The 66,125-nt window shown below is 34.9% G+C and overlaps 1 protein-coding gene across 1 annotated transcript; it reads right to left on the bottom strand.

Annotated features, from left to right (window-relative positions):
* Window positions 1-16,845: 16,845 nt before the first annotated feature.
* Window positions 16,846-25,936, bottom strand: LOC126768799 (glutathione S-transferase 1-like). Its single transcript, XM_050487143.1, has 6 exons — window positions 25,791-25,936; window positions 25,428-25,568; window positions 20,273-20,331; window positions 19,736-19,874; window positions 19,186-19,379; window positions 16,846-17,000 (listed from the first exon to the last, which is right to left on the bottom strand). Exons 2-6 carry the CDS (start codon window positions 25,566-25,568, stop codon window positions 16,883-16,885), a joined length of 651 nt encoding a protein of 216 aa, XP_050343100.1. The 5' UTR covers window positions 25,791-25,936; the 3' UTR covers window positions 16,846-16,882.
* Window positions 25,937-66,125: the final 40,189 nt, after the last annotated feature.

The following is a 66,125-nucleotide window of genomic DNA, read 5'->3' as shown; positions in this document are numbered from 1 at the left end:
GATGACCACTTACCATCAGATGGCCCAGATTTAAACGAACTACATACACTTAAACTATACGAGTTCTATAAACGCCATAACTATGGGAACTGCCCATTATTTTATTTTATTTATATAAAATACACTTATTTATTAAAGTAATATGCATAGAAATGTTTAAGTATTTAAAAATATACAAGTCGTCAGCTCTGTTACCATTTTTATGTAAGGCTCACGCCGAGGCCGGTCTAATAGATTATAGTGTCACCGGCCGACCGTTGTCAACGGGCAGCTGGGGGCCTGTCACCGTGCCATGCGGAAACAATTTGATACTATACCCTTACCATAAGGCAATTTGCAAGATTTTAACAAGATCCTACCGCTATGAAACTGATAGGAAAAACATTAGTTTTGTGAATTTTATTTATACTTTCGTTTTCAACCTGACAGACTTATAGTGTCTTTACAATTTGCTAAACTTTAATCCCAAAATTAGTAGAATATTCAAATTGACGTTAATATTTTTTATTGACACACTAATAAGCCGAGATGGCCCAGTGGTAAGAACATGTGAATCTTAACCGATGATCGTAGGTTCAAACCCGGGCAAGCACCACTGAATTTTCATGTGCTTAATTTGTGATTATAATTCATCTCGTGTTTTACGGTGAAGGGAAACATCGTGAGGAAACCTGCATGTGTCTAATTTCACTGAAATTCTGCCACATGTGTATTCCACCAATCCGCATTGGAGCAGCGTGGTGGAATAAGCTCCAAACCTTCTCCTCAAAAAAAAGGAGAGGAGGCCTTTAGCCCAGCAGTGGGACATTCACAGGCTGTTACGGTTACGGTTACGGTTACACTAATATCTGTCTTCAAAATTTACGTTACATGTAGCCGTCCGATCCGTAAGTGTCCATGGTAGCTTATAAATTACGCTTCGTTGACATTCATAAAATAAAATACGATAGAAATTATTTAAGATTAACGTTTTATTTATTTCGATGGGAAGTTTTTATAGTATTCGTAATAAAATTAACTTTATACGACAAATAATTTTTCTTTAAGTTCTCAAAGAGGGAATCCTTCGGAAAATTTCAAAAGTTTGTCGCTTGCAAAAAGCTAATTGAATGTTATCTGAATTGTTGCTTATCTGTATTCTTGTAAAAATGGGAAAAAGTTTTCGAGCATCCCGCTACTTTCATTATTACAAAACTTTCCTTTGACAAGCCTCGCGAAACAGGACAATTACTGGATAATATTTATATTTCTTAGTTTTACATTTTCTTGCAACAATTGTTTCCTTGATTACAAGAACGACAAATCACGGACTATTGCTGAACAATAGGAAGTGAAGAGCTACAACTGCAATGAAATATTACAACGATCTGTCATGTCACGATTTTAACTGAATTTTTTTTCTAATTATTTTATGATAATGATGTCCTTCTTACCGATTTCAGCCACGGTGACCAATCTGAAGGAAGACTAGCCAACTATGCAGGATATATTATATTATAGTGCAAAAGTGTGCGCGCAAACACAGGTGCGTTCTCTATTGCATCACTCTCATAATCTGATGGGACTGTAAATCCAACAGGACCGGAAAGAGTTCAGGCGTACAGGACTGTACCAACATACTTCCAACTTTTAGATTCCGGGCTGCCACTGAGAATTTTACGCAATAAATCCAATAACTTACGTATAATACGTTCTATAGATAGATGATTAGTTTTATTACAAACAACACATTATGTTACAGAAATACACTTAAAGAAAAAACATATACATACATACTAAGACAAGAAAATATATATTTTTTTCAGAAAAAATGTTTTTTTTTTATAGAATACCTGATAGTAATTGGTCACCAACACCAATAGACATTGGCACTGTAAGAAATGTTAACCATCGCTTCATCACCAATATGCCACCAACCTTGGGAACTAAGATATTATGTCCCTTGTACTTGTAATTACAGTGGCTCACTCCCCCTTCAAACTGGAACACAACAATACTGACTCATACCAAGTACTGCTGTTTTGCGTATCTGATGAGTGGGTGGTACCTACCCAGACGGTATATAGAGCTTTGTGCAAGTAGCTCTATATATAATGTCTGTATAATATAAAGGACGAAGTTATGTATAATAAAATTATTAATTTTGTAATCGCTCTAATTATGAAACATTATCAACATAACATTACAATAATGTAAAAAAAGGAATGACCTTATTTATTTTAATGGGGATGGCATTGGTGGCGGGGGTATGTCGGCATACGAGTTCTACCCCCAGGCACGCCAATAAGCTAAAGTCAAAAATCTTTATACAATATAGAAGGGTAACACATACTAAATGATTGTCGAAAAAATCTACCATCAGTTCAGAAATAGACACGTTAGACCTAAGAAGAACCGGCGAAAAAAGCTTTTCAGGATTATTCTTTTTTTTCAACAATTGTAACTTTTCGTTGTTGTGATCGTTTCATTCCCAAGGAAGATGTTTTACATCAACAGAGGTTTTTAAAACGCTTTTTTAAACTTGACTACAATGTACAAAAAATACATAAGTAACTCAATTTACAGAAAGTGGCAACATTTTCACCAAATAAAGTTTTTAAACGTAAATGAAATAAACGTGAAATAAAATTGTATTATAGGCAATTTTGCTAAAGTATTTCTACGAAAGCACAGTAAAAGTGACAACGAATTCCCCTCCAAACGGCATTTGGTTAAATTACAGTCGTTTATCAAATTGTCACCTGCTTTATTTGCAAATAAAGTTCTCTGGCAAAATACGGGCTTTTAGAAACTCAATTAATCTAAATAAAAATAATTGAAGGTGCTTGTTTTGAAAAGATTGAATCGTCTAAGTAATTATCGTTTGTTCGAAGATGTTTTTGACACACTTTTTATCTTCAATTTGATTGATTCTATTTATTCATTATTTTTAGAACGCTTATATATTTGTCTTATGTATTTAAATTATATAATATAATATAAATTAATTATAAAGTGTTCTATAATTCTCATTTATTTTTAAATTGAAAAATATAGGAAAGCGTTTTACGGAGTACTTTATATGCGTTTATTGGCAACAAATATTGTTGAAATGTAATCGGATATATCGTGTGCAAATAAATAAATGGACAGACTGACCGAATATCATCCGGACCAGCTGGGAATCTAGAATCCGATAAAGACCAATAATAGCAAGGAATACAACTGCTACACTTTCCGAGTGAATGAAAAGGTCGTCTTATTGACAAAACCAAGCATTAATATTATTATTGCACGTAGTATGAATAAGAAAGTTCGATACAAATGTTTAGATTATGATGTAGCCCGACAATTAAAACATTGAGGGATATTAAAAAAACGCAAATCAACATAGACAAGGTAAAATAAAGGCACGGACATTACGTCTGTGGAGATACAACACAGATTTAATAATAAATATTTGTATACAGTTATAGTGCTTAAGTAAAGTTGAATGAAAAGTAAACTATGAAAATTGATTAAATCGCTCTTGATTGAATTGCTTAAAGCATGTAATAAATAACGTTTTAACTTTATCCGCGGAACACAAGCCATCTATTTCAAATCAAGTAGATAGCTCCGAAATGTATTACGCCATTTCCCAGCGAAGCCATTCTATTGAGTTCCATACATTTTTAACTAGATAAATGGAAGGTGCAATATAAAGTCATTTTGTCTTACGACTACAGCATTGTTTAGAAATAGTTCTGTGTACATTTTACTCTTGTGAGGAATGTGGTGTTGCATATATAAACAGAGCATGAGCCTGAATGCTTAGTGGTTAGAACACTCGAATCTTAATGGAACATTTGACGGGCCGGTTGGCGTGGTTGGTAGATACTTGCCTTTCACGCCGAAGGTTGTGGATTCGATTCCCACCCAAGACAGACATTTGTGTGCATGAACACGTGTGTTTGTCCTGAATCTGGGTGTAATTATCTATATAAGTATGTATTTACAAAAGTAAAGTAGTATATGTAGTATATCAGCTGTCTGGTTTCCATAGTATAAGCTCTCCTTAGTTTGGGATCAGATGGCCGTGTGTGAATAATGTCGCAGGATATTGTAATTATTATTTTTGCGAGTTGAAAACATCGTGAACATTATTGATTTTGATGTAATTTATATCGTGCTTGGCGGTGAAGGAAAACATCGTGAGGAAACCTTCATGTGTCGGATAAAATTCTGCCAAATACATAATCATTTACTCCTATTAGAGCAGTGTGTGTTACAGTATAGATAAATATTATGATAGCTTTATTAATAGCATGTAGTAAGCTAAATCCAAAAATAAATATTGCCAATTAAGTCATTTTAAACTGATAGGGTTATTACTTAGGAAGGGTGGGCTACGCGATCTACGAGCGCGGACTGATAGAGCGCACGCACTGAATGTTGTTCATATTACTGTAACAGTCAATAAACATTTAATGAAGGATATTATATTATTAAAAAGCCGAAATGGCCCAGTGTTAAGAACGCGTTAATCTTAACCGATGATCGTGGGTTCAAACCCGGACAAACCACTGAATTTCCACGTGAATTTGTGATTATAATTCATCTCGTGCTTTACGGTGAAGGAAAACATCGTGAGGAAACCTGCATGTGTCTAATTTCACTAAAATTCTGGCACAAGTGTATTCTACCAACTGCTACTGGAGCAGCTTGGTGGAATAAGCTCTAAACCTTCTCTTCTAAAAGGGAGAGGAGGCCTTTAGCCCAGCAGTGGGATATTCACAGGCTGTGACGGATTATATTATTAAGGAAAGGTCTTCAAAGTATATCATATGTCACGACGACGCTGTTACTATTATAATAGTGTGGTATGATGTTAAATTTTTTACACTCATATTAAATCAATAAGTGCTTGCATTCAGTATCAATTTTTTTATACAAAATTAGACATTAGAAGCCCAAACCTCTAGAAAAATATTAAGAAATAACTAATGGTGGAACGCACTTTTAAGCCATTAAATAATCAAAATAAAATTGAACTATTATGTAATATACCTTTCATATATTTTCACGATTGAGTTTCTTTTAAAATGGCATATAAGTAGAGTAATATTGTATATATTCGTATGTATATATTTCGAGTATTTATTTATAAAGCGCACGACGTAATAACTACAATTCGGAAAGCCAAGTGCTCAAGTGAAAATGGACAGGTCATATAATAAGAGGTATTGAAAAATGAATCAAAACTTTGGTATTCTGATAAACGCTAAAAGGAAACGCGGAAGACCGTTTCGAACGTGGGAAGATGAAATAAAAGCAACAGCAGGGAATACATGAACTAGGACCGCACTAAATAAAATAGAATGGAAAGGAATGGAGGAGGCTTTTGCCAAATGTGGCTAACAGCCTAAGTTGTCGATGTCAATTAACCAGAGTGATAATTTTAGCAATATGTAAAATGTAGCAAAAATGTTATGAATAAAGGCATTATTATTTTATTTATGTATATATTTAGCACAACAAGTTCACTCGACCTTGGTCAGTGATCGTATACGCACGCAAACACTACACTACATTGATTTTATGTGAATAAATTTATTAAAAACTCGATTACAGCACTGGATTTATAATTCATCAAGCAGGCACGAAATTAATTATTAAAAAAAAATAGGACATGCAAAGTTTTTGTATCCATTTTCAAGAGCTTGAATTCACAATCGTCGGTTAAGATTCACGCGTTCCAACCACTGGACTACCTCGTCTCTTATTCGAAACTGAAGTTAAAAGCTAAAATAACCATTACTCGGCATAATCCAAAACAAATTATAGTTATGTACAACAGCGATAAATTGGTGTCACTCATGCGTTTTTCCCAAGGGCGGTCGGTACTTCTTAAGCCCAAATATGAATATATTTACTAGTGAACCATTCCCACGGGCGTGTGATTCTCCAACCAACTTCCCTCATAAATCCACGCCTTACATGATCCTTGTTTGCATAATACAAGACTTAGTCGGCTTTGTTTGGTAGTTTGATAGGTAGGTAACATGTGCCCCTGAGTATCTACACGACCATATGGCGTACGTTATATATATTATATATAATATTTAAATTTTAAGTAAATTAAATAAATTCTAATGTTCTTAAAAAACTTTTAACATGTTTTATTAAAAAAATTAATTTCAACTGTGTGCAAAATTTCCTTACGATCGGTTGTGTGGAATTGGTTTAAAATTTATTTGCAAAGTTATGACCAACACATATTAACAGTTTATGAAACTGGGTTGGTAGTTAATTAAAAGCTTTTGAAATTTTAAGAGCTCTCTTAAAATTCTATGAAATCTATGTAAAATATTGTATAGAAATAAATTAAAATATTTCGTTGAGAGATAAACCACTTACGGCGTCTTACTATGGAGATTATTTGCAACTAATTATAAAGTTATTTACAAAAAAAAAAAACAATCCGGATTACTACCAGCGCCTGTCTACTTTTAATGTGCTTCATTTTACCGAAGATAGAAGGAAGTTTTATTTAATTCAATTTTATTTATTTCAAAATTATTACTCACATTATAGTATGTAATATATATTATACATATAATATTTTTTTGTCACAAAAGATCGTAAAAGTAATTCAACAAACTTATAATAATTGAGTATTTTACTTTAAGGCTTTCGGCAAGCCCGTCTAGGTAATTCACTCATCAAATATTCTATTGCTAAACAGCAATATTTAGTTTTGTTATGTTCCAGATTGAACGATGGGTGAAGCAGTGTAACAACACGCACATCTTAGTTTGCAAGATTGGTTAATATTTCTAACAGCGCCAATGTATTTTCCGATGGTTCGGCTAACTACTTTTTTTTACAAACGTATATTTCTGGAAATCAATAAATTCTGATTGTATTGAGCCATGAAAATCTATTTATATTTTAACAATTTACTATCATAGACAAATTTTTCAAACACTTTTTGATTTCTTCAATTTACTTAATACGGAGAAAATGAGTAGATAATAATAATAATAATTTTACGGACAGGAAAAAAGGGAAACGTTTCTTGACGATTATAATTCAACAGTTCGTATAATATATTAAACATTTTTTTCTTCACCACAGTTACGAATTATAAACACAAATTAATCACATGAAAATTCAGAGGTACTTGAACCTGCAACCTCCGCTAAGATTCGCTTGTTCTAACCAATTTATTTTGGTTTTCACGCAGTGGAAACCTTCAGAAAGGTACATCTGCGATCTTGACAAGACATGGATCAGAAAGGTTGCGGGATCGTGTCGACAAAACATGCGACTCCTCCCGTATTGTGTTCTGCTCGTGGCTCGGAGCTCTGCTCAGGGGGAGGTCCTGCCCTGGTCCTGCAATCCTCAATAGTGCGTACGGCAGCATAAGGCCATCCCGGCTTCCGCTCTTCTCAGGGCCATCTAAACTGTAATGTATCAAAATTACAATAAGATACTTATTTGATTTGAATAATAATAAAGCATGTATAGTAAATCACTTCATCATATTAAAGAAACATCGATAAATGATTTATTGGGTTTTGTTAGTAAATAATTAAACGACCGTTGTGAATAAAGAAGGAGGAGGTTGTTTGCTCGAAACGTATTTTTTTTAAGTTGAAAAATTTTCACCTGCTTACATAGTTGCAAAAACATAGTTTTGTAATACATCATTTTAATAATAAAAGCTTTTATTTAGAAAAGCAATTGAGTTATTTGTCTCTTTACACTACGTAAGGGTGTAATTTTTAATAAATATAATTAAAATCGTGTTACACCAACAGAAAAATCACCTTTATAACCGTTTTACATGTTAAAACTAATTTATTATTTCTTTCACAAAATATTTTCTTTTGGTTTGATATTTTAAAATATTTTTTTCTTGTCACGCATACACTGTACTTATTTATATATTGAGTTAGTGAAAAAAAAATAAAGCGTTATATATTTTTGTTATCAATTAATTCATATCAACTATACGAGATCTGGCATATAAAAATAATTTTCAATACGTTTTACTGTACTTGATCGTATACCGTATATAAATTGGAAGAACAGGGAAAACTTGGTAATTCCTCCACTGACATTTGAGAGGATTGTAACATGACGAGGGTTGGTATGACAGATGTTATTGTGACGTCACGAACCTTGAGTCCACGTCGAAACATTACCATAAACATTTCAAATTTGTCTACTAGATACTTGATAAACGATAAACACACGTGTATTAGTATGATATACGATTCAGTAATGTAACGTTGCGTTTAAGTGCTTTGATGAATTGATATTAATCACAGCACCTGCGTTCTAAATATCATCGTTCCAACAGTATTTGGTTAAAGTCCAATTTATTAGATTAACAGATATTTATTATATTTTTGTACATAAAATTAAATTAACGTTGAAAACTAGATTTTTTTTATAAATGTTTTATATATTTTTTAATTATTTATTTGTTATATTGTCCATCGTGAAAATGCAGTGGTTCAATTTATTGTATATATTTTTTAATATATTATTCTTCCTATCATCGGCGATTGTAGGTCTGACATTTCGAATGAACAGAAGTACAATAAATAATAGTTAACATAGAAACATGATAATGCCTTACTTTTTCACCATTTATTAAATTTATTTTAATTAATAACATATTTTGTATAAGCAGCTAATTTAATGACCATAATAAATGAGTAAGTAAATGAAATATTATATGTTATATTATGATTTTAAAACAGTTTCAAAACTGTATTTATATTTCTCACATCTTTTATTTTGCTATCTTAATTTATGTTTAAAGTTACATTAATTTTAAGCAAATTTTAGACTGATATTATAGTTAGAAATGCGTTCCTATATATAATTGGTATTACATACTTAGGTTAAGTGGATGCAAGGCATGTGCTGGATGTAGGTAGGTTATGTACAATAGTCGAATAAAAATAAATAAAACTATTACGCCAATATGTAATTGCCTAAGATAAATTCAAATTAGTGTGTTTTCCACAAAATTAATAACAATTTCCTCTTTCACAAACGTTCGCAGTTCATTACACCGATATTTAAACTCGATAACTTGTTTAGTCATCAAAACTGCTTTGCCTTTAATGGGTGATTTAAAAAATTGCAAATCCCGAGTTCAGGATTCTAATTCCGAGTCGGGTCACCAAAAGGGTTACTGACTAAAAAATTCGAGCAGACCGGAATTTTGAAGGCACGTAAATCCGTCGATCCTGTGCCTAAGCTATTTCCGGTCGTTCCGGTCTCCCTTCGGGACGATTTTGACACGAACGGAAATAGTTCAGTCACCCACCTTATTATGAGAGTGAGGGAATAGAATGTGCACTTGGATTCGAGCATGCTTGTGTATTTATCCGGCGCAATTGGTAAATCTTTGAAGTTTGCCGTGGAAATTCGATCAGGGGTCAAAGTAATACAGACATGGTGTTTTTTCTGTGACAGTAGGCGCATCCGTCCATTTAAGCAAATAATTATATTGATATTTAAAAAAACCATAATTGTTTACGTTTGTTACATTTCGCGTAAGGGTGAACTTCTCCCTTTTATGTCAACATATTATTAAATATTTAAAATAATATTGATTGAAGATACTCGAGAGGTCTGTATTTATGAAATTCTAGCACCACGAGATGATTTAGGTATTAGGTTTTTATGCCAATACTCTTATAAATAAATGAAATGTAATGAAACACATTTATTTACTTCACGTCACACTTTGAGTTAATAAATACCAATAAATAAGAAATGCGGCCGTCACGGGACGCTCGACAGCTGTGAAATATCGTTATTGGTGTTTATACACCTTATATATTCTGACAATAATGTCAGAATTTATAATTAAAGAAAACAAAATAATAAATATCGAGTTCCATTTTTAAAATAAACACATTTTAAGGCGAGTCGAGTCGGTCTTGCTCACCAGGTGCCAAGGTTAAACATTAAAAAAATTGCATAATATAAAAGTCGTAAATATCTCACAACTGGGCTAAGACTTCCACTCCATTGGGGTAGGTAGGTAAAGCTTATTCCATTACACTGCTTTAACGCTGATTGGCACATTTGGCAGAATTCAGTGAAATTATATATATGCAAGTTCCTCAAGATGATTTCCTTTAGCGAGGAGTACGAAATGAATAATAATTACAAATTAAGCATATGAAAATTCCATGATGCTTACTTGGTTTAAAACCCGCAATCATTGGTTAAGATTCACGCGTTCTGACCACTGGGACATAAAACATTTTTTGAATATAAAAATACACTATTTTACGTGGCTTGAACATTGTCTAGTAATTTTATTGTAAGTAAATGAAAGCATTATTTTATTGTAATTATTACTAATATCCGATAAAAAAAAAGCCGAGATGGCCCTGTGGTAAGAACGCGTGAATCTTAACTGATGATCGTGGGTTCAAACCCGGGCAAGCACCACTGAATTTTCATGTGCTTAATTTGTGATTATAATTCATCTCGTGCTTTACGGTGAAGGAAAACATCGTGAGGAAACCTGCATGTGTCTAATTTCACTGAAATTCTGCCACATGTGAATTCTACCAACCCGCATTGGAGCAGCGTGGTGGAATAAGCTCCAAATCTTCTCCTCAAAAAGAGGAGAGGAGGCCTTTAGCCCAGCAGTGGGACATTCACAGGCTGTTACGGATTACTAATATCTAAACAATGTATTCAAAAAGTAGTCACGATAAACGCGCCGGAGTTATATTATGGTTAATTTATGCTTTAAAATAGTTTCGTATGAAATGGGATCAAAAGTAGTATTTTTCGTGTCCGACTATCATTAATTATTCAGTATCGGCTAGCGCACGCCTTTGTTATATGAACGTACGGCAACGGTCGATCGTCATAAAAGTTTGAATTTCTTTTTGTACAGGAATAAAATTAAAATAACCGGACGTGCAGAACCATTTAAATTATATATTGACTGGCTGCGAACGCAAGCTCCGTTAAATAAATCTCGGCTAAACTTTAATAAGCCAACAAAATTTTGTACAGATGAAAATTATCAACGTAAATTATTATCAAATGTCTAAAAGAACGATTTATATACGCGATACCACAGCGGAGTTATTGAAATATATGTCCCCAAAGACAATACTTCGAGTAGCTTACATATTGTTAACGGACATTAACCTTTATTGTGTCGTTAAAAAAGAATAAAATCGTATAAATGTTTGTGGCAAATGAAAAAACCGGTACAATATATAACGGTAAAATTCAAATAAAACGCAGAACAAAATAGAAATGAGTCGTTCGCTGTAGCATAAATCCAGCAAATGGCATTTGCATGAAAGGAAGGCCATTCTCCTATCGGTATTGTTATCTAAAAGACATTATAATATCGTGCGACTTTACTTAGTATTAGTAAATATGCTGTAGGAAAAATATTATTTTATAGAGCAACAATCATAAAAGAAACTTATCACTTTTGATAAACATGTGTCTCGTACGCGCCTTCGATACCGAATAATCTTTAATCTCTTGCTTGATTGCACATTCGATAGCTTTTTCTTCAATTGCTTGAAAAGACAATTGATTTTCAAGTTCACTATCGCTTTGAATCGACAGAAATTGAAACTTTAATTCTTATTTTAGGCACAAAATAATTGCTTAGATAGTTTAATGGATGGCTTCCAGAGATAGCTGCAGCTATCAAGGATTTTTGCTATTTCTGTAAAAAAATACCCAGGGCTGACTTTTCAAAGTTGGTAGTGGCATCTATGCTATGGATAAAAGAGGAAGCAGAACGGCTGAGTGAGGCTGACGTCACGGCTAGCGTGACTTGCAGTAGGAGAGAAGGACGCAGGCAGCGTTATTAGGTAGACACCAAGACCAGCAATGAATTTGGAGAGTGGACCACGATCCCTGGAAAAAGTCTATATTAAAAAAGAAAAAAAAACAGCCAGCAGAGTTGTGTATGAATGCGAAAACATGTCCGTAGCCATGCCACTTGCGGAGCAAAGAAAAACTGTGAGGGTTTTAGTCAGTGATTCCCACATAACCCTCCATCGCTTCGTAGATCTATGAGGATTTCTCTAAGAAAAAGAAAACAATCCCACGGAGAGCATATAAAGCAATTTCCTGTGCCTGAATCAATTATTAGACTATCATAATTAACAAAATATTTTCTGAGTAAGTAAAACATCGTTTTCAACTGTTAAGAGAATTAACTTACATTATAATGTTGATGTTTGCGCTTTCATTTTGTTATCCAAGGATCTTTATGATAATTTACTTTGAGTACGAAATACATGAAAACGTGATACTTATTGTATTGAATATGTAATAAGCTTGTAAATATTTTGATGCAAACCTTCATTTTACCCTTTAAAAATTGGAGCTGGTTAGTAGTTTCACATTTTGATAACAAGTATATTTTGACTCTTACTCTCCATTACACGCTTTAATTACAATTTAAATAATACTCGTATATGTCTGTTTTTGACATTGACATTTTTCTGGTTTACTTTTATAATAATCTGCTCCTTAAATTCTCACTATTAAGTTTTATCGTCATAAACACCTCTTTGCACTTAATGACCTTTATGAATATGTCGGCTGTGGATCCGCCTTGGCCTGGTGCACGTTTTTGGATTTAGTGGCGAAAGTACCAGTTCGACCGATGTGAAGGGTGGGTCATTTTTAGGAAAAGCGAGGCAATATATATATTGTAACTTAAGGGAGAAAGGTCTTTTCTTAGAAATTAGTCTTCCAAATCGTTGGGAGCCGATTTAAGTACGTGCTTGCTTTACGTATTTTTTTTTTTAATATAAAAGGTCGGTGAACAATCAGCCATCTGTTAGTAAGTGGTAAGCACTACCCATATACATTGGCGCTGTAAGGAATCCAATTTAACCATCCAACTATTTTATTCCCAAGGTTGATGGTAAATAAGGACCAACCACCAACCTTGGGAATTAAGATGTTATGTTGCTTGTCCCTGTAGCTACACTGGTTCACTCACCCTTCAAACACAGCAATACTAAGTTATTACTATTAGGCGGTAGAACATGTGAAGAGGTTGTGTTTCCTACCCTGATGTACTTCCAACGGCGATCTATTACATATTTTAAAATGACGGTTTATAAATGCTAGAGAGAGCCTACTTGAAAAAAGTATAGTTTTATTTGTTATTATAAAAACAGTTTTTGCAAGTTAATAAGACGTAAAAAATATAAGTAATAAAAAAGCTAGCTCGTGAGGGATTTGAACCCCCGACCTCCACTTCGATAAATTTATCTGGGCGCTCTAACCACTAAGCTAACGAGCCGACGTTTGTATAACGCAAATAAACCGACTGTATTCGTCTACGGCCACATTTTCCACCCCCCAACAGGTAATCAATATCTATGTCAGGTTAAATTGCAATGACCTTGTTGTTGCTTTTCAAGAAAATGAACGTCCCGTTACAATTTTTCGATACATCACGATGAGAAGTGACAAACTTAACGTTCCTTACAATTTTTCAGTACATATATGTACAATTTCTATTTATCCAATATTATTTTTATTTAATAACAAATAAGCAATCTTTACTAATAAAATACTTTACAACACTATTATTGAACTAGTTTTCACCCGCATGTTTTTGGTATTATTTAAAAAAAGTAGCCTTTGTCTTCTTGTTTCTTGTTCTTGTTGTTCTTGGGGTTTAAGCCCACTTCATAGCAAACTTCATTAAATTTTATTCTTTGTTTTAGACGTAAAAGTGTAATAGGCAGACACACAGATAAAGTTACTAGTTTAAAAAAATATTGAAAAGGCTTTTGAAGTCTTCTCAATATTAAGTTTTGAAGATGTGTGCTTAAATTAACCTACGAACAGTCAAAAGAAGGTTTCTTTCGGCCAATATATGTTTGTGATTATAGCACGTGTATATAAATATATACACGTGCTATAATAACCAACTCTATAATTAATAAGCAAGCACCGAGTTGATAGATATAATTTCACTTACAATTTTGCAACTTGCGCGTAAGTAACACACTCATATATATATATATATATATATATAGAGGTGATGTATTGTTTTTCGATAAATCTAGAATACATAGCTTTGCATATATTGATAACCTACGTTTGCTAACGTCACGAAGATCTGCCGCCATGAAGATATATTTTGTAGAAATAATTCATTTTAGTGGAGACAGTGAATCAGACATGTGACATACAACCCGTAACGTTTTAATCAGCGATTATTTCGCTGGACGGTACGGAATTGGTATTCATTGAAAATTGCACATTAAATGCAGTCTACTGGCGTGAGTTCCTGATTCTTTATGCATACAAGAGGTCGAGATTTGTCGTTTGGATTAGACAGCTCGAAGTACTGACCTCAATCTAATAGCGCACTCTAATAGAAGATGTTCTGAAGCGATGAGTAAGATCAGCGTAGCTTGCTCTCTGTAAACATCAGGAACGAAAGAATGTCATTAACGAGGAGCAGGAACATATTCCTCTCTCCAATTTTTGCTATGTTATTATTAATTTTTTAACACGTACGTTTAAGACTAACATTTTTGATGTCATTTGTCAAGGAAACTTATCTTAGCTTATTGATTATAATAGATTTAAGGATATAAATTACTTAAAATAATCGATTTGATACTGATGGAACAGCATATTTTTTGCTTCACTTCCTATGTAAATGTAATTCATTTATTTTCGAATAATTTTGTGTTCTTTTAAATAAATTATATTTCTTATAATATTCTGGGGTGAAATGGTCAGATAATATGATTGTAATCAATTTACCACTTATTGCAAAGTAAAATAAATTGGTCGCCGCTTCAACCCATCCACTTACCAAGTTCTGGTGACTAAGCCCAGTATATGACATATCATATTTTCTTTGACCTTTTCGATTTCCTTTCGTTTGACCTGTCAGTGAACTATTTATAAGCACACTGTGTGGATGCTATAAAATATGCACTTTAAGTAAAGCGATCGAAGCCAGCTAAGCATTGACTTATACAGTTATTATATTCGATAATATTGACGATTAAGCGCAGTGACCTGAGCATATGATGTATCAATTTGTAACTTACACAAATAACGTGCGCGTTATGGTATACTGAATAGATATTTGTGGATTAATGATGGATATAGTCAGTGCAAATATACATACATATGTGTGTATATATACTACTTAACCAATATACATAAATTGTAACGCGTTACGGAAAAGGTGTTAGTATATAATGTTTACTATGTAAGTCGATGCATTTCGCAGTTTTAACTGCTTTAAATACATAATGCAACTCCATAATGTTTTTGTAGTAAATATCTAAGAGCATTTTATTAAATCTGCGTATTTATACAAATAATAAATAAATATTTCCACCAAATTAGAAAAATAAAATACAAACTTTAAATAGAACGATAAGGTACAGTCAGGTAAAAACGGTACTGATGATTTACGTGGTACTTTTTTAATATTATGAAATAATAACAAGCTATCAAAATTAATACAAAGCGATAATTAATCCTTGGTCCTCTCGTATAAATATAGGTTTGACGTATGAGTGACATGCAACACGAGATGTTGTTTTTCGTGAAAAGAAAAACACCAAAAGCTTTTTATTGTTATAAAACTAAACGGAACGGAACTCATACAAATCAATCTGAATAATCGTATATAAATCTGCGTGAATCTTAACCGCTGATCGTGGGTTCAAACTCAGGCAAGCACCACTGAATTTTCATGTGCTTAATTTGTGATTATAATTCATCTCGTGGTTGACGGTAAAGAAAAACATCGTGAGGAAACCTGCATGTGTCTAATTTCACTGAAATTCTGCCACATATATATTCCACCAACCTGCAATGGAGCAGCGTGGTGGAATAAGCTCAAAACCTTCTCTTTAAAAAAAGAGAGGAGGCCTTAGACCAGCAGTGGCACATTCACAGGCTGTTACTAAATTAATTTAATAATCTATAGCTATATAATTATAATAATTATATAAATATAGAAATTTGAGTTTAAAAATTTCACTCACCCTTCAAACCGGAACACAACAATATCAAGTATTGCTGTTTTGCGGTAGAATATCTGATGAGTGGGTGGTACCTACCCAAACGAGCTTGCACAAAGCCCTACCACCAGTATTTACCAACGCATATTGTGTAAGCTTATATTATGAGATAAGCCTATGAATGTTGTTTAGAGATAGAAAAACAGTTGATGACAAAAATAAATAGTGTTTAACTAAACTAAAAATCCTATAAATAATCCCTGTATTACTGTAATCACTACAACACAACATTAGAATTGTATCAACATGACCATAATTTTGATATAATGTAACAGCTGTTATATCACTATATCTTAGTATTTTTAAGATTATTTTCGCATGATATTGTTATTAATCAATAGTGCCTACTTCGTCCGGATTATGTATCGCATAAATCACAGAGGATGCCAACTCCTGTGACAGGTTTATCGCATTGAAATCGTGATCGAAAGCTTTGGATGTATGATGTATTTCGTATAGAATATTTTATACGTGATGTCTCATCGTTCATACGTCCAATAACAGTTTCTGTTCTCCACAAATAGCGGGGGAAAGCATGAAATAAATCCAATTTTTACTGGCATATATCATGGTCAGTACGCAGCTCACGATTTATTCAGGAAATCATCCTTTGTATTTTTATTTGTACGGCCATCGAACCCACTTGAAACCAATCTTATGATGCAGTACGCGATAAGGTATTCGTTTTATTTGTTGCATACAAATTTATCTTGAACCCATCTTACCTATTGCAGGAGTTAATGTAGGAAAATATATTATGAAAATGTTATTGATATTATATAAATATGTTTTATTTTAATTATCAAATATTTTGTTCAAAGGTCCAAAGCTTTTTGGATAACTTGGCCTAGTCCAATTGATCCCTTTTCAGCGCATTTCTTATAGAACGTTTGACTTTCCATGTATTTAAACCAGGCTGCAACTTTGGGATATCTGAAACAAAATGTTTTTATGAAATATTTAATTGTTATTTTATAAATGAGACAAGATGGCCTTTTGGCTAGAACGCGTAATCCTAATGAGGGACAGACGGGATGTAATATTTACATAGACAACCGCGCACTACCCAAAGTAGACAACTTCAAATATCTTGGATCTGTGCTTACTACTGATGCAAATATCGATAAGGACGTAGACCACCGCATTAAAACCGCCTGGATAAAATGGAAATCGCTTTCGGGTGTTCTCTGTGACCATAGAATGCCCATTCTTGTAAAAGGAAAAGTGTACAAAACGGTAGTACGCCCATCCATGATCTATGGGGCAGAGTGTTGGACCATCAAAAAGACACACGAACAACAACTGCATACAAGTGAGATGAAAATGCTTAAATGGGCGGGAGGAATCACCCGGCCGGACAAAGTAAGGAATGAGTATGTCAGGGGATCGTTCAAGGTAACACCAATTGTAGAAAAATTGAACGAATGTCGACTGCGCTGGTACGGCCATATCCTGAGACGTAACGATGATCATCCTATCAAGAAAGCCTTAAATATCCCGGACCAACCGCGCGGAAGAGGGCGACCGCCCGCAACCTGGTGGTCAAACATACAAAAAGAGGCCCAGAAAGAGAATCTGAGTACACAGACAACCCAGAACAGAGCTCTCTGGCGCAGATGTACAAGGAGACCCGACCCCAGCTGAACTGGGAAGAGGGTTTGAACAAAGAAAAAGAAGAAGGTAGTTGGCCAATCAAATGATGGTCCAGCTGATGGTAAGTGGTCACCATCGCCCATAAACATTGTAAGAAATATTAACCATTCCTTACATTGGTTTGTAAACCTTGGAAACTAAGATAATATATCCCTTGTGCCTTTAATTACACTGGCTCACTCCTTTAAGCCGGAATTCACCAACTCTAAGTATTGTTGTTGTTCTGTTGTATGTTGGTATCTACCAAGACTTGCACAAACACCTTCTACCGATTAAATATATAATAAGTAATTATTTCATGACCAATTATCAACTCCCTAATCCAACTTATTTGGAATTAGCACTAAACATCAATAGGATATGGCAGATATTTACAGTTAGGTCGCCTGGCTGACGTCATCTCATTGGGATTGCTTTAGTTGGAGCACTTTCCTGTCACTTATAATACGCGTAGTGAGGGGCTAACGTGTTCAATTTATGAATGCGCGTACCAAGCGATAACGACAGCTATTAGATAAGAAGGTTGAAATTGATAAATATTTACGAGGTCGTTGTCCGATGTTTACACCGCTATATACAACAACTATATATAACAATTGTCATATAAGCGGCAATTTACAACAAAGTGGATAGTATTAAACCCCTTAATCATTAAAATATATAAGTGCCTACTTTCATGGTGATTGGTGAACTGGTGTCGAAGTATAGTAATGCCAAACAGATATACCAATATCATTTTTATAATTACGACGGGCCGGTTAGCGTGGTTGGTAGATTCTTGCTTTTCACGCCGAAGGTTGTGGGTTCAATTCCCATCCAGGACAGGACCCAGCACATTTGTGCATGAACATGTCTGTTGTCCTGAGTCTGGGTGTAATTATCTATATAAGTATGTATTTACAAAAGAGAAGTAGTATATGTAGTAGTAGTATATCAGTTGTCTGGTTTCCATAGCAAAAGCTTTGTACAAGCTTAATTTGGGATCAGGTGGCAGTTTGTGAAAAATGTCCCAGGATATTATTATTATTTTCATAATATAAAAGATGACTGTGAAGTTACTTAATTGGTGAGTTGTTAAGGGCTTCCAATCCGTCTAGATAGGTTAGAAATGGCCTATTTCATTAATTTCTTTCAAACTCCTAAGCTTATTTAAAGGATAGAAACTAATATGCGACAAGGTACATTGTACACATGTACAAGTATGTATACTTTATCGAGTATATTTCTTTTATCTATCTGTTTATCTATATATCTATGATAGGATCCACTTATTATACTTATAATTAACCTACTCATACAATAATATTATAATATATAAAAGATTGAAAAAAACAATAAATTAATAGAGATTAAGGATGTTTAACTTTTTTTTATTAGTTTTAGTAGTAGAGTTATATTGTGGTTATTCAATCAAATTCACATAAAAAAACTTATTGAAATAATTAAAATTAAAGTTTTAACTCACTTGTTAGCGTCGATCGGAACAATATGGCGCATTGCCGAAACCGACGCGAGAATGGAAATGTCAGCGATTGTCATATTATCACCGGCTACAAACTTGGTGTTGGACAGAAAAGCCTCCAGGAAGCTGTACGCCTCATCTAAGTCTTTTAGCTGTTTTTCTGTTGGCTTTCTGATGCCTTCAAATATTGCAGAATACTGGAATAAAAAATGTTATTGTACGACGAATTATTAATTATGAATCCTGAACAGCAGAGTTCTTAGAAAAGACTCGACACTAAACGCAGAACACCTTACGAGTGATCATCACCGCGCATAGACATTGGCTCTGAAATAAATATTACCTTTGGGACCTATGTCCCTTGTACCTGTTACTCTGACTCACCCACACTTCAAACTAGATCACAACAATACATTGCAGTTTGGCAGTAGAATTTGTGAGGAATAGATGTGGGTGTGAATCAGAATAAATCAGAAAAACCTCGTATCTCAGAAGTATGATAATAAGCAGCATATTTTTCACTCTACATCAGTATCATTTTTAAATTACTTACGGTTATAGAACGGACGCGGAAGAAGAGAAGTGTGTCAAAAAACAATTTTTGGTCGACCAAAGCCCTTTTCTTTAGATCTTTAGGGTATAAAGAATCGTCTTTGCCGTATTTCTCGGTTAAATAAGTGAGAATAGCGTGGCTGAAAAAAAAGTGATATGTAAAGTATTATACACAAGTTTTTCAATATACAACTGACTACATTCACACTAACTGTTTCGCAACAAGCGGTTCGTTAACTTAGATGCAATACTTGCCTATTTTTAACCCCTTTATATTTAGTTTTTCAAATCAAAACAAATCAAATATTTTTTTATTCAAGTATACTCATAAGGGCATTTTTAAATCATCATTCATCATTGAGTTATATTACAGTAATAGAAGTAAATTTAATGCTACCATCGGATTACGAGATTGTGGGAATAGATTTGTGTGCTACACCACTACACTTGGCTAGCCTTCATTAAGATTGGCCGTGGCCATCTTTATTCAAGAGGATAATACTTTTAGCATAGTAATTAAATATAAAAATATGTTTACCTGTCGTGTATAATTAAGTCATCGTCCTCCAGTACAGGGATGGTGTGCATTGGGTTTTTCTAAAACAGACGTAAAATAAAATTATAACTTGCTTGTGGTTCATTTATTCTGTCCAAGTATCAAATTCCTATTTCAATTCAGTTTTTAAAGCGAAACATTTTATAAAAATAAAATTTGTGAGGTTTCAAGAAAATTTTCCTTCAAGAAATTACTAGTAAATAATTTTATGACTTGGTTCATCAGTTGGATAATATGTTTTTACAAAAGATAAGACAAGTTGATAATGTTTTTGTTCTTAAGATACGTAAGATGACAGAAACAGATGCATACACATGCGCACACATAATATGTAATCACACACACAAAATAATTCAGGTGACCTTCATATAGAGGGTTATTTGTAAAACACTAAACACTAATAATCTTCCAGGACTATAAATTTAAAAATAAAGTCTGTGACTTTAAATAAAAACATTTTTTTAAATAGACGAGTACAAAAACACAACGTAATTATATATTCATTATCAATAAGCACATCAAAATGTAATTATGTTTTTTTTACAATTGCATAGTACACGTAATATAATCATAAGTATGTCTGTTATTAAGTCGAATGCCCTTCAACTTTGCTATTAAGAAGACGATTATTTATAATAATATTCTCACGGCCAAGTCATGCCTTACATTAATATTGTGCAAGCCATAACAACAAGTACAAATACATGAATTGTTAGTTTATTTTACTATATATATTTAATGAATGACGTTCAAATCGATGTCGGCCTTGGCGGCCCTTCTCAGGATAAACTACGCAACTGCGGGGGTTATATTATAGTGCACAAGTGTGTGTGCAAGTGTAGGTGTATTCTCTATATCTCACTCTCATAATTCGATGAGACGGTAGATCCGACATGACCGGAAAGAGTTCAGGCGTAGGACCCACGGCCTTACGTGCATTACGAGACACGAGAGTATAAACACACTGTTACTGAGCCCTTTTTAATGGCCCAATCTGCTACGGCTTTGAAATCAGGATTTTTAAAGGAAACACGCAAAAAAAAACGTATAAATGTGAGTCAGTTTTCAACTTTTCGCAAATCTCTTAACTTTGTGCTGACATTTGTGTTTTGTCTTTGTAAAATACATCTAATTTTGTTTAATAAAACTAAACAATCCTAAAAATGGATTGCCTGGAATTCAACTTCTAGATAATGTACGAGAAAGTAGTGTAGTTAAAAATTAATAGAGTGATACGTTTACAGAAACAACAACCTCTGCGAGAGGAGGGAATATTATGATTTATAAAGAAATGTTAAAAAAACTATTAACAAATAAGGCGTTATAATAATAATATCCTGGGACATTATCCACACACAGCCATCTGATCTCAAACTAAGCAGCGCTCATTCTATGGAAACCAGACAACTGATATACTACTTTTCTTTTGTAAATACATACTTATATAGATAATTACACCCAGATTCAGGATAAACAGACATGTTTATACAAACAAATGTCTGTCCTGGGTGGGAATCGAACACACTACCTGCGGCGCGAAAGGCAAGTATCTAACAACCACGCCAACCGACTCGTTATACTGTACAAGACTGAAAAGAGTTTAAAATATTTGTTGATTTTCCTACCAAATCGAATCAAATGTATTTATTTAAGTACAATTTACAATAAAGCATTTTTGAATTGTTAATATGTTAACTCTTTCACCGTTTCGCAGAGCAGTCTCCAGCGAAAAGGAACGGGATAAAACTCGCGTAGTTGCTCTTTTAAAGCAAATCTGATTTACAATGTGCTAAGTATACACAATTATTGTTTTGATCAGTCCTGCGTTGGCTTGAAGCAAATCGTATATGATTATTATATGTTTTATATTTTGATTGAAGTATAAGAGTAACTACCGAGTTTCTTGCCCATATTTCTCGGTAGAATATACATTCCGAAACATTGGTAAATTTACATTAAATTTAACGTTGTAAAATTACGATACAAAAATTCGACGCTTCTTATATAAGCTATATTTTGATTTTATAATAAGTGTTTTTGATGTGTAAACATCTAAGCGCTCGTTACACGGGGGCTCTCGTAAAACTGAGACTTCAAGTGTCAGACGAGTAAGCGTAAGATTTCGAGCGTCAGATGACGTCAGCGTAAGATTTCGATAGTCAGATGACGTCAGTGTATTATTTATTATTTACACATCAATTCTTGTGAATAACTTGGCACTCATACATTTTTTTGTTTCTGATATTATACTACTTTAACGAACGGGAAGCATGTAACTTTATAGAAATAAAATCCTATGGGAAGGAATGCAAGTGGGTCAGAATGTTAAGTTATTCACATTATCTCTGAAACTTTTAGTCAATGATATTAAATTATATGAATAAATATACATCGTATAAAAATTATTTTGATCGTATTGCGTTCAAGGATCGTCAGTTTGAGTTTGAACTTACTAAAGTTGTTGGCACTTGTCTGAAGGTTTCTATCATCGTATTTTCAAAGGTTGCGCCGAGCTGTATCGATGTTACAGATAATTTGATAAGGCTTCGCAGCGTTTGCTGACAGTAGCTAGTTGATTATTATTTATTTATTTAATAAGGATGGACAATAATACACTTACACTAATTACACTAGCTTATTAGAAGATTTGTAGTATTTTTATGTAATATATTTGCATCACATACAAGATTTGACGGCGGTTTATTTTTGTTGTATTAATAACTATAATTTAAAGCTTATTAGTCAATTATATTAAATAATATGAAATTATAATATATATACGTTATTTAATTTAGATTTTTTTATATAATTAAGTTATATTAATTACTATATAATAAAAAATAACGTCCTCCAGACCGATTTCGGCCACTGCAGCCAATCTCAAGAGAGATTAGTCAACTGCGCAGGACATATTATAGTGCACAGGTGTATTCTTTCTTCTATTACTCTCATAATCCGAGAGGACATCAATCCGACACGACCGGCGCAGAGCCAACGGCTTTACGTGCTTTCCGAGGCACGGGAGTGTACACACTTCCAACTTCCAGACTCCAGGATGCTACTGAGAATTTTCTGACAGAAAAACCCAATAACTTTTTATGGGCCCGACCTGGGCCACCGGGTCTGCGGCCTTACATCAAGCCACTAGACCAACGAGGTAGTGCAGTGTACTATATAATAAATGAATTTTAATAATAAATGTATAACATACATACATATTTTTTACATTGTGTCTTTGTGATATATCCGTGGTACCATAGAAGCTCTACTGTTTATAGAAATCGTGTTAATTTGCCTACAATCAGTCGATACGTCTGTTTGCAGTGTAAACAGTACGAGGCAGTTTATGGCTGATTTACATCTTGTTTTCATTTAGTACATATAGGTACGAAGGTTAGTTCCACGCCGGTAATGTATAGGATTGTTGATAGACTAATATTATTCATATTGGTATGTTTATTTATACCGTTAATTACATTGCCCAACAACTCTATTTTGCCAATATATAATAGAGGTACGTGTTAAATTCAGATCTTGCAGTATTTCACATGTTTGCTTTGGGTATTATTGGGTAGTACTATTGGCTTTTTTATATAAATAGTTTCCACCCGTGGCTTCGACGGTGTAAGGAGTTTAGATAATAGGTATATATTTTTATGTTCCCCTGATGTCTTTGCGAAATCCATCATGATCATGTTCACTAGTTTAAATGTGAGTGCGTAACAAATAAATAATCTCACGTTCCCGTTTATAATATTAACGAATAAAATAAAATGTTACTAAATTAAAGGTTCCGGGTTCAAACCCAGACAAGGACCATAGAGTATTCATTTGCTTGATACAAGCACAAGCTTGTAATCCATTTCATTCAAAGCTCCAAACTTTGCCTTATACTCTTCGAGCGGAAGGGGTCATTGCTTAGGCAAATATTATACATATTATACTATATCGAAAAAATATTATTTAACGTGTGGAAAAATCCTAATCACTTGATTGGTTATAATTAATTAAATACTTTATATATAATATAATAGTAATCAAAATATTTTATATCTTAGACCTAAACTAATTAAATTGAAATTAAATAAAAAAACTAAAGCAATAAAATATTTTTTATTCCATAAAAAATACGCTGTCCAAAAGATTGTCGTGTGATATTGTATCAAATATCACTGGCGCTATTACACATTCTGAACTAGGTAAGCGTTGAATCTTGCTTTAAAAAAAAAACGAAAATATGTCTCATAATATTTTATTTGGACAAAATAAGTTTAAAAACTTTAAAAATTCGATTGAAAAAATAACATGCGCTTGTATTAGATTCAAGTTATATGAAATCATTCCCTTTTTTTAATATTCTTTATTAAATAACTTGTACATAATGTCCTAAAACTTAATGAGACAATGCAAATTGCTATTGTTTGACATAATATACGTACATTAGAATTTCATAATAATAAACTAATCTTAAAAAGGATACAGCTAATTGTTTAAGCAATGCAAATAACCTAACAATCCAAGCACGAATATCACTTAACCGGATTTAATTTTTTATCAATTACATATAATGGATGTACGTTTACGACTGGGATATATATGCTATCATTACGTATAGTATATACGCATATATACATATTAAAAAATACACATATTTATTTAAACATATTTATATGTTTATATTATTCCATACACGACGATTTCAACATAAACAGGATATATTATTTTATGGAAATAAAATAACGGTCGTTTATTTTATTTTTTTATAAGATACGTTTCATTTTATTATTTATTTCATTATATTATACAAATCAGTGTGTATTATTAAACTCAGATTAAGTTATATTAAGTTAATACAAGCGTTATAAAGATTTAGGCATTCGATTTAAATTAATATTCTAAATGCGAAAGTTTGTTGTTTTGTTACGCTTTTACGTAACTAGTGAACCGATCGTCATTTTATTTTGATAACCCTTTTCAGAGGTACAGATAAGGATAAGGAGTAGACCCCCCCCCCAAACAGCGGGTAAAGCCGCAAACGGAAACTAGTAGATATATTATGATTATAAATTATATTAAATTAGGTAAAGACCCAAGTAATTTGTAGGTTAAAAAGTTTCGTAGGTTGACAGTTACTTACCTTCACATATTCCGGTTTTAAGTGGTCTTTAGATAGAAGGTTTACATCAATCATCTCAACGGGGACGTTGTGCACGTCGCAGATCATCAACACAGCGCACACGGGCGGACTCAAGTCCATTTTGTACAATTTCAACGGCATCTAAATTTGAAAAAAAAAAAAACGTTATATAAACCAAAATTGTTACAATTAAATATAATAATAATGGTTATTATACATAGTTATAGTATATTTATAAGTACATTATATATGTTGTGTATAATGTGACGCTGAACAAGTAAATATATTCTCAATCAAACATTCTAAAATAAATTGACATTTTTAATTCATATTCGAAATAGTTAATAAACAAAAATTACTTACTGTGATGTGAATTAAATATTAATTAATAAATAAATATAATCAGCTACTTTTTAGCTGTTGATAGCGATGAGTAAATAGTATTATCACAACCGGCATGTAACACACTCGGATGATAACTGACACACGACCGACATAGCTGCAATTATTTTATATAAATAGCCAAAGATACGTTCCGTGTCTTTTTCTCCTTAGATTCTCTACCTATTTATTTATTTAATTAATTTGTTTTATTGCTCAAGAATAAAAATAAAACTGTATTCGATGTAGAATGTACACTTACCTATTGACCATTAATAATAATCTACTACCATTTTGGTAAGAAACACCTCAGACCCGAGAAGAACTGGCCAAAGAAACTCAGCGGGATTTTTCCTTTTTTTAACAATTGTATTTACAATGCAATTATTCTTATTTCTATTTGAGACGGCCCGGAGGCGATCGTTTCATTCCCAAGGTTTTTTATCATCTAAGAAGTCATTATCTTTATGTCCTCACGCAGACGTTCCTTAACGATTTTCTTGAAATTTGCAATTTAATAATTTTGAATGTTTTTTGGGACCTGGAGTATGTCACAATTTATCTAAAAATATTTTATAAATGTATACACGAACATACATAAAATTATCAAGTAAGTTATTAAGAAGCGAAAGTTAAGATTTATATTCCTTTATATTTGGTACTTGAAGAAATTTTGGGGCTTAGATAATATATTACGCAAACCACTCTCTTCTGCAACACAAAGATGGCATTGATGTCAGCTGCATTAACACAGAGCAGAATGCCATAGGATATTATCAAAATATTTTTTATTTAAATAAACCTTTACAAGTACTCATGAATCGTCAAGCGCTACATCGGTCGGAATGTGGATTATGCTTTGGAAGTGACTAAAATAAACAAGGCGAGCTGTATCGAATGCTGCTTAGCTTTGTCACGAATGGAGGCCTTATTATAGTTTAAAAGTTATAGTTATACCAAGAAATTTTGTAGCGTCAGTCATCCCCATTTAGTAGGATATTAGTTTTATACATTTCGAGTATAACAGTTGTTTTACTATTTAACAGTAAATTATTTATTTTATCAAGCCAGTCTACTATTTTTGAGAGAGCATTGTTCACATATTGATTTACACTAGCAAGCAACTTTAGGTGACTTTAGCTACTGATGACGTCATTAATCTTGTGTAAGAAATAAGAATAGAAAAAGAAGTGATCGAAACTTGTAAGTTCGTTTATGTTTTATTGTTTTAGAATCTTTATGGTTTAATTTCAATTAATAGGCGACCACTAGTCATCTATAGTTATAGGTATTGTTAATTATCTTGTTGTTAACACGAACGGGTTACAAAATAGTTTTTTTTTTATCGATAATCGTATCTCCACGTGTGTTGTTCGTGCCTTTGGTGTATTTTCTATTAGTTGGATTAACGTTATTTTTAACTTTTTAAATTCAAGAATCATTTAGATAGAGCACGGTGATTTTGTACTTTTTATAATTACATGAACCTTTTTGGACGCAATAAAAATTTTAGCTGATAAAAAAGTAATAAAAACTACTAACTATAATTAATTGTATACACTGTTGTTTTAAGATAAGAATATCAACTTCGATAACTATTGTATGAATAGTTAAAACGATATATACTTATGTAACGAAAAAAAAATTTGTAAATTTCATCGCATATTAAGAACTAAAATTTAATATTTTTGTCGCCTACTATATTCAGTACAATATTTTAATTATTTATTTGAATTATAAAATAAGGCGGTATGCTTTGTTTGTTCAGTATATTAACGCAAGAACTACAAATTCGATTGACACGAAATTTTTATATTATGGTTGAGTTTGGTTAGAGGACACATTTGTGATGTCGCAGGCACAACGGCCTCGACGCGGACTTGGAGAGACGGCTGTGGGCCACTTATCGCCAGCTGAAAAAGGAGCTGCAGCAGGTGATAAGTCAAGTTAAGGAGAGAGCAAGGGAGGAGCTTCTGGTGGGCCTGAACCGGCCCAGGGTGGCAGCAGCGCTTATAAGCTTCGGGCCGAGTTGGATAAAATGCTGCCTGAAGCTCCATCTTCCATCCAGGATCAGGCCCAGATATCTCATCTTTTTTTTTTTTATAGAATAGGAAGGTGGACGAGCATATGGGCCACCTGATGGTAAGTGGTCACCAAACGCTCTTAGACATTGGCATTGTAAGAAATGTCAACCATCGCTTATAGCTAATGGGCCACCAACCTTGGGAACTAAGATTTTATGTCCCTTGTGCCTGTAATTACACTGGCTCACTCACCCTTCAAACCGGAACACAACAATATCAAGTATTGCTGTTTTGCGGTAGAATATCTGATGAGTGGGTGAATATCTGGGCTTGCACCTTAATCACCGTCCCTTGGACGGTGATAGACGCCCCTCGAGGGGGACCCCGACGTGGACCGTGGAATAGGAGGGCCTCTGTTTTTGTGACAGAGACCCTCAAGCCCAGCATCCCAATCCGGTCCATTGTGAGTGACACTCCGATCTCAGCCAGACGGGCCGCATCCTGAAAGGTCCACCCCGTCGCCGTGATGAGAGTGTCATCCGCGTAGCACAACACCCTCATCCTGGGAAGGATAGTGGCCCTCAGGAGCCAATTGAATCCGACGTTCCACGGGATTGGGCCGAGTACCGACCCCTGTGGAACGCCGCAGCCTACCCAACGCCGGACAAGTGGCCCATCACCCCCCTCGCAGAGGACCACTCGGTCCCGGAGGTATGCCCCCAACAGTCTTTTGAGATAGAAAGGCACCCCGTGGTATCGGAGTGACCTTATAGTCTCGAAAGAAAGACTGTTGAAAGCGTTCGCTACGTCCAGCAATACCGCCAGGACTACATCCCCTCGGGCCACCACCTCCGTGGTCCAGGTCTTTAGGGCGTCCAGGGTGTCAATCGTTGATTGACCCTCCCTGAACCCGTACTGAGCCTCTGAAAGACCCGGGCCCACCTCGTTGAGGTGCTGAATAAGACGGGCAGCGAGGATCTTCTCGAAGAGCTTGCCCGTCTCATTCAGCAGCACAATTGGCCTATATGCCGAAGGAGAATCGAGTGGACGCCCCTCCTTCGGCAACAGAACCAACTTTCCCGTCTTCCACAGCTTTGGAAACTGCCCACTGGAAAGACATTCATCAAACAGTTCCCGATGCCTGCCACCTAGATGTTCCAGGGCGTCACGCAGAACACGCCCTGGAACCCCGTCCGGACCCGGCGCTGTGGTTCTGGCCCTCAATCGTTTGAGGGCCATCTCCATCTCTCGCTCCGTAAGGTGTGGTGGAGCCACACTGTCATCTGTTACAGAGCGAGGGGGCATACTTGGTGGGACGTCTTCGCCTGGTTGGGGAAATAGTTCACCAACCAGTCGCAGGAGGAGATCCGGCGGCAACATTTCCGTCGCAGGGGCGCCGTGTGTGCGGAACTTTCCTCGCACACCACGGTACGGGCGGTCCCACGGGTCCCGCCAACCCAACGCCTCCTACCCAATGTAAGAGGGCCGGAAACACCATGTCGGCGTTTATACGTTGGCGTGGTACGCTCTATGGCGTTGTACGGTGCACCCATTTGGGTGGATGCTCTCACCGCTCGTAACAGAGCTCTTCTGCGAAGGCCGCAAAGAGTCATAGAGGTGAGAGCGATACGTTCAGGCTGACGCAGGTACTTACCGGAAACGGTTGTTTCGGTAAGTACCTGAACCGGATAGCGAGGCGGGCGGTGACACCCTCCTGCCATTAGTGTGGTGCGCCTTCGGACACAGCGTGCCACACTCTGATGGAGTGTGCCGCTTCGGGACCTCAGCGACTGTCCCTAGCGGCCTTAGTCGGTGAAGACCTCTCGCTGCCGAGTGTGATAAACGCCATGCTTGGTAGCGAGAGGTGCTGGTTGGAGACGGTCTCCTTCTGCGAAAATGTCATGTCGCAGAAGGAGGCAGCGGAGCGGGAGCGTGAGGAGAAGGCCTCCGCTGACTCGCTTCGCCGAATAAGACCGGGGAGAAGGCGTCGGCGTATGCGCATCTTCTCCTCCCGCCGTAAGTGTTGCCGGGTCTTTGTACCCTGAGAACCCCCTAGGATTTAGAGGCCTGCAGAGGCATCGGGGCGTCACATTAGTATGCGCAAGCGATCCCGTGACGCCCCTCGAAAAGGTGGTGTGGGTACCGGCGGGTTTTTTAGTAGGTATTTCGGCGCAAGCTCGGCGCTGGCGAGTCCCACATACCGCCCCACTTCAAGTTGGGAAAACGCGTAAACGCGTTTTTCCAGCGAAACAAAAAAAAACATTTGTGATACATTGTTTATTTATATTATGTAATTGTCGACGTAGTTGACAGGAATCTCCAAACCCGGGCAAGCACTACTGACTTCTCCTGTGCTTATTGTATGTATAATTCACCCCGTGCTCGGCGGATTAAAATCTGCCACTTACGTATCCACCAATTTGCTTTGGATCAGCTTGGTGGAATGACCTTCAAGTACTGGCACATTTACAAACTATTATTTTAATTATACTTCAAAAATATTTAAATGGGAAAATTTTTAACGATAGGTTTAGTTAAATTTGTTTGTCACACATTATAAATCCATGTCGTTATAAAGACCATATTCACCTTACATGTTATCTTTATAAATAACCCTAATAAATAAGGAAATTGAATTTGGCCGTGATATTCAAATATATTAAAATATAGATAAGATATATAAGGATAGTGTGTGCGTACATACAACATAGAAACATTATATTTACTTATTGATTGTTAAATTAGAAACTACCACCGGATAAGAAATACTTTGACCTGAGAAAAATCACCAAATGAAACAGTTGGTTTTTATATCAGGTAAATTTTAAGCATAAAAAGAAATAGGCAGGAGGCAATCGTCATTCGATAAATCGAACATTCCGAAGGTGTTCTATTATCCTTAAACTCAATCAATCAATCAATCAACAGCCAATCATTGTCCACTGCTGAACATAGGCCTCTCCCAAGGTGAACCAAAGCTCCCTGTCCTCCGCCTTCCACATCCAGTTGGTGCCCGCCACCTTTTTACGGTCATCGGTCCACCTGGCTGGAGGGCGCACTACGCTGCGCTTGCCGATTCGCAGTCTCCACTCGTCTGCTCCAACGGTCATCGGTCTTATGGCATACGTGACCAGCCCACTCGCACTTCAGCCTGCTAATTTTGCAAGCTATGTCGGTGACTCCGGTTCTTTTCCGGATAATTTCATTTCTGATCTTATTCTTCAAAGATACTCCGAGCATAGCTCGCTCCATAGCACGCTGAGCGACTTTGAATTTGTGGACTAGCCCCGCAGTTAGTGTCCACGTTTCGGCACCGTATGTCATGGCAGGCATTGGTTGAAGACTTTTGTCTTCAAACATTGCGGTATAGACGATAAAATTAATTATATAAAAATAATATAAACCCACTAATTGTATAATATTCTTTTGCACACAAACGTTCTCTTACAAAATTGTTAAACATTTTATTCATTTTAAAAATTTTGGGATCCTTCATTCTACTTTAGAGCTACAGTCGAGTAACAAAAATTATTAATTTGTGTTTATTCCTTGTACTAATGTTATGATTATCACATTTTCTCAAAAAATCATTAATATTTTCACGTACATTACAGAATATGTATTGAGAAGCAACAGTTAATATTTTGATTTCTTTAAATTTCTGTCTTAGATATTGATAAGTTGATAGTGATTGTATCAATAAGTGACCGTTACAAGATGCCCAGCAGTAAAAAAGAACTCGAAACTGACCGCAGAAAACGACCGTGAAATGTCAGAAAGTGATATGCGACATTGACCATAATAATCATAACATTACAAGAATACACGCATCATAATAGTATATCACCATAAGTCGGTTGTCAATATTACAGTGATGAGTAACGTGAGTTATTACAAAATAGCAAATGAACTTTGAAATTAATGGTTATTGAAAACATACCATACGTAAGGTAACCTTACGATATTTTGCTTCACCGCTAAACACGAGATTAATCCCAATTAGTCCTAACTGATATTATAAATGTAAAAGTGATTGTGTTGTGTGAGGACCTACAGGATGGGCAGGGTACTTAGTATCTGATGAACACATCTACTTCCCTCGTGGTCGGTAATTAGTTATTTATAAGTGTGACATTTTACCCTCTACCCTCCTTATTCCACTCCAAGATATCCATAACAAGAGGCCATGGTCTAGTTATGACATTGTAGACATTGTTATAAACTTTGATGGCTTTCAAGTTGAACGCAGTACACAATACTCAAAGTTGAATGAACATCATGTTGAAATAACAGTACAACTTAAATATTTCCATTATCATTTTGATGTTTGTATTTGCGTCTCACATTTTAAACAGCAACAGCCTATTGATATCCCGATGAGATATAAAAAAAGAATCTCGCTGAGTTTCTTTTGCCGATCCTCAGGTCTGAGGTGTTTATTTCCGAACCGTTGGTAGATTTATGACAATCAATAAGTAAGTGTAACGATTATATATTGAATAAAGATTTTGACTTTGAACCGCCTAGTCCCAGTGACGCTTGCGTGAGCAGGAATATCACTGAACTGAACCTAGCGAATTTACTAATTAATTCTTTATTAAGCAATTGTTAAAACAAATTCGAATTACACATATAAAACGACTCTAAGACGTTTCTGTAAGCGGTCATGAATTCCACATAAATTTCGCTCCGTTAGTAAAGCTCTGGTTATATAGTTGTGAAACTAGTAAGATAAATAGAATGTTGGGAAGAAACGTTGAGTGTGCGCTGCATATAAATTGTCGGAGTTAGAGTTTAGTTGCCAGGTTATAAGACATACAGAGCGATTAAAAATATATTTTATCGTTACAAAAGATAGATAAATTCTGCTTAAATTATTCTGCAAAAAATAGGTTTTATTCAACGCTAACGTTAGCCGAGTTAGTCCAGTGTATTTAACGCGGGGGGATCTTAACCGAAATTGGTGGTACAAATTTTTATGTGATTATTTTTTATTTATAATAAAATTTAGATTAATTTTATAACTCAGTATCCGTCGAATTGTCTCGTGGAATAAGCTCCAAGCCTTATCCTGAAGGGGAGTGACTTCTCCCAGTGGAACATATATTGGCTGTTATTTATATTACTTTAGCGTAACATTAATTTCATGTTTTTTATATGATTTCACACGAGGTATTTTACAAATGATCATTCATTTTTATTTATATAGGTTTTTTTTTGTCATTGGCGTATTATTTAATTTCCATTTATAGTTTTTGTACCCGGAAAAATCGTTATAATATTCATATGCGTTTTTTTTAAATAAAAAAACGCATTCGGGTGTATTAATTTATTTACAGAACTACCATCAAAATTGTACATTTCATACATTAATAAAATAATAATTTTTAAAAACCACCCAACGCATATTGAAATATAACTAAAAAAAAGAAAATTATAATTTTGTAAATAACGTGTTGGAGTATTTTAATTAGGTAAACTAAAAGAAATCTTTAGTTGAAAAACACATAGGACTTTTTTGAGTCAACTAATATTCATACTATATTTGTTATATTTCAAGTAGTGCAGATTGGTCTGGGTACCTACCATTCTGGGATATCAAGTTATTCTAGCACAAAACAGAAATCATTTGTATTGATGAATTCCTATTCGAGCGATCGAAGAGAAAAGTTGAATTTATGTTGCATAAAGATCACCTGGCTATATATATTGAGTCGTTGAATCTTTTTGTTTCGTACGTGTAAACTTGTTGAAATATGTGAGTAAAAATCCTCGAATTGCGCTATTCTAGCCAACACTCAGCCAGGAGGGTAAGAGGGCGGCTTTAGTAAATGTCCCGTGTCCGACTGTCCGCATTTGGGCGACCATTACGGAAAGATTAATGGCGTCATCTTGTCCTCACAGACAATCACCGCTTTGAGCAATAACCACAATGGCAACTGACTACAACGAATTTAACCCCTGATTGTAATTTATACGCCGAGTTGGCTCAGTGGCCATAACATAAGAAGAATGCAGATTCACATCCAGGAATGTGCTTAATTTGTATTTATAATTCATCGTGTTTAGCGGTGAGGGAAAATATCGTAAAAAAAGGATTTTTCCGCAGCATTGAGCAGCGTGGTGTTATATACTCTAAACCTTTTCCTCTAAAGGTGAGCGTTTGGTCACGAGTGTAACATTTAAAGGCTTATTTACTTTTGTTATATATATTTTTTCATAAAAGTTTGATGTAGTCGGCCAGGTAAATCATTGACGAGTTACCATGCTTATTGATGTGTAATGTTGATATAAAGTTGCAATTTCCTGAACTCCAGACCCCTTGGGCTGTTGCAATACCCACTCAACAATATACGCTTAAGTGGACAGGAAAATGGGAATATAAGTAATTCTCGGAGAATAGACTTGTTTTTTTCTTATTTGGAAAGAAAACATTACAGTTCATTTGTCGATTGCCCGTATCCCATTTCTTGAGGACAATGTAAAGGATTTTCTTTCCTCTATCGAATATTAAAACTTTTGTCATATGATTTAAGCTCTTCTTATAAATACCATCTCAAAGTCAGTTTATCCATCTTTTTTTTCATATTCGTCATGCTTTCTAACTATTTATATCTACTATACTTCTAATAAGCCGCGATGGTCCAGTGGTTAGAATGCGTGAATCTTAACCGATGATCGTGGGTTCAAACTCGGGCAAGCACCACTGAATTTTCATGTGCTTTATTTGTATTTATTATTCATTTCGTGCTTGACGGTGAAGGAAAACATTGCGAGGAAACCTGCATTTGTCTGATTTCACTGAATTTCTACCACACGTGTATTCCACCAACCCGAATTGGAGCAGCGTGCTGGAATAAGCTTCTCCTTAAAAAAGGAGAGGAGACTTAGCCCAGCAGTGGGACATTCACTTGCTGTTATTGTATACTTACTATACTAGTAATATGACATTAATTACCACTCATTCAAACATAAAAAGCAAGTTCGAAATGTTAAATATGCTTAAAATATATAATTACTATAATACAAGTAGACTAGGTCTTTTGAATAATTATTTTACAAAATTATTTCAAACGTAAATTTACTAGATCGAAATGTAAATCATCCGAGATGAATCGGCTAGAAACACACAATTTATTATCAATTAAAAAATTTGGTAGATTAAGAAAAAATAATTTAATTTCAAGGAAGGATACCTGTTTGATAATCAACAAATTTGTACTAGCTCGACGCCTTTTATCATCTGTGTAATACTGCATTGAGTATGCTTTATCTGTTAATGATTTTAAGTTTTAATATATTAGCTGGCTAAGTAAAAAATTGGTCTGGTGGCTTGATGTAAGGCCGCAGACTCGAAGGTCCTGGGTTCAATTCCTAGGTCGGGCCCATAAAAAGATATTTGATTTTTGTGTCAGAAAATTCTCAGTAGCAGCCCGGAGTCTGGAAGTTGGAAGTGTGTTCACTCCCGTACCAAGGAAAGCCGTCCTGCGCCTGAACTCTTTCCGTTCGTATCGGATTGCCGTCCCATCGGATTATCAGAGTTAGGGAATAGAGTGTGCACGTATGTTTGCAAACACACTTGTGCACTATGATATCTCCTGCGTAGCTGGCTAATCTCTCTTGAGATTGGCCGCCGTGGCCGAAATCGGTCTGGAGGACATAATTATTATTATTAAGTAAAAAATACGCGCGGGTTTATAAAAACGAATACCTTGCCACAACGAGGATTTATTGACTTTGAGGAGTCGAAAATTATAATCATTTTATGCTCATGTTACGATGATTGGTTTCCTAATAGATTTTCAGCCATGAGAGCTAACTTCGAATTTATTTATACACGTTCATTTCGTATTTTGTCCATTCTCGTAACTCTGCACATCAATTTCAACCTTATCATATCAGCTAAATCCTTTCGCTGCCTATCCGTCAGTTTACTGGCCTAACTCAAATTCATATTATATAATAATATAGTTGAAATCTGTTTTATTTACTTATAAAAATTGTTTTTTTTGTTAATAAATATATGTTGAAATGGCAATATTATTTATTCAATTAACTGACACTGTGCTATCAACATGAGAACTAAGATGTTTTGACCACTTGTACCTCTACGAATACTCTACCTCTACTTCTAAATGAATTAGTTTTTGCTTGCATAAAGCTCTGCTAGTAAGTAACTATTTATTTAATTTTATAAATAAAAATAGGCGAGATTGCCTTGTGCCTAGAACTCCTGTATCTTAACCGTGGGTTCAAATCCGTGTAAGGACCACCGAGTTTGCATGTAATTCATTTGTGCTTATAATTTATCTAGTCAACATAAAGAATTCTTACATGTGTTGTACAAAAAACTGTCAAATGTGTTTTTACCATGCCGCATTGGATCAGCGTGGCGGACTAAGCTCCAAGCCTTATTCTCAAGAGGAGAGAAAGTCTTTGCCCAGATGTGTGAGGCTTTACGAGCTGTAATTATAATTACAGCTCGTAAAGCCATAATTACAGCTCGAAAAGTTAAAAATATAATGTATTGTTGCATGCCAGCTTATAAGCTTATTAGCTGGCATGCAACAGTACATTATATTTTTAAACATATCATGTAATCTTAATATCGCGCAAAAGGATAAAAATTTATCACTCAAACTCTCTTTGAACAATTTTATTCCGTTTATTAATTACTTGCCTTGTGTGCAATGTTTTAGCGTTCAGGAACATTTTAAAAGAAATAACTTCTACAATTTATCGTTAAAAATTATGAAGTTTTTAGTTCTGTAGCGGAATGAATTTTTTTAGACAGACTTAATTTAAATTCAGAATAAAAAATAGTACTTTGAGTTTATGACATTATGAATAAAATATTCGTGCATTTTCTTAAAGTGTTATATAAGTGTAATTGTATATGTTTGACTATGAACTTCATATGAGAAAAAAGTATCTTAGGTTCGGTGTTTCTTATCTTATCTATATTTCAGACCGATCAACTTGAATAAAGTATATTTTAATTTTTATTTTACATAGTTATAACTACTATATATATATATATTATTTTTTCACCCATTCTCTGTCCACTGCTGGACGGAAGGATTCCCCATATAACGCCAACCATCACGATGTTGGGCAGTCCGCATCCATCCCGTACCTGCCACCTTTTTTAAATCGTCGGTTCACCTTTTCATAGGATGTCCTACATATTTTACAATGATTTAACTGTCGTTTTTGTATGCAAATTTGTATGTTTTTTAATAATAATAGCAATGCCCTTTTTAAATATTACCTTATTTATCCTTCTAATTAAGAGTACAGCAGGAACGACTATCGCCCAAAGCTACCCCTTCAAGACCCTAAATCGAAACCTACGACAATAAAAAAATATAAATTTGAATTATAGGCATAACATATAATTTTCATTGACAAAGGACAACAAAAAAAAATGAAGATAATATGAAGAAACGTATTTTAATTATCATTAAAAATATTTTACGTCCATACGCATATTATACAATGTTTAACATTTAATTAAAAGCACATGAACTCAACAAAATAATATTATAAAATACAAGTGTATTAAAAGTTACGACTTCAAGAGACTGCTTAATTTCAAAATTGACTTACGTATAACAAAATCGCTAATGTTTATTTCAGTTATAGCTAAACTCTTCTGTACATTATAATTCAAGAAGCGTGTAGTAATTATTTTATGCTTCATCAACGTTCAAAGTAAAAGATCAAAGACGTCAGTAATTTCTTTAACGTCTATAAATTGTTTCTAAAATTTTGTACGATTTTCGAGTTTAACGTAGAAGTCATTTATATGAATTTTTAATGGCATGAACATGTAACAATGGAATAGAGTAATAGACTTAAAACCCAATTCATCTCGTTAAAAGGAGAGCTAGATTATTGCTCAACCTTTTTTTTTCATATTTTTCACCGATACAGGCTGAATCAGTATTTGATATCAGTATATCGCAGAATTTTTTTATCTTTATCAATATATATTCAAGATAAGAGTCGCCTCATCATAGAGCGCAGGAGTGCGAGATGAATTATATACAAAAAATTAAGGAAGTGAAAACTATATTCCATTAACTTTTCCACTGGGCCGTCTAAATATAGATAATGAAAATGTATACTAACTTTGTAACAATATTATTTACTTCAAATTTAATTAAAATAATAAGTCCGAAAGTATAGAAGATAGGGTTAAAAATGTTATATTTCGAATGTTTTTTTTTATATTCATACATAAATATAACGCTTACGTACGTTGCGCTAAGTGCACGCCTTAATGATAATAAGGACGTTCCGGCGAAGGCCACTTAGTACACTATTCCTTCCTTATACTTCGTAGATACAAACTCAGAAATTTACATAACAAGGAAGTGTTTTAAGCTTAAAAGTACTTTACTTAAACTTATGCAACTAATATCGACAAAGATATAGCACGGTGAAAAGGATACTTCAAATAACTTTAAATGTAAACATATTCATTCAACATAAATGATATATTCATTAAATATAGCTCTGAGTATATAATGCAATGCACATGATATTGTATGATACATATTAAGTGTTCTAGGATACGCCTACGTCTTAAGACATTATTACTATCCGGAATACTAACTTTGTCGCATAGTATAGGCGCAATGTGACGATGAAGGGTATATTTGAGTTAAATTATTTCAAAGTTTGATTTTGTTTTATTTATTAGGTTTACTTACAATTACATACACTAATATATTTAAAGAAATAATAAATACATATTTATTATCTAAGTGTAGACATCAATTAATTATTAATTAAAAGTAAACACAACATGCGAATGAAAAATGGAAACCAGTTCATAAATACAAAAAAAAAATAAGCTTAATAAAAGAAGAAAGAAACAGAATATAAAAAAGAAATATAAATATATCCAACAAGTGATACTCATAACTATTTATCATTCAAGTACCAGTCTACATACTTCCTAAAGTTTTGAATTGAATCCGCGTGAATGTCGACAAAAGAATACACCTGGTTTAGGAGCTTACACAGTCTTGGAATTGGTGAAATTGCACCCAGAACAGTTCTTCGCAAGGGTGGGCAGTCTAAAACTAGCAGGAACTCTTGAGTATGATTTTTATTCTTATATTACTGAAACGAAAATTAATTACTAAGAACATATCAAAAATGAATATATTATGATATATAATAATATTATATCGATAATTATTGAATCTTTGATCGTGGGTTTAAATATCTAGCAATGACCACTGAATCTGTGTGTGCTTGATTTTTATTTAAACGTTCGATGGTGGAAATACCATGATAATGTATCCAACCACAAATTCAATCAAACCTAGAGCGTGGTGGAAGAATCTATAAGTCTAATCTTATATATTTTTTGGTACTCTTTTATATTATTATTAAAAATACGTGAATGAAATGAAAAGAATTTATCTAAACATTTTGCTATTTCTATTTCTAGCAAGTGGTCTCTATACTAACTTTGAATAAATAATACGCGTAAAAGCTTCGTAACCAAGATAGTATTACTTCATAATATATTATCCTCCTCGGCTAGCCATGTCTAGTTTTTTTTTGCTTGTGCAAGCGAACATAACTGATATTATGATTTTTTTTTATGTCTAATAAAATATGGGTTCTGTATCTTTCTTAGTTTAACTATAAGCGTTCCTTTTAATGTTATCAGTAAAACAAATGTCATTCTTGTTTCCAATTTTGTCTAAACCTTTAGTACTTTTATTCTGAACGAAAATGTACTTTGAGAGTTCATTAAATTTTGTAATTAATTCGTCTTTCGTGAAAAACTAACTAAAACATAAAATAACTTTTTTCATTGTATTGGTAGGACGGGCAAATTAGTCACCTGATGTTAAGTGGTCACCACCATAGACATTGGCGATGTAAGAAATATTAACCATTCCTTGAATCGCCAATGCGCTATCAACCTTAGGAACGAAGTTGTCATGTCTCTTGTATCTGTAGTTCCACTGGCTCACTCACCCTTCAACCCATAAACCAACAATACTATGTGTTGCTGTTTAGCGGTAGAATATTTGATGAGTGGGTGGTATTTACCCAGAGGGGCTTGCACGAAGCCCTACCACCGAGTAACTAAACAAACATACGTTGAAAGAGCTCTTAAAATTAACAACGTCATTGGTGACTGACTGTAAAAGCAAATACATATTGGATTTTGAACCCTGGTTCTCATAATAATTCACTCAGATGCGTTTTAGTAATGAGAAAATATAAATCTAAAATCTGCAATAGGACGCCGCCATGAAAATGAAAATTTTAGTATTTTTGATATTAAGTTTATTTGAGTTCAATAATTATTAACAGTAGCGATAACTATTATATTTGAAGTTCTTAAAAATTAAACTTTAGGAATAAATAAATTCAAAAAATTCATGACACTCGCGTTAATTTCAATATCATTTTTCACGTATATATATATTTCTGCGACTATTTAATAAGTACATATTTAATATATTAAAAATTTATTTTCGTGTACTTCCAGCTGTTATATCAACGTAACAAATAAATATTATATACATAAAATGCAAAAGTTTGCAAATGTACTGTTTCTGTGCAAAGGACTCAATTTCTTTCGAATATCAGGATTTTTGAAGGTTATTCCACTACGGTGCTACATTCCAGGCACATGTGGCTGCTAATATTTCACAAAACAAGTACGCATGGGCTTCGAATGTGTCATATATGAAAACAATTTGGAAATTTTGTTGGTAGGCCAAAAAAATTGCTCATGGAATAGAACAAGAAGTTATTAACATAATGTTACAGGCTTAAAACTGGATGAGCAGCACTTAGTTTTTATGTATTCATAGTAAAGGAAATCATTGTGAAGAGAAAGAATTCGTCGGATGTATATCTATCAATTGTGTATCTATAAGCCTGCATTGTACCAGTATCTTGAAATAAGCTAACCTTCTCAAGAGAGGAAGCCTTTGACCATCGGTGCAAAAATTCTACTGACTGACTTTAACATAAAGTGACTTATTTTAATATAAAGTATACTAACATTAATTTTACTGAAAAGCAGTGTACATTAATCGCGTTCCAAATTACATAATTCAAGTTGTCCGCAGAACGATAAATTTATTTTTCCTGTGTAAGTTCTTAATGTCTTAATTAACATTAATATGAAATATTACAAAAATACTTATTTGTTAATAAATATTAATTTGTTTCTTAACAAATGGACTTTATATAAGTACAACAGTATCTATTGGCATGATCAATATATTTCATAGTATTGATTAGGTTTACCTGAACGATTTCGACTACAGCTGTCAATCTTAAGACATTTGACAGGCAGTTTGGCGTGATTGGTAGATATTCGCCTTTCACGCCGAAGGTTGTGGGTTCGATTTCCAAACAGGACGGACATTTGTGTGCATAAACATGTCTGTTTCTCGTGAGTGTGACTATAATTATCTATATAAGTATGTATTTACAAAAGAAAACTAGTATATGATTTGCATGATTTCCATAGTATACTGGTGGTAGGGCTTTGTGTAAGCCCGTCTGGGTAGGTACCACCCACTCATCAGATATTCTACCGCAAAACAGCAGTACTTGTTATTGTTGTGTTGCGGATTGAAGGGTGAGTGAGCCAGTGTAATTACAGGCACAAGGGGCATAACATCTTAGTTCCCAAGTTTGGTGTCGCATTAGCGATGTAAGCGATGGTTAACATTTCTTACAATGCCAATGTCTAAGGGCGTTAGTGACCATTTACCATCAGGTGACCCATATGCTCGTCCGCCTTCCTATTCTATAAAAAAAAATAGTACAAGCTCTGATTAATTTTGGACTCAGATGGCCATGTGTGAATAATGTCCCAGGATATTATTATTATTATCAGCCAACTGCGCAGAGCATACTATATAGTGCACAAGTGTGTGCAAAAACGTAGATGCGCTTTCTATTCCCTCACGCTTATAATGTAATGGAAGGCAATTTGACATGAACGGAACTAGGTCAGGAGCAGGATCAACGGCTTAACGAGCTTTCAGAGAGACTTCAGAACCTATATATTTATATATATATTTATCGGCCCGACCTGGGGCTTAAACCCTAGACCATGAGAGCTGCGGCTTCATATTTAACTACTAAACCAACGGGTTCACTCATGTTTTTGTTGTGTATAGTAGTTAAATGGTATTCAGTATATAAGAACAATATATTCACAACTAAACATTATATTATGTAAAAAGGAATTTTCTCTTTGCATTTCACGCACGTTTGGATATATAACTGTCGAAAATAAATAAGTGTAAACGGTCAATATTTCACTCCCGGCCAATACCTTAAAAGTATTTAAGTATATGTTAGGATTTATCTCTGAAAATTTAAATATGGGTATCTTTTTAGATAGATATTTAAAATAGGTGACCAAAAAGTAATAAATAATAATATAATATGTATGTATATAGTAACAATATTAATAATTATACAAAAAAGTGACATACATTAACTCAAAATAAAAAAATTAATAATAATTCCACGTATATCAAATAAATCTTAAAAAAATAATAAATCGTTTCTATTTTTTAGTATATAATATTAGTATGCGTATTTTAATACAATTCCGCAGTCTATTCTTGAATGTCTACTCAATTAGTTATTAGTAACCGTAATCGTAACAGCCTGTGAATGTCCCACTGCTGGGCTAAAGGCCTCCTCTCCTCTTTTTGAGAAGATTTGGAGCTTATTCCACCACGCTGCTCCAATGCGGGTTGGTAGAATACACATGTGGCAGAATTTCATTGAAATTAGACACGATCATCGGTTAAGATTCATGTGTTTTTTCCACTGGGCCATCTCGGCTCTCAAGTTATTAGTATTGCTACTCAATTACTATAAGTCAGACCTCAATTAGTATTTAAAAATAATCTTATTAGTAAAGCCTATTACTTTCTGAATATATATCTGACAAAAATAGATGGGTTTTATGATTGCTAGATACCGTGTAGAAAGAAATTAAATAAGCGTATGTAATTAAAACAATTTTTTTTAATGCATAACTTTTGATTTATAATATATTTTGATTAATTGATTTATTGATATCTTAGAAGTTCTTATCGGTAGTACTTAGACTCCTCGTTGGTCTAGTGGCTATAAGGCCGCAGACCCAGAGGTGCTGGGTTTAATTCCCAGCTCAGCACGGAATATCAGGATTATATATTAGGAATATCAGGTTAACTTATATACTTAAAAATAAAACGAAATAAATAATACACAAACAAATGTACGGTCTTGGTTTACTGTCGAAAATTTTGTACTTTATGTTAAAAATATGCGTAATCTTTTCAACATGAAATCGTTCAAAATAAGTATAAACCAGCAAATGAGTTATCGACATCAAGGCACGAGGTACATCACCTTTAATTTTCGCCTTCTTGGCCCACGCATACGTGGTACATGCGTACGCAATACCTTTAAACGTCATATTAAAACTTTTATAAGTAATATAAATTTAAAACAAACTTTTCACTCTAAAGTTTTTATCTTCATTAAAAACCGATTTTGAGATAAATGATACGCATTTTAACAACCAACCTAATGACTTGATACTAATGAAACTTCATAATATTATTAATAAAAAGCGAAGGTCAGATTCGTAAACTTATGTTGATGAAATTCTGCTAAATTTATTAATAGTCAGCAAACTGTGAAGCAGCGGTTAGAGTGTCCAGCGGTGGGATATTAAAGAGCTATCATCATACTATTTGGTAAGAGTTTATACTTTTAGTGTAGTGTTACAATGGCTTTATGCTAATTAATGGTAGCTGGTGGTCACAAATGTCCTTAGACATTGGCGTCGTGATAAATATTAATAGCCACCAGGTATAAATTGATAGCTATTTTTTAAGTCGCCAACCACCACTGCGCTACCAATCTTGTCAACTAAGATGTCATGACTCTTGTAACTGAAGTTACGATGGCTCACTCATCCTTCCAACCGGAAAGACAATACTAAGTATTGCTGTTTGGCAAGCAACTACACAAAGCCCTACCAAGACGTAATGTCTGTATTTCTAAATGTGTATTCAATTTAACGCCTTGCTTGTTTTTTAACCACAAACATGAAATTGAAGCTACTCAAATAATCATAAGTGATTAACATAAAATCAAAGATAAATTTACAACGGTACGAAACGATGAATTTCAAATATGTATTTTATATAAGAGCACCTCTGAAATAAAACACGATTACGCAGAGTAACCACGCGAGCGTTGCGAGCCGGTTGTAAAAATTACAAAACGAAAAAACCGAAAGATACAAATCGTATACGAAGTTGGTATTAATGATGGTATCTTTCATTTTTATGATGTAACATTATTTTTATGCGAGGATACGGAGGTTTCTGCATGCAATGTTAATTCGATTGCCATTGATTTGGGTTCTTCTACATCAAACTGCTTTTACATACTGTGTAATATATAGCAAATGGGAAGTTTAATAGATAATCTATAGGTTGTATATCTTGTATTTAATTTCGATTGAGCGTAAAAGCCCAGTGGGCAAACTTAACCAAAAATTAAATTTTTATGTGTTTGATTTACGTTGGTTACTCATATCGTGCTGTTCGAAACTTGCTTATGTTGCATGGGAATCTGTTATTAACTTAAAAGACTAACCAACAGTAGAGCAACATGGGGGAATAAGTTCCAAGCCTTCTCCTCAAAAGCAGAGAACATTTACAGGTTAACTTATATATATAGCCATTGAGATAAGTTTGCTACGTAGAGTAATTGAGAGGTTTTTTAAATTAAATTTCAGGCTAGCGCTTAAAACTCACGTGGATGTCATTCCCGCATAATCATATTTAAACACGTTAATGGGTGATTCGTTTAGCTGCGTTTGCTATCATTGCGAATCGACACATAGACTAACAGTAACAGCCTGTGAATGTCCCACTGCTGGGTTAAGACCTCCTCCCCCTTTTTAAGGAGAAGGTTTCTTGGAGCTTATTCGACTACGCTGCTCCAATGCGGGTTGGTGGAATACACATGTGGTAAAATTTGAGTGAAATTAGACACATGCAGGTTTCCTCACAAAGCCCATCTTCGCCGTCTGTACTGGCCAGCGTCGCGCTTGGACTCTTCTACCACTTACCAACAGGTGGAGTAGAGTCATCGTGGGTTCAAACCCAAAAAAAAAAAATAGATGAATTATAATCACAAACTAAGCACATGAAAATTCAATGGTGCTTGGGTTTGAACCCACGATCATCATTTAAGATCGCGCTCTTACCACTGGGCCATCTTGGCTTTTTTATATATAAATATATTATATTACTTAACCAAATATTAAATTAAAAAGTATGAAATAAGAACAGGGAAAAATTATGTCAAGAAAAATATTATTATGCATTTGAATTAATTGGCTTAACGATTTGATATTTGATACACTGTCATAGTTTATTATAATTTACTTATAGAATCAATCGACCATCGATATAAAAAGTAAGGCTTCTTATAAACCGTACATTATATTTTATTAAAGAAGTAACTTATATGGTAACCGAATAAAATAGAACTATAATATCTCGAGTCATGGATATGTCAGATGTACCAAATTAGAGAAAATTTTGTCTTTAGTGCATTTATCCTAATGCATAATCTTAACTTTCCATAAAGTCACGGTTAACTTATCTACCAGCTGAAGCATTTTAGAGAGTCAGGCAGATTACTAGTTTATAAAGTATTTCTATTCATGCAGAGGTAGAAACGGGCCCTTAACGAGAATCAATTTATTTCAATTTTCAATTCGAAAATCAACATAATAGAAAATACTATATTTAAATATATTATATTTATGCAATTTGATACGTTATTTTACAAAATCTTACAAAATTATACATAAAAAATAATCGGAAAGAAACTAATTACACATATTAAAAAAATAAAATAAGGCCCATCTGGCTAGGTCACCACATATTCTGTCACCAAACAGAAATACTTACTATTGTTGTGTTTCAGTTGGAAGGGTGAGTAAGCCAGTGTTACTGCAAGCACAAGGGACAAAACAACTTAGTTCCCAAGGTTGGTGGTGCATTTGTGATGTGAGGGATAGTTAATATTTCTTTCTGTACCGATGCATATGTGCAATGGTAACTTACCATCAGTCTATCTATATAATAAAAAAAAAATTAATAGTACAATTACATTTATATATATCTTGTACAAAATCAAGTAATCCTAACTTTACACTTTTTTTTCTACAAAATCTTGCACAGAATACTTTGCTTTACTTATTAACATTTTAAATAAAAGCTTTAATTTTTTTAATTGTTTAATATAAAAGTATCTGGGGATTGATTTATTGCTCAGTTTGTATCTCGCCTTAATCAGACGTCAAGAATTCTTGTTCGCCAGCATCTCTTGTTTTGCGGTCTTTACTGGGAGTTGGCAGCTGCGAGTGCGCGATTAAAAGTTTTTTGCAGCGATAAGATACTTTTTACAATTTGTATGCAAGTTCCAGATACAGTATAAAAATGACAAGAGAATAATAAATTAAATGCAATTGTTGGATCGTTTTTTTTTTGTCTTTTTTGTACAAGTCATGTTACAATTCTGCCCACGTAGACTTTAGGTGTAGAAATGGTTTTTTATGGCTGTTTTTTTTTTCATTTTCTGGTATAAATTATATTTACCATGTAAATTAGTAAGTTTTTTAAACTATCTAGTAATTTTTAGTCAATAAATATTGCACTGTAGTATTGAAACTGCACTTTTGAAACGGCTAATTTCGGCTTCGTTGTGCGTTATCTTTGTCGCCGGAATGTTTTATCATTAACATTCCGGTATCTATTAGGAGTTGTTATATTGACATTATTATCTGTGTTTTTTACGCCTGTAATGTATCAGACAAGACTAGAATCCTATTGTTTTATATGTATAAGTTTTTTTAATGTAATAAATAAATAAAAATAAATAAATTGTGCCATATACAATAAAAACGTTGTATTGTTTGCACAATACATGTATGTTACCTGCGCCCAAAGACACTGGCATTCTATAAAGTATAAATTACTAGTTATATGATTGATACTCCTCTAAGCATTGGATTTGTATGGCTTGGTTATGTTTTGTGTCTATAATGATACGTTTATTCAACCTTCAAATCGGAACACATAAATACAAAAATATAGAGAGAGGAGGAGTTTTTCGAAACCTATTTGGATAGATACTCTTGGAAAATTTCTACACGACCATTATTATAATAATAATTATATTTCCGACGTTATTTAGTATTTGATATACATTTTACTTCATTAATTTGTAAATTGATTTAATAAAATAACAGACATTTTTTGGATATTTATCGGATAGATATCAACGTAACAACGCAAGGAATTCTTGTGAAATTTTTTAGAAGAAATTATACAAAGCGTAAAATTATATCGAACCTATTTTAAGTTATTTTATGAATCGAAGACCGGCAACGTAAATGTGATCGTAAATAAAACATGGAGTTTAAATCCTAAATTGCAATAATAGCCACCGCAAGCGTTTTTAAGGTATTATAAAGGATTTATGTTTGATGCTTAAGCGAAAATTGCGAGTGTTCCGCAGTGCAGTGTGTTCTTTTACCGTATAATCTCTGTCTTGTCCCGCATTCCTCCTCGTTATGATATTTTTAAATCGTATTTAAACGCAGAGAGCTAAATTAACCGAAGGTTACCTTTGTCACAAACAAACATACGGACAACACAATGGTCAATAACATATAAACGAAAAAAAAAACCTTGAAAACATAATGTAGCTTATATAAAATATTTTATTTTAACTTTGAAAATGATTGACTCATACAAAATCACATAAGAGATTAACAATTTGGCTGTTTAAATTTATTATTATGTTAAGTATATAAAAATATAATATAAAGTCTTTGAAAAATATATGGACATAATTAATTTTTTTTGTAAGGAATATATACTTATTAATCCAATAGTTAGCTATAAGGCCGCAGATCCCGAAGTCTGGGTTCAAACCTCAGGCCGGGCCTATAAAAAGTTATTGGGTTTTTTTTGTAAATTCACAGTAGCAGTCCGGTGTCTGAAAGTTGGAAGTGTGTGGAACACTCCCCTGCTTCGGGAAGCACGTTAAGATTGCACACATTTTACTATAATATGTCTTGCGCAGTTAGCTAATCTCTTTTGAGATTGGCTGATCAGAAGGACCTAATTCTTGGCTGGCAGGCTTGGCAGTTTTTGTTTGTTCTTTTTCGATCTATTTTGAAACTGCAAAGTTGGAGTATATCATAAAATATACTTGAACTAAGTAGTTTTAAACAATTTCTAGTATAAAAACGTCTAACTTAGTTAATTAAACTAATAGCTTCCGAGATATTAAAAGATGACTTCTTAGTTTCTTGCCGGTAATTCACAGTAGTATCTTCATTAAAAACAGGTTCAAGTATTACGGTTGATTAATCTTAGTTGTACTTATAATGTTACTATATACATTCTTGTTAAGAAATTTATATTAATAGTTATATATAAAGTAAATTTATTTTTATTATTCAATTAAATATAAAGCTAGCCATGGTTCGAAATAAATAACATTTTACCGAGAATAAAAAATAATAAATTCAGTAGTAAATCTAAATAATAAAATTAAGTAGTGCATGGAGTGATATGTTATTATATATGTACGTTTTTATATATAAACAATTTTTTTATGTATATAAATAATATAGAAAATACCGCAAAACACATCCCGCAAGTGTTTTCCGTCACAGAGAAGAGACAACGCACCAAAACTCTCTGCTGAGACACTCGAGCTCATGAGAAAACGACGAGAACTACCATCGTTTTTGTCAGATAAGGCCTTAAACCGAACAATAAAAACGCTGACGCGACGCGATCTCCGACGCTCCAATACTCGTGCCATCAAGGCTGCGATTGAGCAAAATCGGGGAACGAAAGTGTTCGCTCGCAAGTTTGGGAGGCCGCGTCTGACAAAACTTAAAACTGAAAATGGTGGGGTCGTTACCTCTAGACCTGAGATTGTCGGAGAAGTAGAGAGGTTTTATGGGCAGTTGTTCTCTTCAAGATCGGATAAACCCGTGGGAATCAGTATTGATGACCAGCGCGCCCCTCTTATGCGCCATTTCTCCGAGGAGCTCCCGGTCGTTGACCAAGGCGAGATTAGGGCGGCTCTAGAACAGCTTAAAAACAACAAAGCCCCGGGAGATGACGGAATCACAACAGAGTTGCTTAAGGCAGGCGGGACTCCGGTCCTGAAAGAGCTAGCAAGCCTCTTTAATTCCGTCATCCAACATGGCAAAACCCTGGAAACGTGGAGCGGGAGTGAGGTGGTACTGTTTTTCAAGAAAGGTGATAAAACCCTCTTGAAAAACTACAGACCAATCTCCCTCCTGAGTCACGTGTATAAGCTGTTCTCAAGAGTCGTCACGAACTGTCTCGCCAGACGACTTGACGAGTTCCAGCCCCCAGAGCAAGCCGGCTTTCGATCAGGCTACAGCACCGTGGACCACATTCATATTTGAGATTAATACCAGATGAAAAAAATTTATAAAATTATCCTAACTTATAATATTATAAATTCGAAAATGAGTTTATACGTTAGTTATGCTTTTACGTTTTCACAAGTCAACCGATCATCTTGAAATTTTGCATACACCTCGACAGAGGTACAGAAAACGGGTACCTAATAGGGGTGGAGCCACAGACAGATTTTAGTATTTAATAAAATAAAAAATGTATACTTACAAGAGTTCATGGAAACAAAATATAAAATCTTTCATAAAACGTCTATCTTCAATTAATTTTAAAACTCTTTAGAACTAGACTACTAGATTTAATTATTATTTATTAAAATCTTAAAACTTTAGAATCGAAACTGGGATAGCAAGTTAAACTAACGTTCAGAATGTTTCATTTGCGTGGTGGTAGGATGCTAACATCCGCCTGGCTTGTTACCACCGTACGCATGGTGAAAAACCCGTGAAGTGGCTTGCAGCCGCGTTTCGAGGTCAGCCAGCGTACAGCCAGAGCCCGAGCGAGTATTGCCACGATGGGTGTTGGTCCGATTGGAGACGGCTGTTGAACCAATGCCGGGGGAAACTGTATTGACCTGCCGGACAGGGAGACCCGAAGAAACGGCTGTTCCGCTGGCCGCCCGTGGCATAGTACAGGGGCCCGAGCGTGCCTAACCAGCTCGTGAGGCTGCCCCACCAGGTCACGCATAATCTCGGGGTGGACCGTCGTGCCGGTTGGTGACCGGTAGGTGGGGTCCCGGCGGCCACTTCCGGGGGGGTTCGGGGGCCCTTCCGTCTGGCGGGTCAGTGTATTTTTCCTTTTGGCAACCACTTGGGGAAACACGCCTCCACACTTTGCCCATCCCTATCGTGGCAATACATCGCTCGCTTCACGTCTCTTTTCCATTTCTTTTTTCCCAAATGGCGCAACAAAAAAGAAATAACGGTCGTACAGCGGTGCACACCCCCACCATACCCTCGTTGTTTGAGGTCGAGTTATCTAACATCCGAGGACTCCACACTAACCTCAACGCTGTCCACCACCATCTCGAGACAGCACGGCCAGCAATGTTGTTTCTCACGGAGACACAAATACTCCGTCCTGCCGATACCAGCTACCTTAATTATCCCGGCTACACGCTTGAAGAATCCTTCAAAGCGAAAGCCGGAGTATGCTTGTTCGTCAGGACGGATGTTTGCTGTCACCGACTGCGCTGCTTGGAGGACCCCTCCTTCTCCATGTTGGTGGTACGTGTGGACCTGGTTCGTCAGAGCCGAGTCTACGTGTGCCTCTACAGATCCCACAATGGTGACTTGGAGACAAGCCGATTATTTGACCATCTTAGTCGGGTGGCAGATGCTGCGCAAGAGCAATTTCCTAACGCGGAATTGGTGTTTTTGGGGGATTTTAATGCTCACCACGAATCCTGGTTGAAATCCCTCAAAACTGACCATGCTGGAAGGACTGCTCATGCTTTTGCTCTCACACATGACTTGACCCAACTGGTTGATCAGCCCACCAGGATCCCAGACATTGATGGGCAAGCACCTTCTCTACTGGACCTTCTGCTGACTTCTCACCCGGTGGAATATCAGGTTGTGGTTCAGGCTCCTCTTGGCTCTTCGGATCACAGCCTTATTTCTACCAGAGTGCCACAGGCCAAGCTGCCGCCACTAGCGGTATGCAAACGTCGCGTTTGGCACTATAAGTCGGCGGATTGGGACGGTATGCGCGATTACTATGCGTCGGTCCCTTGGAAGGAACGTTGCTTCAGTGGGAATGACCCGACAGCTAGTGCCGCTGCTGTTGCTGGCGAGATCATGCTGGGAATGGAATACTACATTCCTAGCTCAGATCTCGTCAGTAGGAGTACGCGTAACCGTTGGTTCACTCGTGAATGTGCCGATGCTGTATCATCTAAGCAGGCGGCATATCGCAAGTGGATCAACGGCTGTATTAGCGGGGCATCTAATATTGACTCACTGAAAGCAAACTATAATAAAAATTCCAAGTCCTGTAGAAAGGCATACACGAGAGCGGATGCACAGCGCATTGTACAGATTGGTCATGACCTTATTTCGCATCCTAGGGGCTCCCGTAGCTTCTGGCGTCTGACCAAGTCTGTGCAAAACAATTTCTGCCAACCTTCGCTGCCACAGCTCAGAAATCCGGACGGATCGCTAGCTCACAGTCCGCAGGAGAAAGCCGACCTCCTGGCTAAACTCTTTGCCGACAACTCTGTGATCGATGATTGTAGTGCGCAGCCACCAACAATACCTTCATATGGCCACACGATGCCTGACATCAAAATCAGGCAACGTGATGTGCGTGCGGAGCTGCAATCACTCGATATACGGAAAGCTAGCGGTCCAGATGGAATACCAGCCATAGTGCTGAAGAAGTGCGCAGCGGAGCTGTCTCCTGTGTTAACGCGCCTGTTCCAACTTTCTCTCTCTTCGGGAAGTGTGCCGGAGGCTTGGAGAAGAGCTAATGTGCAAGCGGTTCCCAAAAAAGGGGATCGGTCTGACCCGGCAAATTATCGGCCAATAGCTATAACCTCAGTACTTTGTAAGGTGATGGAACGGATTTTAAACAACCAACTGATCCATTACCTAGAAGATCACTGTCTGATTAATGATCGTCAGTACGGGTTTCAACCAAAACGGTCCACAGGTGATCTTCTAGCGTACGTAACACACTCTGGGGTGAAGCTATCGACAAGCATGGAGAATCGTTGGCTGTCAGCCTCGATATCTCCAAGGCTTTCGACAGGGTCTGGCACAGAAGTCTTCTCTCCAAGCTACCGGCATATGGTCTGCCTGCTCAGCTATGCACCTGGATTGCCAGCTTCCTACACAAGCGTAGCCTTCGTGTTTTAGTAGATGGTTGCGCTTCACAATTCTATGTAGTGAATGCTGGGGTCCCCCAGGGATCTGTGCTGTCTCCCACACTCTTTCTTTTGCATATCAATGATATGCTCTCCCTTGGGAACATACATTGCTATGCAGATGATAGTACAGTGCATGGTGGATACCACGGACGCGCAGTGGCTGGGCGGGCGGAAACTGAGGAGAGGCGGGAGAATCTTGTCATTGAACTAGATAGGACGTTATAGCTCATCGCCAAATGGGGCTCTGATAATCTTGTTGAGTTTAATGCCAAGAAAACACAGGTATGCGCTCTCACGGCGAAAAAGTCAACATTTTCCCCTCTTCCCTCCCTCTGTGGTACTCCGCTGGTGATGCAAAGCAAAATCACCATGCTGGGGATTGACGTTCGCTGCGGCCTTAGTCCAAGGGATTACATCGAGGCTGTTATAAAAACAGCTTCACGGAAACTCGGAGTTCTGAACAAGGTGCGGCGCTTTTTCACGCCACAACAACTGTGCCTGCTGTACAAAACACAGGTACGGTCTTGCGTGGAATATTGCTCGCACCTTTGGGATGGCTCCGCTAAGTACCTACTTGAGGCCTTGGACCGGTTGCAGCGACGTGCCGTACGCATTATTGGCGACGTAAAGGTCACAAACACCCTTGAACCTTTACAATTGCGTCGTGAGATAGCAGCACTGAGCGCTTTCTATCGACTGTATCACGGCGAGTGCTCTGAGGAATTATTCTCTCTAATTCCTGCTTCCCCCTTCCTTCTTAAGTCCACGCGAGCTGGTTCTCGATGTCACCGCCTAACTGTGACATCAATTCCATCGTGAACAAAGAAATTTGGCAACTCCTTTCTTTGTCGCACTTCCAAAAAATGGAATTCCTTACCAGCTCACGTGTTCCCCTCCTCTTACAACCCGGGTTCCTTCAAACGAGGCGTGAAGAGGCATCTTGCGGGCCGGCAAGGCGAAGGCGGCTAGTGCAGAACGTTTTTCCCGTCTGTACTGGCCGTCGTCGCGTTTGGACTCTACTACCACTTACCATCAGGTGGAGTAGAGTCATTTGCCCTCCCGGCGAATATAAAAAAAAAAAAAAAAACTGATACCTGATGCCGTCACCGAATTTCGATCACATCGGTCAATATACAAACAGCAATAGCCAACAGCACAGAAGATAAATAATAAAGCGCATCTCTGTATGTGCATCTGCGAGTACTTGGGCCATTATGGGTAGACCCAGCTTATGTGAAATTTTCACTAACTAAAACCTCTATCTATCTATCCTTAGCAGATCTGAGAGACTACGCGACTCTTCCGTGCTCGCTTGTTTTGCTCGAAACTCGACATATCTCTACTCAGGGTAAAAGAAAAAGTAAAGTAACAGCATGTGCATGTCCCACTTCCTCCTAAGAACTCCTTGCCTTTTTTGAGGAGAAGGTTTGGAGCTTATTCCACCACGCTTCTCGAATGCTGGTTGGTTCAATACACATGTCTCAGAATTTCAGTGAAATTAGACACATGTAGGCCCTCACCATGTTTTTCTTCACCAGGGTACGAAAAGTGATCTACCCTCGCACTCTTTGTTAGTGCGTACGGCAACGCAAGCCTATCCCGAAAAAGTTAAATCATTATAGATACATTAATAGATAAAATATATTGCATTTACACTTCTCTATATAAGTAATATGTCTTTGTGTATATAAAAGAAAGAAATATTAGTATTCTTATTCCATTGTTTGTCTTTCATAAACATCGTAAGTGATTTATGTGTTATCCAAGAAAGTTTTTCAACATCACGAATCCATGAATTTCTAACATGTTTTCGGATAAGGGCTTTTTTATTTAAAACACGATTACGCGGCGTAACCACGCGATCATGGTCCAACGAAAATTATAAATTCGAATAAAATAAATATTTGTTAGACGTTCTACGAGTAAATGACGGCTAACTATATTATACATTTTATATTACTTATAAATAAATATAAAAAAACACATTTGACAGCAGGAGAGAAAAGGTAACACGCGATTATTTTAATTGAAATATGTTGTATATTTTTAGTTCTTTTTTAATAATATAAAAAAAACGTTAAAAAAAGGCGTCGAAATCGCCCAGTGGTTCAAACTAAAGCTTGTAGTGCTTACCACTGAATTATCAAGACGTACTTAATTAGTTCTTATAATTTATCTCGTACTCGGTCGCGAAGGAATATATTAAGAAGACCAATCCGCATCGAAGAAGCCTGGAATAAGCTCCAAGCCGTTTCCTCAAAGGGAGAGAAGGCCTTAGCCAAGCAGTGGAACAGCACGATGTTACTTCAACTACCTATTTGTCAATTAGGAATTAGTACGTATAATACATTCTATCATTAGTTTAATAAGGTAGAGTATTTGAGTAAGATGTAAATTTGATTGCGATCGCTGTTGACTCGGAATATCATTATCCTTTACATACAGTTAAATTGATTTGATTTAACCTTTTAGGTAGCTTTGTTTCGAAAGCTTTATTTACCGCTAATTTTAATTAAAGCTTCTCAAATGTAAGACTCTACAATTCGTACAAAAATATTAATTTTAAACAGTACCATAATATTAATGACTTTACAAGCACGCTTGTATGACGTTGTGTAACCCACAACCTGTGATTATACTTATCTTTAATGTTACCGACTTTTGTTGAATCCTAAGGGCCCTTATGGGTCTACGTCAGTACGAACGGCATGCTTCTATTAACGTTTTATCGTTAGCGAAGAAAGCTCCAAATAGTAATTTTAGAGTTATCACATTATCTGATGATCGATCAGCATCTCGTTATCATGTGTCACCCGTGAGACATTACAAGAACAGTTCCGAAGCAGTGCAGTCACAGCAAAAGTGATTCTTTGCAGTAATATTATTAGCTTATGTGACTGTGTTTATGTGTACGCGAACGCAACACGGTACGGTACGGGCTATACTATTCAATGGATAATACATCTCAAAGCCTTCTTTAACGCACCATATTATAGATTAACTTTTATTCCATTTAATATAATTAAACAACCATCACGTCTACAGTTTGGATAATACGACTAAACTTCAATCGAAAGAATGTATATTATGGCCATATATGTACGTTTGATACAAAGAGGGCGCGGCGGCGTGTGGAAGTTGATAAATGTGTGCATGTTAAAAAGATGTGAAATATTGAAGTTAAAAGTTATTGAAGGAAATATGGGGTAAAATAAATTACTGTGTCTGCAAACTGCGACGACAATGTATACACTCACATGTGTATACACTCGCGTGTGTATACACTCACATGAAGAAGCAACGAAGTATATAATTATAATCGTATTTACACACACACACAAATAAGGGAATGAGAAGCGGCGGCGGTGAGGGGTCATGAAGGCTTAAGAGATCGTCAATCCGTTTGCCGTTAAGGCAGGCGAGTCGGGGTTAACCCCAATGTGTGCAAATAGATATTTCACATCAATAAATGGAAATGGAAGTCCAGGCTTAAAGCATATTCCAGCACACCATGCTTTTTTTTTGTAATATAGGTAGGCGGACGAGCATATGAGTCAGCTGATGGTAAATGATCACCGACGCACATAGATATTGGAATTGTAAGAAATGTTAACCATCGCTTACATTACCAATACGGCACCAACCTTGGGAACTAAGATGTTATGTCTCTTGTGCCTGTAATCAACACTGTCTCACTCACCCTTCATATCGGTACACAACAATACTAAGTACTGCTGTTTTGCGGTAGAATATCTGATAAATGGGTAATACATTGCGTTGGTGAATAGAATCACATCCGACACGATATTTTACTTTATAAGTACGGAGTGATTAATAAACTCAAATTACCACCTACTTATTACATATTCTACCACCAAACAGTAACAGTTACCATTATTGCATTCTGGTCTAAAGGGTGAGGCAAGGCCAAGGTTTCCATGGTGTGTTGAAGATGTAAGATGTGATTAATATTTCTTACAGTGCCAATGTCTATGGGCGGTGACCACTCACCATCAGGTGGTCCATTTGCTAGGATATGTTCAGGAAACATCTACTTTTGCAAACATATCGCTTTAATAAGAACATTTTACAAACACACAAATCATGTTTATTTGTCGTATGTGCTGGATGATAAAGTTTAATTTATATATTTTTCATGTTCTAATCGAAACAAAACAATTATTAAATCAATTGTATATCAAATTATAAATTATCTCGTATTTCTTATTTGTCAAACGAATTATTTATAGAAACATTTGATCGTATAACAATGGAAACATGATTCATAATTTTGCCGAAAGCTATTTGTGAAATGAAAATTTGTCTTTTGTTTTTTATCAAACGACAGGATCATATTGTAATGGCATTGTTGTTATTTGAACTAACATAAATATATATTCTTATTCGGAATATTAGGGAGCCACCAGAGAAAAAATTATCAGCCTGCAAATATCAAACCAGTGTTGCTAGTTAACATGGATTAATTTGTGACAGATATTTATCCGATGCAGTTAATTACAGGCACAAGAGACATTTAGTTCCCAAGGTTGGTAGCGCATTGGTGATGTAAGCGATGGTTAACATTTCTTACAATGCCAATGTCTATCGGCGTTGGTGATCGCTTACCATCAGGTGGCCCATATGCTCGTCCGCCTTGATATTCTATAAAAAAAAGTCAGGTTTGCTCACGATATTTTCCCCAACCAAGCACTAATCATATTATAAATACACCCACTCATCAGATATTCTACCGCAAAACAGCAGTACTTGGTATTGTTGTGTTCCGGTTTGGAGGGTGAGTGAGCCAGTGTAATTACAGGCACAAGGGACATAACATCTTAGTTCCCAAGGTTGGTGGCGCATTGGTGATGTAAGCGATGGTTAACATTTCTTACAATGCCAATGTCTAAGGGCGTTTGGTGACCACTTAGCATCAGGTGGCCCATATGCTCGTCCGCCTTCCTATTCTATAAAAAAAAAAAAAAACATGATTATTCAGCGAAGCTTGTCCGTGTTTGAACCACGGTCTTCGGTTAAGATACATATATTCTATCGACACAATAGAAAAGTTCAAAATAAACATAATACTAAATGTTTTTAAAAGCGGTGTGGACATCTGTCACGTCCAGTCAAGAAAATGTTAGCTTTAATAGATAAATATATACACTAAGGGCAGAATATCTCCTTGAAACGTGCAAACTACTGCCACAAAGCTGTGTCCACATTGACTATTGTCCGGCCGGTTTACTGGTGACGACTTGTTTGCTTTCGCATGGAGTTCAGTGGCTTGGTGGTTTCTCTTTGACATAAGGATGGCGACAGTTACAGACAAACAGACAGTTCATTAAATTAAGATATACATTTCAGCTTCATAATTTATTCCTTCTCATTTATTGTTATGGATATTTATTTGCGGACTCATTGTGTCTTTAAATCTACAGACAAAAATAGCAAACTTTAACAGCATCATTTTCCTGATGCATTGGTTTCCTGATATTATTCTGATTTTCTATCTGAGGGCCTAAAAGGTTTTGATGATTGCACCTTATTTTTCTTACTTCCATATTTTTCAATTGTATTTCCATAAACGACGCCTACCGTTTGAATTGTAACAGTTCTATTTTGTAGGTTACGACATGGGTTTTAAAATAAAATTAACGTTTTATTTTCAATTGTGAAAATTTCGAAATGGCACAATATCAATGACCTTATAAAACATCTGATGATTACAAATTTTTTATATAATAACAATTTATTTTTAGCTAGTATTCACCCGCGGGTTCGCTCACATATTATGGGGGGCAGGTGTTAGGTATAAAAAGCCTGTGTCTTTCCTTGGGGTTCAAGCTTGCTTCATAACAAATTTCAACAAAACCGGTTCTGTGGTTTAACCGTGTGGTTTAACAGATAGACAGAGTTGCTTTCGCATTTATAATATGTTTAGATTATTTCATAAAGGACTTCATAATTTTTATATTATTTACCTAAGAAGTACAATCGTAATGTATTGCAGAATATTGAGAATAGATTAATTCAAATTCTTTTCAGGATTTACGATGACAATTGTAAAAGACACTCGTGTGAAAAAAATCATTGGATAAAAACTGAACAATGCATAGGTCAACGTTTTCGTACGTGTAGTTAACAAAGTAGCGGAGAACAAGGCACCGACTGCAATATGCTCCATTTCAGAGCATAAACAAGATAGAACACGAACCGGTTAACAAGTATCACTTGACATCTTCAGCGTGTAGCAGCCGAAGTATTCTGTTGGCGCTCTTTGTGTAAATAGGAAAAATGAATTCTACCAATTGCAAAGATATAAACGAGACTTTTGTATTCGACTTATTTGCAAATTTATTATTGTTGTATAGTCGTTGGTTAGTTACCAATTTTTTTGTTTTTCATCAAGTAATTTATTTGAAATTTAAATGTATCGTTCTCACTCTTTAGGATTACTTTGGAGTAGTGAATTAAAAAAAAAGGGATATCATGATTGGATTGTATGTACCCGGGATTTCCGTTTAGGTTTCAGCATTTTAATTATTTTACGAAGGTATTGAGCCTGTTTACAGCTGCAAGAGACATAATATTTTAGTTTTCAAGGTTGGTGGCGCATTAGTGATGTAAGGAAAGATTATTATTTCATACAATAATGTATACCGCCAATGTCGATGGGCTACGATTCATCAGCAATGCAGGTGTGATTGCACAAAGTCTGTTTCCTAGAAAGCGAATATGAAATTCTAATAAAGTCATTGTATGGAAGTAATGTGTATGTCATGAAATAGTTTTCAGAATACGACTTCTAGGAGGACGACAGCCGGGCTGGCCGCACGCTATCTTTTGTATTTACGAAGTGTGCGGTAAAATTACAATCGATTTCTAAATTTAAACTTATAAAAATAAGTAATAATATATTCTATTAAAATAATTTAAGTTATTATAAATATTATTAATATTTAATGATTGACAATAGCTTATTATATATTTGGTATGAATATTTGTACGTGAGGTATTATACATTATAATATTTTTTTCTATCTGTCGGTAGTTATTTTAATTTTTAATTTACGCCTACCCAAGAAAATCATTGATAATATGTATAATTTTATTTTTAAACATTTATGTACTAATTGTATAAATAAAATAAAATATTCAAAACTCAGTTACTAAATTTATATGACCTTTGTTAATACATATAAACTGTATCTAAGGTATATTAAAATTGCCTAAATATCATAGACATAATTATAAGCATAGCACATAAAACATTTTGTAAATTAAGAAAAGAATCTGTTTAAAATTACACTGATGATATACTTATTGTTTTGGCTAATATTCCCAAGAGAGACTGGTCTTCTCTACGGGACATATTATAGCGCACAAGTGTGTGTGCAAACACAAGTGCACTCTATTTCCATACCATTGGAATATTAAATCCGATACGACCGTGAATATTTTAGGCACAGTACCGACGGTATTGCTTATGTACTCCAGCACAAAATACTGAAAATAATATAAAGATAAATCGTATAGATATGTAGCGATAGAATAATCAATAAATACCAATCAAAGGTAAATATAATTTCAATTACTAAACATCTTATTTAATTTTAAATTAAAGTTCCTTTTAATTATGGATGTTGGTAAAATATTACTACACCTATTACGAGAGGATAGATGTTTTTAATATAAAGTTGTTGGAAACCTTGAAAACCGTACCGTAACCGTAACAGCCTGTGAATGTCCCACTGCTGGGCTAAAGGCCTCCTCTCCTCTTTTTGAGGAGAAGGTTTGGAGCTTATTCCACCACGCTGCTCCAATGCGGGTTGGTAGAATTCACATGTGGCAGAACTTCAGTGAAATTAGACACATGCAGGTTTCCTCACGATGTTTTCCTTCACCGTAAAGCACGAGATGAATTATAATCACAAATTAAGCACATGAAAATTCAGTGGTGCTTGCCCGGGTTTGAACCCACGATCATCGGTTAAGATTCACGCGTTCTTACCACAGGGCCATCTCGGCTTGAACCTTATATTTAAGTAAAACCTTGAAAAGTTTTTACTTAAATATATGTATTAAATACATAAAAATATATAAAAAAAAAAAAACTTGGTACCACGAACTTATCTCATATTCAACCGTGAACCAGCAATACACATAACATCTTAGTTCCCAAGATAAGTACATTAGCTATGAAAAGAATAGTTAATATTTCTTACAGAGTCAATGTCTTATGGCGATGGTGATAACTTACAATCATATGCTTTCAAGCCCATCTGCCAATTTAGTTTACATAAAAAAATGCAAATAATAATTTGTGATATTTATAATTTTATTATGTACATTGCAAGACCTAAAGTAAGAGCTCATAAATGACCCTCGGCTGGGCAAAGGCCATCACATCATCACTTAAAAGAAAACTAATCTCTTCATATCACTAATAAATCACATCAAACTTATTTCTTTCTTCAGTTAAGATCCAAGCAATTTACTAGACAACCTCGGTTGTAATAAAGTACTAATGTACTTACTTAAAAGCAGTATTCGTTTCAAGAATGGCACTAAGCATTTTTATATTTTAATTCTAAAAAAAACATATTATCTTAGAGTATTATTAGCTAAGCCAGGGAACGAATTCGTATAACGTTTTATTTTTTGGTCACAATTTTGTTTTCCTTATTCTTAGTTTCTCATTATATTCCTTAACCGGTTTCCAGTGTACTCTATTAAATAACTTGCACAGTCCTTAAGTCGGTACGAGAAAAATATTTAGCCAATTTACTTTTATCTCTATTTGCGACATTTGAAAAACAAGAATTGCTTAATACGATGCGCAGGAACGTAGAAAAAGAAAAATATCTTAGAATAGATGTTTTTGTTCTTTTAAAGTTAGAACATGTATATCCTACATCCTCCCCTCTTGAGGAACGGTTGGAGTTAAGCCACGCTGTTCATGCAATGCGAGTTCAGAATTTCCACGAAAACATAGATTTCCAAATTAAGTTAGTATCTTAACTTCTTCGGTTGAGATTCATATTTTTTTAACCAATGGATTTCTTTACTTGGTGGTAGGCTTTTGTGCATGCCCGTTTGGGTAGGTACCACCAACTCATCAGATATTCAACCACCATAAACAAATACTTAGTATTGCTATGTATACATAACATCTTAGTTCTTAAAGCTGGTAGCGCATGATGTAAGGAACGGTTAACATTTCTCACAGTGCCAATGTCCATGGGCGGTAATGACCACATACCATCAAGTCACCCATTTGCCAGTTCGCCTACCTATTTTATATCAAAAAAGGGTATTTATTTACTAAATATATATTGTCGTAAAAATGTATACTGTGGAATTAATTTGTGTTACGTCTATGCATTAAACGGGATGCATAAAATTATTTTTATCTATTTCATAATTTTATATATTTATAGTTTTATGTGTGCAAATATGCATATATGTATTATATAATATATTATATATTTCAGTAAGTGGTATTTTAGTGTGAGTAAAATTTTATTTTGCACACATTCAAAGTTTTATTTTCTACGGTTGGTTGATAGGGAATGCTTTTAGCATTACGCCCGCCTTTGGTGTAATGTACCTATTATTTTTTTGTTTCGTGGAATAAAGTATTGTATAAATATATCGATATAGTTATACAAATCATCCTAAAATACATATATTACAGCTGATTGCCTTGATGGTCTAGGGGCTAGATATAAATCATATGAAAAACTGAATTTAAATAAAAATTATATATGCATTTTTGTTCTTTATTATTATTAATTGATTATAATTGGTCTGAATTACTATTCCTACAAATTAATCTTTATCGAGATTACAGTGCGAGCCGAGATGGTTCAGTAAGTTAGAATACGTTAAGATTAGCCCAAGATTGCGGGCTTAATTCCACTGAATTTTAATCTGAATTTCATAAATAATTACTTTATTTACAGACTCTTAATTAATCGTAAATATTATTATCATGATGTAATAAATACGATATATCCAATACAATCATCTTTCATAAGATCCTTATATATTCCTGTAACATAAATTCATCATTTTAAAACTCATCTCGAGTGTATCCGTATTTTTTTACACTCACTCCGCTTTCGCTAATTAGGGTGGACCACATAATTAATTGAATTAAACATTGCATAATAGAGTGAGAGACGAAGAGTTTGAGATCTGTAGACTCAGAGGGCATTACGAAGGCGAAACGTCTATTGTCAGAGCGCTCGAAAATCTCAACAAGGTACTATTTTATGTATCTAGTTTATGCAAGTAAGGCTCCAGTTTCATCTTTATTTAAATAATTTAGGACTGAATATATTAAAGAGGTAGGTTTTATGTTGTTGCTGACACATTAAATTTAAAAATGTTACGTTGTAACATTGCTTGTTCTGAATTACAAGCAACTTCTTCGTCATTGTTCAGTTAAATATATTCATTTTAAAATTTATTTAAATTATGACAATTCACTATTTGAGATTAAATATATATTTGACTGTGATCAGATATTAATCATTATTTCTTTATACAATTATATTAAATTGATTAGTACTTAAGCTGGTTGAAATTATAAGGAACAAAGCCCAATTTATCCATAAATATTTTTAACGATTTCATCTAAGTTAATTTCTTTATTTCTCGACTTCACTCGAGTCGATTTTTGTTTATTGCCTTATTTCGTATCAATCAGATTCTTATTAGATACATAAAATAAATATTTAATTCGTGAGCTACTCAAAAAGCCGAGAAAGCCCTTGACTGAAATTTGCGAGTCATTACCTATAAAAGGACAACTGAGTTTCGTATGCTTAATTTGTGTTTATAATTTATCCGTGCTTGGCGATGATGGGAAGAATTGCAAGGAAATCTTAATGAAAATCTGTCCTAAGTATCCACATCCAAATCCACAAACATTCTCCTCAAAGAACATGAATCATTGGCTCTGTTTTGTGATATTTACAGGCTGTTATTTTACACTAAGTCCTTACATAGATACGAAAATTATAGCAATAAGCTTAACATAAAAAAAAAAACTGCAAACATCTTAGCGCTAGGTACTGAGAGTTCCAGTGTCAGATGACGTCAGCATAGGAGCTGTTATTGTAAGTGCGTTAATGTGTGCTGGAGATCGGTACTCACAGTTTGCACGTCAATTCTCGTGAGTACCTAGGCACCTCCACATTTTTTTTAAACAATCATTATTTAAATAAATAACAACCAGGAAATATAACCATGGAACTCGCTAAAACACATTTTATGAACTAATAAAACACTGACAGCGTTGTTTAAAGTTCAGGGAGCCATAATGAATTAAAATACTTTAGATGGCGGTCGTTTGGGAAAAGTTCATGTACTTAAATAAATGCTTGCCCAAAACAGGGAACGTAATCATATATTTAATGGTTTCTATAATGACCTCGTAAAGTAGTAACGGCAAAGCCTTTTCATAAATAACCGAATGCCTTTTTTTGTGGGTCAGAATTTTTTTTATTTTATTTTTGGTGAATTATTTGTTCTCCTCCGTGGAATTAAATTAAGCCGTATGGAATTCATGAATGTTCGCTAATACCTTTTTATATATATTTATTCGTTATTTCCTTTTACTTACAGTTGGTCTATATATTATTGCTGCATTATCGTATAAGGACAACCTTATCCTGTAATGATATTTGTAAAGTTTATATAAATAAGTATTATTATTATAAATTACAAATGTTTTTAAAGTGACTTCTTTATGCGCATTGCGCTGGTTTGTCGTAGAGGATAGAGATCGTGGCTTTGCGTCACTGACATGTAATGTTAATATAATGAAATCGTTGAAGAAGAGGAAAATTAATGAGGATAATGATTGAAATTTATGTAAATACTAACAGTATACAAATAATGTAAGTGTATTTGAACTATTTTTTATTTAAATCAAGCTGTATTAATATTTTGTGATGAGTTTGTGACATACTCTGTATTTTGATAAATAAAAAGCTATATAATAAATAGGGATAGAATTATAACTTGGAGGGCCAATAGATCTGGAAATTGGAAAAATATATTTAACAGTTTCATGTTTTCACTTCTATCGGTAGTCCTTCTGAATGCCTGTTTAATATTTTTTTTATGGAATTGTTAGGCGGATAGAGTAATAGGCCACCTGATGGTAAGTGGTCACCGTCTATAAGCATTAGCACTGTGAGAGATATTATCAATTCCCATCGCCAATGCACCACCAACTTTGGGTACTAAGAGTTGAGTCTCTTGTGCCTGAATTACATTCACGCACTTACCCTTCAAACCCGAATACAACTATACTTTATATTGCTGTTTGGCGTTACAATATCTGATGGGTGGATGGCACCATAAAGTGCCCTACATCAAGTATTGTACGAATATAATGATGTTAATGTCCCACAGCTGGGCTAAGGCCTCCTCTCCCTTTCGAGGCGAAGGTTTGGAGCTTATTCTACCACGCTGCTCCAATGCGGGTTGGTAGAATAAACATGTGACAAATGTGATGTTTTTTTATATTATAAGTAGGCGGATGAGCATATGGGCCTCCTGATGGTAAGTGGTCACAAACGCCTATAGACACTGGCATTGTAAGAAATGTTAACCATTGCTTACATCGCCAATGCATATCCAAGCTTGGGAACTAAGATGTTATGTCCCTTGTGCCTGTAATTACACTGGCTCACTCACCCTTAAAACCAGAACACAACAATACCAAGTACGTACCAGACGAGCTTGCACAAAGCCCTACCACCAGTAAAAGATACATAAATAGCGTTAATATTATTACAATATCTCGTCATATCTGATAATGATCATCGAAACATTCATAAATATCATTCAATTAATTAAAAATATAATAACCAACGATGTTTTTATTAATTAAATTTCTTACAACGAAAAAAAAAAAACCACGAACTCCGAAATAATTAGTAACGAAATTCAGCCGTAACAATGTGCTTAAAACTTCATCCAGTTCATATTGGCATCCTCTGAAACATTGTTGACCCATTTTTAACCATAGTATCTATATATGGATATTTGAATCCGTTGTATACCCTTTTATGGCAATTTAAATGAACCCTCGTTTCTATAAATAGTTATATTTTTAGGTGTATATTAAGGGCGTTAAGTGGGTGAGGCTCTCGTTAGACAGATATAGCGTTTGTGCATTTACCACAGACTACGATTAAGCAGATAATTGAAACAGGTCTAAGGGATCAACCCATTAATCCTTGGGTTATATATAGCATTTTTTTGCATTTTTTATTATAATCTAATAAATGAGTAAAATGAGATAAAAAGACAAGAAGATCTTGTGTATTGATGATTTTTAATATATTATGTATTTTAATTAATGAAAAATAATGATTGTTTTGCCAATTCCGTTCGGTACAGATCTACATCCCAAATTGTTTGTAGCTTGAAATTTAATTTGATCTTGTAAACGAAGAACTTTATTAACGAATATGTTTTTTTCTGTACTTGCAGATTAATACTAAATGTTTATTAGGTTTATGTATTATTGGTTTCTGACATATTATCATATTCAGTACTTAGTTCTTGTTTTTTTATAGAATAGGAAGGCGGATGGGCATATATACTCAGCATACCTTATGGTAAGTGGTCACCAACGCCTATAGACATTGAATTGTAAGAAATGTTAACCATCGCTTACATCACCAAAGCATTGTGCTTGTGATTACACTAACTCACTTACCCTTCAAATCGGAACACAAAAATACCAAGTACTGTGTTTTTCGTTAGAATATCTGAATACTTATTTTTATATAATATTTTTTTTTTTTGTTATTACTATTTTTCAAAATTA

This window comes from Nymphalis io, chromosome 5, assembly GCF_905147045.1.
Source record: "Nymphalis io chromosome 5, ilAglIoxx1.1, whole genome shotgun sequence".
In the NCBI taxonomy this organism is placed as follows: Eukaryota; Metazoa; Arthropoda; class Insecta; order Lepidoptera; family Nymphalidae; genus Nymphalis; species Nymphalis io.
Note: the sequence above shows the minus strand (reverse complement) of the source record. Positions and strands in the feature narration are given on the sequence as shown.

What these genes read in the sequence shown, in the direction of transcription:
- LOC126768799 (XM_050487143.1), bottom strand. Translation starts at nt 25,568, where the DNA reads ATGCCGTTGAAATTGTACAAAATGGACTTGAGTCCGCCCGTGTGCGCT. An exon ending in GACTTAATTATACACGACAG is followed by an intron (nt 19,875 to 20,272) that starts GTAAACATATTT and finishes CTTTTTTTTCAG; the next exon opens with CCACGCTATTCTCACTTATT. An exon ending in GTTCCGATCGACGCTAACAA is followed by an intron (nt 17,001 to 19,185) that starts GTGAGTTAAAAC and finishes ATTTTGTTTCAG; the next exon opens with ATATCCCAAAGTTGCAGCCT.